This window comes from Cryptomeria japonica, chromosome 9 (assembly GCF_030272615.1).
Source record: "Cryptomeria japonica chromosome 9, Sugi_1.0, whole genome shotgun sequence".
Classification (NCBI taxonomy): domain Eukaryota; kingdom Viridiplantae; phylum Streptophyta; class Pinopsida; order Cupressales; family Cupressaceae; genus Cryptomeria; species Cryptomeria japonica.
Window position 1 is genome coordinate 446,852,841 of NC_081413.1, and position 72,089 is coordinate 446,924,929.

Sequence of the window (72,089 nt, forward strand, 5' to 3'; positions counted from 1 at the left end):
GCACAAGAGACTTGGCCACATTGGAGAAAAGGGTCTAAGGACCTTGAAAAATAAAAATCTTGTTGAAGGTTTGAATGATTGTAATCTTGACTTTGATTTCTGTGAGCATTGCATTTATGGAAAACAAAACCGCGTTCAGTTTTACTCGAGTTCTCATAAAACTTGTGGTGTTTTGGATCTTATTCATTCTGATGTGTTTGGTCCAGTAGATGTCTCTTCGATTGGAAAATCCACATATTATGTTTCATTTATTGATGATTTTAGTAGAAGGACATGGGTATATTTTCTAAAGAGTAAATCTGAAGTTTTTAGTCATTTTAAAGAATTTAAAGCAATGGTTGAGTTGCAGACTGGAAAGAAAATAAAATGTTTGAGAACTGATAATGGCGGTGAGTTTTGCTCTAATGATTTTGATAGATTCTGTAAAGACTGTGGAATTAACAGGCAGAAGACAACTCCGTATTCTCCACAGCAGAATGGAGTTGCAGAAAGAATGAACAGGACACTGATGGAGAATGCTAGGAGTATGTTGAGTGGTGCTGGTTTTGAACAAAAATTTTGGGCTGAAGCTGTTGCCACTGCTTGCTACCTGATTAATAGGTCTCCTACATCAGCTCTTGTTGATAAAATGCCTATGGAAGCATGGTTAGGTCACAAGCCTTCATTGAGACATCTTAGAGTTTTTGGTTGCGAGGCATATGCACATGTGCCAAAGGAGAAGCGAACAAAGTTGGAGAACAAGGTTGTGAAATGTATCTTCATCGGATATAGTTATGGTGTGAAAGGATACAAGCTTTGGGACCCTGTTGCACAAAAGGTAATTCATAGTAGAAGTGTTATTTTTAGAGAAATTAAGTCTCCTTCTGTTACATTGCAGCCAGAACAGACTAAAAAGGAAGATGTGATTCAGCTTCCTTCTACACCTGAAAGAGTTGAATCGAGACCCCTAGATAGGCAAGAATTTGAGGAGAGCTTGTCTAGCTCTGAATCTTCAGAAGAGGAGGAAGAACCTCCAACTCAGCTTGTTCGAAGGTCTACAAGACATAGACAACCACCTGAAAGGTATTCACCTAATGATTGGAGATGTAGTTTTGCTCTGAATACTAGTGTGGATGAATTGAAATCTGTAGAAGAGGCATTAGGTATGTATGATGCAGAATCCTAGAAGATTGCTATGGAGGAAGAAATGGCAGCTTTGAAAAAGAATGATACATGGAATCTTGTACCATTGCCTGAAGGACGAAAACCTGTTGGTTGTAAATGGGTGTTCAAGAAAAAGATTAGTTCAGATGGAAGCATTGAGAAGTATAAAGCAAGGTTGGTTGCAAAAGGCTACTCTCAGGTTGAGGATGTTGATTACGGTGAGATATTTTCTCCTGTTGCAAAAATGACGTCCATTAGATTTTTGGTTGCTATTGCTACTACTAATGATTTAGAGGTTGAGCAAATGGATGTGAAAACTGCTTTCCTTCATGGTGATTTGGAGGAAGATATTTATATGACACAGCCGGAGCACTATGTGGTGAAAGGCAAAAGTAATTTGGTCTGTAAATTGAAGAAATCTTTGTATGGCCTCAAACAAAGTCCTAGGATGTGGTACTAGAAATTTGATACATATATGTTGAGTTTGGGATTTGAACGTTCTAAATCAGATCACTATGTTTATTATAAATCTTATGGTAATCATTTCTTATTCATTGCATTGTATGTTGATGATATGTTATTCATTGGTAAAGGGAAAGGTATGATTTCAGAACTGAAGTCTCAGCTCGCTGCTAAATTTGAAATGAAAGATCTTGGTGCAACAAAGCACATTCTTAGGATGGAAATTAGAAGAGATAGGGTGAACAGAAAGCTATGGCTAGGCCAGAGTAAGTATGTGAATTCAGTGTTACAGAGGTTCAACATGCATAATTGTAGACCATTGAGTGTTCCTTTTACAGTTGGAATGAAACTATCTATTTCAGATTGTCCTACATCCCCATTGGAGATGGAAGACATGAGCAGAGTGCCTTACCAGAGTGCAGTTGGAAGCTTGATGTATGCTATGGTCTGTACTAGACCAGACATTGCCCAAGCAGTGGGAGTACTTTCTAGATATATGTCTAATCCTGGTAGAGTTCATTGGGATGCAGTCAAAAGAGTCTTCAGATATTTGAAGGGTACTTCAGAGTATTCTTTGTGTTATCATGGTAATTCAGTTGGAGACATGACTTCCCTTGATATCCATGGTTATGTGGATTCAGATTGGGCAGGTGATATTGATAGCAGAAGATCCACCAGTGCTTATGTGTTTACTTTGTTTGGTGGTGCAATTAGTTGGATGAGTAAGCGACAGGCTGTGGTTGCTCTATCCACTACTAAAGCAGAGTATATGGTAGCTACTCATGCTTGTAAAGAGGCCATTTGGCTTAAGAGACTATGTTCGGATATTGGAATAAAACAAGGTACAGTGACAGTTTACTGTGACAGTCAGAGTGCAATTAGCCTAGCTAAGAACCCGACATTTCATGCCCGGACCAAACATATTGATGTTCAGTATCATTTTGTTAGAGATATGGTCGAAGATGGTAGGGTGAAGCTGGTTAAGGTGGAAACTTTGATGAATGTTGTAGATGCTTTAACTAAGGCTGTGAGCACAGAGAAGTTCAGATGGTGTTCAGCGTCTATGGGCCTTATGGCCCCTAGCAATTGATTCATTGTGTTGACATTCCCTTCCGCTCTTGCAAGGTGTTCGACAAGTGGGAGATTTGTTGGGAAACACGGTGTCTCAACCTTGCATTTATGTGAGGTTACTATTTATAGTAAGTTTTAATTTGAGCACGAAATGGTGTGAAACTCTCCCTAAAGCTTTTGGTTGGTTAGATAAGCATTCCGGTAAAGTTGCGTCGCAAGGTCACAACTAGTTTTGAAGATATTAATGTTTTCGTCTTGGAGGGGTGCAATAAAATGTTTAAACTTAATTTTGGGGACTTTAGAGGCTTTGAAACACCTGAAAAGTGGCCGTAACCGGTGAAGCGGGTTACGAGGTGATAGAGCACTTCGCGATCTTTCTGACGCTTCAAACGGTTCGTCAATCGGACACCCGGTTCTCAAGTTATGGCCTCCGGAAGTTTGTACTCCTGAAATAGGAAAAATAATTTGTATCGGATACATAAATGAGCTGTAAAAAGGAGCGACACGTGTTGATGTGTGCTTTAACATGTCATAGAAGGGAGATAAGGTCGGCTACACCTTATTGGGTGGTTTTAGCCCATGGTTTTGTAATACCGTTTGACGGTTTCTTGTATTGTATCTCCTATTTATGAGGTGTGAGAGATAGAGGTTGTGTGTAAGAGTCTTATGGATTTTTAGTTGCCTCTGAATCTCTGATTAATGGTACTCCTACGAAGAGCTTGCTCTGCAAGTATGTTGTAATCTGTTTTTTATTGCTGAATAAAATATTGAGCTGCTTTTGGAGTGTGGGGTTTTTCTCCCGAAAGGGTTTTCCCCACGTAAATCACTGTGTTGTGGTATGAATGCTATTATATCTATCTCTATTTTTCTTTAACTATTGTAATGATCTGAAAAAGTTTTGCATTACCCTCCTCTCAAGGTTAGTGTAGGAAGTTGTTTCCGCTACTTAACTTCCTTACATTATTAAGGGAAAAGGTTCAGAAAAAAAAGGTTGTATTGAAACATGTTTCGAGTAAGGAGCAGTTAGCAGACATATTCACCAAGCTTGTACCAAAGGCTACCTTTACCTATTTAAGAGGTGAATTAGGTGTGCTGCCCCTTCAAGAGGTGAACTAAAGGTGTGTGCTCCATATCAGTCAAGACCTACATTGATATATCTTTTTTCAGGATTGGTGTGTTGAAGGATGCTACTCCTTAGGGGGAGCAACATAGTGGAACATAGATGTGTATGCCTCCACTTTGGCATTGTTGTCAAAGGGGGAGAAGATGTGAAGTAGAGAAGATATTTGCAGTATTGGGGAGAAGATGTGAAGCAGACGGAGAAAGATATCTTTGTATATTGCCATCAATGCCAAATGGGGAGATTGTTGGCATATGTGCAGAGCATGATGACATGATGATATTGTATGTTGTCATTGATGTCAATATGCTGAAGTATGAACTAGTATGGTGTAGTAAGAAAACTGGCAAGAGAATCGGTATGATGATGTAAACAGGTATTTGTAAAAAAGAGAAGCGATATGTTTGTTCAAGGTGAACCGGTATGTTGGAATGAGAACTAGTAAATGAAAGTTTTGTAGTGGGGTTTCATTTTGGCATGACAACCGGTTGGTAGTCTTAGCTTCAACATTTATGGTTGATGCATTCCAAGCTTGTGTGATTCAACTGATGACATCTTGTGATGAGTTAGCATTGTATGAAGACTAGATAGTGTTGCCACGTCAGTCTTGTGCGCATAAAGAATTTCCTTGAGGATCTTTCATGGAGAGTGATTCTATCTACCTTGGGAATGTATGAAGTCTCTGTAAACGGTGGAGAGCACGTGACGAGTTATCAGCTTCTTGGAGTGGTAGAGAATGAACATTAGAGAATGCCTTGAGATCTGTTCAAGACTATTGTATTCGATGGAGTATGATTAACGGTCAGGATTGTCAAACCTAAATGTTTAGGGTTTAAGGTTTATGCTACCAACCAATCTGTTTTCTATAAGGTCGATGATGTTTTTCATTTTGAAGTTGTTGGAAAATGGTATGTGTGTATCCCAGTGAGCGATATTTGATTCTTGCCAGACCGGAGAAGTGTGTTGATACCCGTAGAGTGTGATTGCAGAAGAAAAGGAGCTTAAGTGGATCTGCCTTGGCATTGAGTGATGTTATCAGATCAGTGTATTACCTGTTGACTTCTAACCATTTCAATAGATGGAAAATCCCTTAACTGGGTAGCTTTAATAGGCTTTTGTCTAAATCCTTTAACAGGGTGACTCAATTCAATGAGTTCTTCAAATCCTCTTACAAGGTAACCTTTAATAGGGTTCTAAACTTTAACCAAATATTTAGCCATCCCTTAATCAGGTGATCCCTAGCAGGATCGGTTCCTAGCAGAACCTGTTGTAAAAGTCTCTAACCAAACTAGGCTCCTAACAGAGCGGACTTCAAAAGAGTTCAAGAATAGCTTGTGGGTATTCATCCCCCCATGGTTTTTCCCAGTTAGGTTTCCACATGAAAAATCCGTGTGTCATGTGTGATGCCTTTCATGTGACGGTTTAGTGTTTTATGTCAAACTGGTAAAATATGTTGAACTAAGCAGTCATTATGTTTTTGATGATAGATTACTTGTTTTTGCATAAGGGTGAAGTGGAAATGAGTTATTATATTGTATGGAAAGCTAAGGGTTACTGGTTTAAACCTTTGACATTCTCACTATGTTTTACTGGTAGAAATTTGGTTTAGACTGATGTTAGTGCTTACCAGTCAAAGTGCACTCCTTGCAGTCAAACCAGTTTGGGAAAGGTGTTTTTGCCTGTACTGATTCACCCCCCCTCTCAGTACCGGTTTGGTACTATCTGTTCATCATTTATTTATCAACTTCCTATCGTAGATGCATTAGACTGGGTGGCAAATACAGTATTTCCTGTCGTAAATGCATCGGAAGATATATGCACCTTCATTATGCAAATGTTTCAAGAGATGTTGTTAAAGCACTACTTCCTTTTGGAAAGGCACCAAGTTACATTATGTATGTGCTACTTCTTGTCGCAGATCTCTTATATGAGCTAATCTATCTATTTTATATTCTTTGAGTTTTCTTAGTTTTTTATCTTCGGTTTTTGTTTGACAGAGGTTGTTCCTTGGTCCCTAAGTTGTCCTAGGACTGTTTACTGATTAGAATTGTGTTTTTGGAAAGAAGTGATACCTTGTTGTGATGTTGGGATCTATGATTTCATTTGGTACTGGCTAGTTATGGTTGTGATGTTGACTTTTGTGCATTGTGATATTCTATGCTATGGAGATGTTAGTTACCGGTTCATGTTTTGTGAGACCTTTTATTTGATTGCTTGGGTTGTTGAGGCATAGGGGAATGATTGGGGAGAGTGGGGTTCCATGAGTCTGTTGAGGTCATGAGGAATGGGCTGATAGGATTCTTGACTAAAAGAGCCAGGGTCTAGACTGTCTGGATAGCTCATTGGAAGTTTTCCATTGTAATTGAGAAGTGATAACATAATAATTAATATTAGGTGGGTTTGGTAGAGTAACTCATCTAAGCAAGGTAATAAATGTTTTTTGTAATACCCATCTCTTGGATTGGAGACCAAAGTGAGGTGATAGATTTGGTAACAGGGTAAACCAAACTCCCTTGAATTCCTCAAAGTTTGAGATAGTTCTACATGTGTACCCTATGTGGTAGCATGTGATGACACTCTTTCCCTACATGTTGGTACTAGTTCCTTATGTCTTGTTGTTGAGTTGCCTCTGGGGGTTTCTTGGTTGTGGGATCTTTTGGTGTGTGGGATCTTTTGTCATCTCCTAGCATGGGGGGTGGTTCCTTTCTTCATTGGGATGCTTTTCTTGGATGCCTTGTGTGGATGTGGATCTCTTATTTTTTTATCTCATGGATGGATATTCATAGCATATTATTGTATATGATTCATTTGGCATGTATATGTAATCGCATTTAAGAACTATGGTCAATATTGTAAGACATTGTATTCATGTATCTAGTATATGATATTAGGAGAAATAATTATGTATCATGTGTATCTTGAGAATGATTAATAATGAGAATAATGGATATTGAATCTATGGATGTGTACTAAGTGCTATGAATTTGATGATGTAATTAGTTCATATTGATATGGTTTAATAATGTGGTAATTGGTATTAAAATGGTTGGGTTTAGGAAAATTTGGTATTGTTTCTTTAAAATGAACCTCATGTGGTGGTTTGAGTATCCATAGATGGATGTAATCATACTAGGTTAAAGTAATAAGCCATATGTGATTGTGTGAAAGGAATTAATAATAGTAAGTTAGACTGCATTTGGATTATGAAAGTAAATATGTTATCATGTCCAGGAACTGTTAAGTGTTTAGTTTAAGTAGTGGCATTGAGATACCCTAGGGAGGATAGATATTATTGATGTAACTATGTTTATGTCTGCTTGTGTATAATGTTGGTGATCATGTTTGTGTTGCATTAGTTTAAGTGATGTTTAAACAAAAATTATTATCTCTATTTTGCATGGTCATTAGTGTATTTCTCTAGAGGGTATTTTGGTGGGCATTACATCTGGTAAGAGATCTAGTGTTGCAAATACTGGGATCACTTGTTAAGATTGTTGTTCTTGTATTGTATGGTGTGCTATGATGTTTGTTGTGCTTGGATTTGTTCTTGAATTTCATGTTTGGAAGTGATCACTAAAAAACTTGGATTTTAGAAATCTATGCTCTCTCTCTCTCTCTCTCTCTCTCTCTCTCTCTCTCTCTCTCTCTCTCTCTCTCTCCTTTCCTAGAAAGCATAATTGTTTGCAACATATGTATTTTTTCTTACTCTTGACTTGTATGAGACATTTTATCTCTTTCTAGTATATGATCTCTTTCATTTTCTTAAGCTTTTATAAGAGATTGCATTCAATTAAAGGTAATAAGTAATATGGATCTATAACAAATTTATGGTCTTAAATACCTGATGTGCACTGTCTAACATATCCAAGGCATTGTACCCTTGGAGACTATGTAGCGGTTATTCCCTTTGGTGTGACTGAAAATGGTCACCTCGTGATGTAGACTTGGATGAGTTGGCTATGTTGCCTTTATTTATTGGGTGATTGAAAGAAGTATCATTGGAGTTAATTCAATTTTTGGATTTTTGTAATTCTTCTTTCATTGTTTATGTTCTATTTGGTGGCACTTGTCACACTTTATTTCTTGTTGATTATGCCAGCAATTTTTCATGATTTAATGTTGGATTTGAGAATCTTTTCTTTTTGGACTTCCTCTTTTGTTGTTGTTGTCTCTTCTGGTCACTCTGAATGTTGAATACTGTGGGCCCTCGTTTTGTGCTATGAGAGTAGTCTCTATCATGTTCACTTTGAACCTCTGATACTGTGTGTGAGGGAGGACACCATGTAGAAGTGCACTAGACTTAGTGAACAATTAGATAATGATGATAGTAAATGAGTATATAAGTATGTTATTAGAATAAAGTGTAATGGCAACTTTTTAGATTCTATGAAATATTGGATAGAAGTGCATTTGGACTTGAAAAAATTGTAATAGTTAAACGTAAATGAACTACAAATTTCCTATCCTTAATAAGTGTCGAGTAATCTATTGAGTTTCCCTTTGTTATCTTGCGTGGTGTATTGTGTTTACTGTTTGATTTATTTATTATTAATTAATTAATTGAGTTATATAGTTAAATAATAAATTAAAATAAATAGACTTATATAGTTCATAATAAAATAAAAATATGAAGTTGGTAATAATAAGATAAATAAATAATTGAGAAAGAGTCATATTGGATAAATTATTTTATATCATATTATTTAATTATTGATTTGGAATTAATATTATCATTTAGTAAGAAAAGGCCTTATTATTAACTAGAATATTTAATTATATAAACAACCTTTGATTTATTATTGTGGCATTAATTTATTATAGCCTTGGTCTATTTATTTATTTATTTATGGGTCTTTGTACAAAATTTTGCCCATGAGTGTTATTTGATTATTTATATTTCTTGGGTTAATTGATTTAATATTTATTCTACATACTCTATTATACTATTGGTTGTGCATTTGGATAAGTTAATTAAATAATATTATATTATTCTTACCTTGGTTTTTGGAAAGGGTCGATAAGAAATATATTTTTATTGTTTATTTTCTTTGGCCGACATTTTTGTATAGTTTTTCTTTGATTTTCTATTTACTCGGCTGCTTGTGCATTTTGTCGGGTTACCTTTTGGAATTTATTCTGCAAATTTTTCATTTTGGCTAAGGATGTGGATTTTGGAGATTTCTTGGCTTGCTTGGATTTTGTGGATTGAGCTTCATCGAATTCTTGCCATTACTTCTATTGTCTAGGTTGGAGGAAATCTCTTCCCTGTGAATTTTATTTTTTGAAAAAAATTGTTTGTGCAGTGTTTTCCAAAAAGACTATCTTTGAGAGATTTGTGAAGTATTTATTTGCATAAGTTATATAGTTTGATTTACAAATGTATTATATGGTTAGACTATAGTATTGGGGGAATTTATATTTCCTGTGATTTTATTGTCATGAATGCTCGGCTGTGCATTTGGTAGAATTCTGATTACTTCTTGAGGTTGTTCCTTGGTCCCTAAGTTGTTCCAGGACTGTTTATTGATTAGAATTTTGTTTTTGGCAAGAAGTGATACCTTGTTGTGATGTTGGGCTCTATGATTTCATTTGGTACTAGCTGGTTATGGCTGTGATGTTGGCATTTGTGCATTGTTATATTCTATGCTATGGAGATCTTGGTTATCAGATCATGTTTTGTGAGCCCTTTTATTTGATTTCTTGTGTTGTTGAGGCCTAGGGGAATGATTGATTAGAGTGGGGTTCCATGAGTCTATCGAGGTCATGAGGAATGGGCTGATAGGATTCTTGATTAAAAGAGCCAAGGTCTAGGCTGTCTGGATAGCTCATTGGAATTTTTCCATTTTAATTGAGAAATGATAATATAATAATTAATACTAGTTGGGCTGGGTAGAGTAACTCATCTAAAAAAGATAATAAATGTGTTTTGTTAAACCCATCTCATGGATCAGAGACCAGAGTGAGGTGATCGATCTAGTAACTGGGTAAACCAAACTCCCGTAATTTCCTCAAAGGTTGAGACTGTTCCGCATGTGTACCCTATGTGGTAGCATGTGATGACACTCTTTCCCTACATGTTGGTCCTATTTCCTTATGTCTTGTTGTTGAGTTGCTTCTGGGAGTTTCTTGGTTGTTTGATATGTTTACCTTGGGTTGTGTTAGAATTGTTTCCTCTTTGGTCTTTAGGTATCAGCTAAGATCTAGAGTGTGTGTGGGATCTTGTGTCATCTCCTAGCATAGGGGGTGGTTTATTTGGTTCCACATGGTCGGGTGGTTGGTTCCTTTCTTCCATTGAGATTATTTTATTGGATGTCTTGCATGGATGTGGATCTCTTATTTCTTGAGCTTATGGATGGATATTCATAGCAAATTATTGTATATGATTCATTTGGCATGTATATGTAAATTTATTTGAGAACTATGCTCATTGTTGTAAAAGACATTGTATTCATGTATTGAGTAGATGTTATTAGGGGAAATAATGACGTATCATGTGTATCTTGTGTATCTTGAGAATGATAAATAATGAGAATAACGGATATTGAATATATGGATGTGTACTTAGTGCTATTCTTGTGATGATGTAATTAGTTCATATTGCTATGGTTTAATAATGTGGTAATTGGTATTGAAATGGTTATTTGAGGTTAAAAGAAATGAATGGTTGGGTTTATAAAAATTTGGTATTGGTGCTTTAAAATGAATCATATGTGGTAGTTTGAGTATTCATAGATGGATGTAATCATACTAGGTTAAAGTAACAAACCAAATGTAATTTCGTGAAAGAAATTAATAATAATAAGTTAGATTGCGTTTGAATTTTGGAAGTAAATATATTATTGGTACAAGTGAATTTATCATTTCACCAAAAGATCGACCTGTTAATGCCTGATACAACCACTAGACTTATAGAATCCACAGGAAGCGGTTAAGCCATGTCACAAACTTGAGTGCTACCCTGCACAACACAAGCAGACAAAGGGCACACACCTTGCAACAATCCTCCCCCAGTCAAAGCGAGGGGTTTGAACCTGTGACCAAGCTTTGATACCACTTCTTACAATTATGGTTGCCATTGCACCAAAAGATCAACATGTTGATGCCTAATACAACCACTAGACTTATAGAATCCACAAGAGGTGGTTAAGCCATGTCACAAACCCAAGTGTTGTGCTGCACAACACAAGGAGACTAACAATGCACACCTTGCAACAATTATCATGTCGAAGAATTTTTAAGTGTTTATTTTAAGTAATGGCATTGCGATACCCTAGGGTGGATATATATTATTGATGTAACTATGTTTATGTCCACTTGCATATAATGTTGATGATCATGTTTATGTTGCATTAGTTTAAGTGATGTTTTAAAAAGAAAAATTGTTATCTATATTTTGCATATTAGTTAGTGTATTTCTCTATAGTAGTTTTGGTGGGAATTATATCTGGTATGAAAGCTAGTGTTGCAACCATTGGGATCTCTGGTTAAGGTTGCTTTTATTGTCCTGTATGGTGTGCTATGATGTTCGTTGTACTTTAAGTTGTTCTGGAGTTTCATGTTTGGAAATGATCACTAAAATACTTAGATTTTAGAAATCTATGCTTCTCTCTCTCTCTCTCTCTCTCTCTCTCTCTCTCTCATCTTTCATAAAAATCATAATTATGTGCAACATATGTATTATTTCTTACTCTTGACTTGTATAAGGCACTATCTCTTCCTAGTATATGATCTCTTTCATTTGCCTAAGCTTTTATAAGAGATTGTATTGTATTAAAGATAATAAGTAATATGGATATATGACAAATTGATTGTCTTAAATTTCTAGTGTGCACTCTCTAACACATCCAAAGCATTATACCCTTGGAGGTTGTCTAGCAGTTATTCCCTTTGGTGTGACTGAAAATGGTCACCTCGTGATGTACACTTGGATGAGTTGGTTATGTTGCTTTTATTTATTGGGTGATTGAAAGAAGTATCATTGGAGTTAATTAAATTTTTGGATTTCTATAATTCCTTTCCTGTATTTTTGTTCTATTTGGTGGAACTTGTCACACCTTATTTCTTGTTAATAACACCAACAATTTTTCGTGATTTAATGTTGGATTTGAGAATCTTTCCTTTTTGGACTTCCTCTTTTGTTGCTATTATCTCTTGTGGTCACTCTTAATGTTGAGTATTGTGGGCCCTTTTTTGTGTTATGAGTAGTCTCTATCATGTTAACTTTAAACATCTAATAGTGTGTGCAATGGAGGACACTGTGAATAAGTGCACTAGAATTAGTGAACAATTAGATAATGATAATAGTAATTGAGTAGATAAAGATGTTATTAGGATGAAGTGTAATGGTAGCTTTCTAGATTCTATGAAATATTGGATAGAAGTGCATTTGGACTTGAGAAATTTGTAATAGGTAAACGTAAATGAACTGTAAATTTCCTATCCTTAATAAGTGCTTATGTGTAAAATGTTGTGTAAAATGTATATTGAACTACTTGATTGTGTGTAACTAGCTACTAAAAGAGTGATTGTCATGCTTTAATGGAGTGATTTATTGTTATTTTCACATATAGATGCTAATTTTATGACATAAATTATAGATTTGTCTTACAAAATAAGGTTAAATAAAGTACTCTAGAAGGTATTCTAATGATTAAGTATTCTTTTTGTAACTAGTAAGAATTTTATGACTTGTTTTATCTCTCAAGTAATGCTTTTACCTTTAATAATTAAAGCATTATAAGAAAAAATTGTTATCATTACCCTATTTTGAACTAGAAAATGCTTGAACTAAGATGTTTTAATGATTGATGAATCCTTAAATGAGAAAGAATATGTATATTATTTGTAATTATCCTAAAGGAAGAATTTTAATTTGTCTATGTTGAAGGAATTTTTGGTAAGGTGTGCATGTTTTTTAACTTAACCTTTGCGACTTCCAGGAGTAAGTCAAGCCCAAGGGGGGTAGGATGTAGTGCCCCTCCCTAATTCATCTTGCTTTAAGTTCATCCATAGACCATATTGATATATCTTAGTCTACTTTATGATAATTTGATGGTACCTAACCATATATTAATGCTATTTTGTGATACGATGATGATATGTTAGCACTTGTTTGATTGTGAGTGTCTTCTATTGTATTCATGATAGAGACGATGTCACATCACTCATTATGAGCATGATATGATGTTGTGATTCTCTTCACTTGTCTGCCTATTTTATTATATATTATGGTATATGTTGTTGCACTTGTTTTGGTGATGACAGGCTTGCAGGTACAAGACATCGACTCCATGTGGCTTCACAGGTCTGAGTGTGTCTTATCCCAATGACAAGTTGACAGAAGATGACATGAAAATAAATTTTGCACTCTAGGTTTAAGATTCATTACCCTTGTTAGTCTTTGTGTGTAGTTGTTGTTTAGTGTCGAGTGATCTCTTGAGTTGCCCTTTCTTACCTTGCATGGTGTATTGTGTTTATTGTTTAATTTAATTATTATTATTATAAATTAATTAATTCAGTTATATAGTTAAATAATAAATTAAAATAATAGACTTATATAATTTATAATAAAATAAATATATATAGTTGGTAATAATAAGATAACTAAATAATTGAGAAAGACTAATATTGGATAAATTATTTTATATCATATTATTTAATTATTGATTTGGAATTAATATTAGCATTTAGTAAGCAAAGACTTTATTATTAATTAGAATATTTAATTATATAAATAGCCTTTGATTTATTATTGTGGCTTTAATTTAATATAGCCCGGGTCTATTTATTTATTTATAAGGCTTTGTATAAATTGTGCCCATGAGTATTATTTGATAATTTTTATTCTGGGTTAATTGATTTAATATTTATTCTACATTACTCTATTATACTATTGGTTGTGAGTTTGGGTAAGTTAATTAAATAATAATTTATTATTCTTACCTTCATTTTTGGAAAGGGTTGGTAAGAAATATATTATAATTTTTATTTTCATTAGCCAAAATTTTTGTATAGTTTAGCTTTGATTTTCTATTTAATCAGTCGCTAGTGCATTTTGTCGGGTTAGCTTCTGGAATTTCTTCTACAAGTTTTGGTTTTGGCTAAGCATTTGGATTTTGGAGATTGCTTGTCTTGGTTGGATTTTGTGGATTGTGCTTCATTGAATTGTTTCCATTACTTCTATTGTCCAGGTTGGAGGATGTTGGTATTTTGGTATGGTTTTGTCATTGATGTCAACACCTACTAACACTTATCAACTCTGGCACTTTGGAGAATCAGCAACATTCATCGGCAAGCAAGTGACTTATGCACAATCACTAGTATCTGGTACACCGACAGGATATAATATTCACCAGCACTTGGAATGGCATGGAAAACACTTGGTTATGTCAAAAACATGATTTGGACACTTAGTCTTGGAGATTTGTTCATTGGAAAATTCGTATTTGCATATTTGTTGTTACCAGTAAATAGGTCCAAGTTATACACCGGCAGGTTTATCTTTTCCAGATGAGCATGACATGCTATGGAGACATCTTATTATTGTTGTAAATGCATCAAGCCGACATGTTGAATTGGTTATTACATCGGACATTGTTTTATTTGTAAATTGATTCTATTGTAATATCTTTTAGAGCCGACCTACTAAATTTGGTCTTAGGTTATGATATAAATGTAAGATCTTATTTGTAAGATCAATGAGGAATGTGAAAAAGAATTATGTAAAGGTATATGCATGAATAAGCATAGTTATACACACAGACATCATTTCAAGGTTGAAGAAGGGTTTTTGTGAAGAAAATCAGAACTACACCGGTACTAAATCTAGCATAGTAAGATGTTATTTTGAGCAATACATCCTTATTGAATTTAACCATCCAATCATAGTCAATGTGACTCATATTGTGTTTGAGCAGTGAGCTCTAGGCGCTTGGCCTTTCTGCATGTGCAGACCCCATTTGTATAAACATACTATATGCACTAGTATCATCTGATTGTGGGAAAGGTTTCCCATTGTGGTTTTTCCCCTTACAGGGTTTCCATGTACAAATGTTGGTGTTATGTGTTGTGAATGTTATTGTCTTTCTGTTTCATGCATTAACCTTTACCACTACTATAATTAACTGATAAAACTGTCTACCGACATACAAGTTTGGTTCATCGGTATCAAGCATTAAAGTTGGTTAAGTTGTTTTGGTTTGAATTTATTTGATAACTGATTCACCCCCCCTCTCAGTTGTCCCCGAGACTTAACAATTGGTATCAAAGCCTAGTCCTCTTGTTGTAGAAGTTTAACAACTTGAGGAGATCCAATGTCTACTAACTATTTCAGAAAGGACAATCCTAAACTTGATGGAACCAACTATGACATATGGAAGATCAGAATGGAGATTCATATGAATTGCATTGGAAAGGACATTTGGGATGTTACAAAGAATGGATATACAACTCCTACAACTAGTCAGCCTAATCCACCAAACTTGGCTAAAGATGAAGAAAATGATTGCAAATCAAGAGAAGCACTTTTGAGCACATTAACAGATTAGCAAATCATGGGATTATCAGGTAGAGCAACTGCTAAAGCTATTTGGGATCATATAGAAACATTGAATGAAGGAGATTCCATAGTCAAAATTACAAAACTTAAAAGCTTCCAGGTCAGGTATGAAAATCTAAAAATGGAAGAAGATGAAAGGATTTATGCTTTTATGGAAAGAGTTAATGAAATTGTTTTGGGTATTAAATGTTGTGGAGGAACCTTAAGTGAAGATGAAATTGTTTCAAAATTTGTAAGAGGATTTCCATTGGCATATAAAATGAAGGTTACTGCTATAAATGAGTTAAGAACAATGCCTAATACATCGGTAACTAGGGATACATTGATTGGAAAACTTTCAGCTTTTGAAATTGAGGAATTTGGTCCTATTGCTACTATAAAGATAGATTTAGCTTTTAAGGCATCAACATCATTTGCACGATCATTTGAAAAATCTGATTGGAAAGCCTTTTATGCAAGAGAACTTGAGGAAAGCAGGAGAGAAAGTAAAGAACTTGAAGAACTTGAAGCACTATTTGCAAGGAAAATGCCTAAAGGTCCAGTTGGAAGTAAGTATGAAGGTAAAGCACCCTTTAAATGTTTTAACTATAATAATATTGGTCATATGGCTTCTAGATACCCTGATAGACATGCTAGACTAAGAGAAGCAGCTAGGAGAACATACAAGCCTAACCATGAATATCAGAGATACAAATTTAAGAAGAATAAAGATAAATCTTGTTATCTTACTGATGAAGGAGTGACTGATGATTTTGATGAAGATTCGACAAACAATGGATGGTTTTTTGTTGCTATAATAGAATATCAACCAGCACCTACTATTCAACCGGTAGAACAGGCCTTGGCAGCTAAAATTGAAGTTAAGGATGAATGGATCATTGATTCAGGATGCTCGCATCATATGACTGGTGATAAAAGCAAGTTCTTGAACTTTTAGGAATATAATGGAGGCTTAGTAAGATTTGGAGATGATAAAGCTTGTTTGATCAAAGGTAAAGGTATAATATCTCTTGATGGTAAGCATAATACTGACAATGTTTACTATGTGGAAGGTTTAAAGCATAATTTTTTAGTGTTGGTCAATTAGTTGAGAAATGATTTCAGTTACAATTCAAAAATGGAAAATGCAAAATCATGAATAGAATTGGTTTGGAAATTACAACCGGTAATCAAACTAGAGGTAACATCTTTCATTTGAATAACAGTGAAAAGACATGCTTGATTGCACATATTGATGAAAGTTGGCTATGGCATAAGAGACTTTGTCATGTAAATTTTGATTTCATGGTAAAAATTAGTACTACTAAGGAAGTTAGAGATTTACCTAAAATTGTCAAACCTCACAATCCGGTATGTAAGGAATGTCAATTTGGAAAATAGGTTAGAACATCTTTTAAAAGTATTCCAGAAAAATCCAATAATGCTCTTGACCTAATTCATACTAATTTATGTGGTCCAACTAGAACTACAAGATTACAAGGTGATAGAGAATGAAACCGGTAAGAAAATCAAATGTTTGAGATCAGATAAAGGAGGAGAATTTACATCTAAGGAATTTAATACATTCTATGAAGTGAATGGAATTAGAAGATACCTATTAGCACCCCAGACACCATAGCAGAATGGAGTCGTTGAAAGGAAAAACAAAACTATCTTGGATGCAGATAGAAGTATGTTATCTGAAGCAAATCTACCACATGTATATTGGAGAGAGGCAGTAAGCACAATGGTCTACACATTCAACAAAGTTCTTATCAAAGGAGAAACTGGTAAGACCCCTCATGAACTATGGTTTGGTATTACTCCTACTCTTAAATATTTCAGAATATTTGGAAGCAAATGCTATATTAGAAGAGATGAGTATATTGGCAAATTTGATCCTAGAAGTGATGAAGGAATATTTCTTGGTTATTCATCTAAGAGAAAGGCATATAGATGTTTTAACAAGAGATTGCAGAAAATTGTTGAGAGTACAAATGTGAAGATTGATAAACAATTTAGAGGAACTTCAAGGTATATAGAATCTGAACTCGCAACAAAGATTCTAACAAATGAACCTACATTGAACCCACCAGTACAAAATGAAGATCAAGTTACACCGGTATCATCTAAAAATTCCATAGTAACTGAGGAACAACAGTGGACGAAGACACCCCGGTATGTAAGACTGAATCACTCTAAAGATCAGATAATTGGGAACAAGTATAAAGGAGTTATGACAAGAGGAAGACTAGAAAGTGAAGAGGTATGTCTTATTTCTCAAATCAAACCATGATCAATTAATGAGGCACGTGAAGATAAACACTGGATTAAAGCTATGGAAGAGGAACTAGAACAAATTGAGAAAAATAACACATGGACATTAGTTTCGCGGCCTAAAGACAAAAATGTGAATGGAACAAAGTGGGTATTCAGAAACAAACTTAATGAAGATGGTAAGGTAATCAGGAATAAAGCAAGACTAGTGTGTAAGGGATAATCTCATAAATAAGGAATTGATTATAATGAAACCTTTGCACCGGTAGCTAGAATTGAGGTAGTCATATTATTTTTGGCTTTTGCAACACACAAGAACTACAAAGTATATCAAATGGATTTTAAATGTGCATTTCTGAATGGAGATCTTGGAGAAGAAGTTTACATTGAACAACCTGATGGATTTTCTTTGATAGATAACAAAGATATGGTTTGCAGGTTAAGGAAAGCTTTGTATGGGTTGAAACAAGCTCCAAGAGCTTGCTATGCAAGATTGGATAAGTATCTTTTGAAGATTGGTTTTTCTAAAGGTAATGCTGACATCAACTTGTATTACAAATTGACTAATGATGACATCTTGGTTATAGAAATTTTTGTTGGTGATATAATCTTTCGAGGAGAAGATGGATTATGTAAAGAGTTTTCTATTGGAATGGAACAAGAATTTGAAATGTCTATGATTGGAGAAATAAAATTCTTTTTAGGATTACAGATTTCACAGACTGATAAAGGTATATTCTTGAGTCAATCCAAGTACTTGAAGGAGTTATTAAAGAAATCTGGGATGGAGAACTCTAAACTAGTAAGCACAACTATGACTACAAATGACAAATTATCACTAAGGGATGAATCTACACCTGTTAATCCAACTAGGTACAAATCTATGATAGGAGGTTTACTGTATTTGACACAAACAAGACCTGATATCATGAATGTAGTATGTATTATTTCAAGATTTCAGAGTAATCCTAGAGAAAATCATGAATCAACAGTAAAAAGGATTTTCTGGTACTTACAAGGCACTACAAATCTTGGATTATGGTATCCTAGAGATGAAAACTTTGAATTATGTGCATACATAGATGCAAATTGGGTAGGAGATGTGGATGATAGAAAAAGAACCACCGACGGAGCATTTTTTCTTGGAAATAGATTAATTTCTTGGTTGAGTAAGAAACAAAGTTGTACATCTTTATAAATAGCTAAATCTGAATATGTTGCAGCAGCAACTAACTATACACAGGTACTCTAGCTTAAGCAAATGTTGAAAGATATAAAGGTAAAATGTAAGGAACCTATTACTGTCTATTGTGATAACACTGCAATAATTAATATATCTAAGAATCTGGTATTACATTCTAAAACCAAACATGTTTCTATCAAACTAAATTTTCTAAGGGAAAATGTTGAAGAAAAAGAAATTAAACTGGTTTATGTGAATACTAAAGAACAGATTGCAGATATTTTCACTAAACCTCTGCCTAAGGAGACTTTTGAATATCTTAGAGAACAACTTGGGGTCATACCCCCACCGGTATAGACTTAGAAAGTTGATGATAGTCATCAATCGATAGAATTAACAGAGAAATCTTTTACTCGGGCTTTGATGAGAAAGCTACTTCTCAGGGGGGTAGTTGGTATATTGAATTGATTGGTATTTTGTAAAAATGGTCTTTATATTTCTTTGGCATTTGATGTCAAAGGGGGAGAGATTGGTATGGGAAAACGCAAGAAAAACACATGGCACTCCCATGGGGAGAGATTGTTACTTTGGGGAGATTGTTGGTTTTTGGTATTTGGCATTTATGTTTTGGCACTTTGATGGTTTTCCATCTTGTGTTGCCATCAATGCCAAAGAGGGAGATTGTTGGTATTTTGGTATGGTTTTGTCATTGATGTCAACACCTACTAATACTTATCAACTCTGGTACTTTGGAGAATCAACAACATTCACCGACAAGCAAGTGACTTATGCATAGACACCAGTATCTAGTACACCAACGGGATATAATGTTCACGGGCACTTGGAATGGCATGGAAAACACTTGGTTATGTCAAAAACATCATTTGGACACTTTGTCTTGGAGATTTATTCATTGGCATATTCATATTTGCATATTTGCTATTATCGGCAAATAGGTCTAGATTATACACCGACAGGTTTATCTTTTCCAAATGAGCACGACACACCATGGAGATGTCTTATTATTGTTGTAAATGCATCAAGCCAACATGTTGAATTGGTTATTACATCGGACATTGTTTTATTTGTAAATTTATTCTATTGTAATATCTTTTAGAGTCGACCTACTAAAATTGGTCTTAGGTTATGATATAAATGTAATATCTTATTTGTAAGATTAGTGAGGAATGTGAAAAAGAATTGTGAGAAGGTATATGCGAGAATAAGAAAAGTTATACATGCAGACATCATTTGAAGGTTGAAGAAGGGTTTTTGTGAAGACAATCAGAGCTACACTAGTACTGAATCCAACATAGTAAGATGCTATTTTGAGCAGTACATCCTTATTGGATCTAACCATCCAATCATAGTCAAGGTGACTCATATTGTGTTTGAGCAGTGAGCTCTAGGGTTGGCCTTTCTGCATGTGTAGACCCCATTTGTATACGCATACTATCTGCAGTAGTATCATCTGATTGTGGGTAAGGTTTCCCATCATGGTTTTTCCCCTTACAAGGTTTCCACGTACAATTATTGGTGTTATGTGTTGTGAATGTTATTGTCTTTCTATTTCATGCATTAATCTTTACCGGTACTATAATTAACTGATAAAATTGTCTACCGACATACAAGTCTGGTTCACCGGTATCAAGCATTAAAGTTAGTTAAGTTGTTTTGGTTTGAATTTATTTGATAAATGATTCACCCCCCTCTCAGTTGTCCCTAGGACCTAACAGAGAAAATATCTTCCCTGTGAATTTTATTTTTTGAAAAGATTGTTTGCACAGTATTTATTTGCATAAGTTATTTAGTTTGATTTACAACTATATTATATGGTTAAAATATAGTATTGGGGGAATGTATATTTCATGTGATTTTATTTTCATGAATGTTCGACTGTGCATTTGGTAGAATTCTGATTACTTTTTTATTTTGTTGGAAATTTGTTGTTTGTTTGTTCCTTTCGATTCCTCTCTTCTGGGCATCATTTTTTAGTGTGATTTTGGGATCTTATATGTTTCATGTGATTTTATTTTTGCAAGTAAATCTATGTTTCCATTGTTTGAGTTTTTTGTGCCTTGTGTTATATGCACCATATCTTGTTGTAAATGCACAAGGAAATGTTTTACATGCATCGCTTCTTCTCACAGATGCGTTACACTAGGTGGCAAATGCGCTTGGATATATATGCACCTTCCTATAGCAAATGTGCGAGGAGATGTTGTAAAAGCGCTACATCATATCACAAATGCGTCAGGAGATGTTGTGTGTGTGCTACTTCTTGTCGTAAATGCATCAAGAGATGTCTTATATGCGCTAATTTGTTCTATTTTATATTCTTTGAGTTTTTTGTCTTTGGTTTTTGGTATCTAGAGGTTGTTCCTTGGTCCTTGAGTTATCCCAGGAGTTTTTATTGATTAGAATTGTGTTTTTGGAAAGAACTGTTACCTTGTTGTAATGTTGGGCCCTTTGATTTCATTTGCTACCAAGTTGGTTATGGTTGTGGTGTTGGATTTTGTACATTGTGACATTCTATGCTATGAAGATCTTGGTTATCAAATCATATTTTGTGAGCCCTTTTATTTGATTGCTTGTGTTTTTGAGGCATAGATGCATGATTGGGGAGATTGGGCTTCCATGAGTCTATCGTGGTCATGAGGAATGGACTGCTAGGATTCTTGAGTAAAAGAGCCTGGGTCTAGACTATCTAGATAGCTCATTGGAAGTTTTCCATTGTAACTGATAATTGATAACATAGTAATTAATACTAGGTGGGTTGGGTAGAGAAACTCATCTAAGCAAGATAATAAATGTGTTATCTAATACCCATCTCATGGATCAAAGATCTGAGTAAGGTGGTAGATCTGGTAACTGGATAAACTGAACTCTCTTGATTTCCTCAAAGATTGACATAGTTCCACATGTATACCCTATGTGGTAGTATGTCATGATACTCTTTCCCTATATGTTGGTCCTAGTTCCTTATGTCTTTTTGTTGAGTTTCCTTTGGGGGTTTCTTAGTTGTTTGATATGTTTACCTTGGGTTGTGTTAAAATTATTTCCTCTTTGGTCTTTAGGTGTCAGCTTAGATCTAGAGTGTGTGTGGGATCCCGTGTCATCTCCTATCATGAGGGGTTGTTCCTTTCATTCTACATGATTATGTGGTTGATGCCTTTCTTCCATTGGGATTGTTTTCTTGGATACCTTGCGTAGATGTGGATCTCTTATTTCTTCATCTCGTGGATGGATATGTTGGTTCCTAAAAATAGACGGGTTTACACTGCCACAAAGTAGAGACCAAGCTGATTCCCCCAAATGTCTATGGAGATCCACTTCCAACTATCAATATCTGTCAGGCTTGAACCAACTTTAACAAGGACACAAGATCCTTCTACACTTCGGGCTCTGCAAGACCTGGGAGGGTCATCCCTTTAGTGAATCTCATGCTCTTTGCAACCATACTAAAAATTTTACTGAAAACAAAGAAAATTATCTCATAAAAGGACTCAACAGAGAGGGACAATTCTCAAGGATTGAAATTCCTTTAGTGATCCTCAACCTTAAGCTAGAGTATGAGAAGGGTGCGACAACTTTTTAGAAGAAACATAAAACTTAACAAATGATATTCTGATATTTAAGATATTTGTAGAGATTCATCAGTTAAAAGAAAAACAAGGCTAATAAACAAAACCAGTTACAACCATTGATTAGTGCCTTACTCCATTGGGCACCTGAAAGATATAAAACATAAACTTGAAAATATGGTAGAATTTGATCTAATAACATAAACTCTGAGATGATGCTACCTTATAATATACCCCATTTGTAACCCTAACCCGAAACTACTTATCTTAAAGCCTTGCACAAGCCCTATTATTCTGCAACTCCATTTAAGCGATTTAATTTACCCCTTGGGCCAAAGCATAAACATAAAGCTAGATACATCGTAACAATGCACTAAATGAAATAAAACCTTGATTCATTTCATTTAAAAAAGATAGAATCATGCAATGGGGAGAAAAGAGTCAGAATTTTGTTTTTCTTTAAACAAAATGTTATCTCTGTCAAAAGATAAAATTTACATATGACTCCTTCAAGAACTGGTACAAAATTTGACACTTAAATATTTCTTCATTCACTCTATAAAAGACTTTATAGCATGTTTTCTTTACTTAGACTCGCTATGGGAAACAAACTAGGAAAAAACCCAAGGAACAATAAAACTGAACCAACAAGACATTCCCAAAAAATCTGAACCATTCTTCTGACCATGATTTCCCTTTTTATAGAATAAAGGGAGAAACAAGCTTCCAACCAGAAGACACATGTCAACAATAGATTCATTCTTAATAATTATCCCTAAAAGGCCATATGCAATTCTGTTACAAAAATGTTTACATATCTATGTGCTGGCACCTATGAATCATCGTTCTTGACTGAAAATTTGTAGGGGCAAAACTGTTTGAGCCATGTTGTTATCACCCTGACACCTTCGGATGGAGTGCAAGATGTTGCACTTTTTTTCTATTGAGAATTTCCCTTCTAGGAAAGGAAACAAGGTCCTGATAAGAAGAAAGGTCACCTCTAAACTAGAGGAGGACCTTCAACCTTCATGCCTAGGATCAGAGGCAGTGAGAGGGGGAGTTAGGCTGGAAACATAATATGTTGGGAATGGGTGGAAGCTTCCATGAAACTACATGGATGTATTGTTGCCACTGCCTACCTAGACATGTTCCTTTTTCATTCCTCTGCGGGCTCTCTCTTAGAACCCCCTGCCATCTAGTGACAAAGTAGACAAAGAGGCTCTGCCATGCGTGGCCTTTCTTCATAATAAAAAGGCTTTCATTCCCCCTCTAGCAGTCCTCCCCACTTTCACATCCCCTCTGGAAATTGACAAACTCACACATGAGAGAAAAAATCCATCCAATATCATAGAGTATACTACAACTCCTTTTAAAAGCTTGCTCAAACATCATTCCCCTTGCAGAAGGAAAAATTGCATTCAGAAAGTCAAAAGGCTTCATACTCTCCTACCAATTTATTCACCACCTTGTTGTATTTATAGTTAAACAATACTTCATCAAGTAGTGCCTATTCATTAAATATTATCATTCTAGTGCTCTTAATTCAATCTGCCAGCTATGGACACTAGAATTCATGCATATCACATCCACTGTATTCTTTTGTCAAGGTTCATCTGATGTGAGTGACTTTATCCTAATTTTATTCTTCCAAGGGTGTACATTCTTCTAATTTAGGATTTATTTCAATAAGCAAATCCATGAATTGATTAGAGAACTCATGATCCATCACACTTGAATCAGAAGCTTATCCTAATCCTTTCACATCTCAAAGATATTGTCCTTGCCTTATCGAATCAGTCATTTGCTTAATAGAAAATTTGAAAATAATCCTCCTACATTGGGTCGGCATCAAAATCTCCCAACTTGTCATTAATCATCCTAAGTTGACAAGTCTATATCTTGTTCATCCCATCTCTCTTGCACAGGCTATGACCAATGCCTTCAAATATCCCTCTTGATTTCATATTTGAAACTCATCCACAGATCTTACCTAGCTTGGAAAATATAATGATCATTATTTGTCGATGGGACATTTGACCCTCCATCTATATCTGTGGACCCATCCAGTCACAACTAATCAATGCCATAACATCTTTCGGCTTGACTCTGTCAGCGGCTTCACTGTAGGTCTTCTTGGTCAACCCAAGACACATGGCATCATCTCATGATGTCACGGTTCATAACTTCCTTGCAACTTCCATCGTGGGGATATGGGGGTTGCCAGATCTGTTAAAACTTTACTGCTTTGCATAATGCCCTTTAAATCCTCCAAAATTAAAGATCGAGCAACTTTTACCTCAAGACAAAACATCTTCGTTCATTTTGAACATGTGCCAATTGATAAGACTATTAGTAAATCGACTTTTACCACCTGAGAACTGGTAACACAACGCTTTGACCAATTATACTACCAACCTTGTTGGTTTCTATTGAAAACACGTGGGACAATCTTGTGATGCCATGGTATTTATCATCCTTGCACTTTTGATTACAGGGAAGCGCGAACAGTTGGATCCATTCTATCTTTAACAACCCACCGAAATACTTAGGAATTTAGGACACAGGAAAATTATGGGCGTAGGCACAAATATTTAATAGGAGACCAACTATAGGAATATTTTACGCAATTTTTAGGAAAATCATTTCATAGACCAGTCTAGCACGACTCAATGCTTAGGGAACAAAATAGACCCACCAACAGAAAGGAACCCTTGTCCATAAGTGGGAAAAGGTGATCACACGATATATCATTGCTAGGGCTTTCTTTAAAAACATAAGAAATTTTGATAAACCCTATACCTTGGACCATTGACAGAGGATGCAACAAAACTACAAAATTAAAATTTGAGGCTTGAGCTCAAAAATTGAAATTTTCATGCAATCAATTTTTAGAGCTATCAGTGGCTCTAGTTGTGGATGCTCATTTCATAGGAATGAGGTGAGAGACCAAAATTTTTGGGTGAAGCAGGCCAACTACAGGGTAGACCCAAAAGAAATTACCTAGACAGGGTAACTTCAAGAGAAAAGGAAACTACACTAATATATACAAAACCTAACTAATGTTCATGGAAAATAGCTACTTTAAGAAAAGTAGAACCTCAAAAATTATCCATGAATAGGCAATTCAAAAGGGATCTATTAATAACTCGATCGAGAATAGAGTCAAAAAATATACTCTACCCCAAATTGTTTATGGCCTGCAGGGGCAAACCACATATAATGGCCCAATGCCATCTGTCAATGTCAACCAGTGCTTTCCTCTGTTATAAACATGATTTTCTTCTGAAAGCATCAAATGCAATTTAATAACATAAGTAGAAAACCATTTTTCAAACCTGTTGTCTACTTTCATCCACCACTATGTTTAAACTTATCACTGCAATTAGTGCTGAAAATCTGAAACTTATGCAATGATATAGAATATTTGTTATTATGTGACACATATGCACTCTATTAAACATAGCACACATCCTGACTACAACCAATATACCATTCTGTAAAAACATCATCCAGTTGAAAAAGGAAAAGCTCATATTTTTGAACATAACTGAGAAAGCATGCCTCACTTTCAATATCAGGCCTATTGAAATAGGGACTCTCTAAAAAATCCACCTTCTTAGTGATCATAACAAGCAAACTGTTATCAAGAGGATGAAAAGGATTAGAGATGACCCCTTAATGTAATTTCAAATCATCAGACCAGACAAATATTTCACCCTCCTGCTATATATCCAATTTAGTGTTGAGAATATCAGTAACAGGAGAAATCTGATCATTGTTACTTATCATTAATTCAGGTATTGCACCTTTATCTTTATAATATTCCATTTTAGAAGTTGATACAATAATATCCAGATTCTCAATTGTTTTTGCATATAAAGGGTAAGAAAAATATGAAAACCCTTCTCAAAAACATTACAACAAAGGACCAACTGATCTTCATCTGCATCTTCATCAAATATTGTATTGATATTTTCACTAAAATAACTGCTTATCTTATCTTCAGGTTCATCAGGAATCAAAATTTGAACTGGAGCAACACCCAACAATATAATCCTCATAGTATGAATGTTCCATGTTAGGACGTTCATAAGCCCCAACAAAGCTGCCATGACCATTTTTATTCTGTTGAACTAGATTCCTTCCAATCATACAGGTCAACTCTAGGACATTTTGGAAATTAGAACAATTTAGAATAGTCTGGCTCTCAATGTTAGAAATAGCTCATGCTAAGACAATTTCCTCATTTGTACACATCATGTAGCTTTCTATCCCAATAATATCATTAACTAAAATTAAATGGGATCTTATCATCTAAATTTTCATCATCATATATAACTATTTTTTGAGAGATTGAATTCATATCATCAAAATATTGCATACTTGCATCAATATTAGACAGAACACTTTCCAATTCTTTATAGTCACTATTGGATTTATCTTAAACACAAGACTGTAGACCAATCTCCCATGAGACGTTCTTCCTAGAGCAATTACTATTGCTATCATTTAGTAAAGTAATTGACATCATATCCATCTCTATATCTAATATGTCAAATAATTTCTCATTAACCTCTTCTTCATCAAATATGAGGAATAACCACTGTCAAGGACAAGTTCTCTTCACTCGTATTTTTATTCAAACCATAATCAATAATAGTGCTAATGTGATGAACAAGGATGTAAAGGCCTTGATGTAGATTTTTAATCTTCTGATTCATGCCTTTCTTTAACCTCTAATATCTTAGGATAACATACCCTTGTAGATAGATAATCCTTAGGGATTCCACATCTCAAGTTGTTCTCAATATCCATTGCTATCTTATAAGCTTGATGCAAGGTTTTAGGATCCTTATCTCATAGTAAATAACTCTCTTCCTCATCAAATGCAGCCAAATAAACAACTAAGAACATTGCATCATTTGGTCTATAGTTGTTAGGAATGTCATCCAATGCCCTAGCAAAACTAAGATTAAAAGCAGGTACTAACTCATCTTCTTCCTTCTAGATACCCATCAATGTTTTCATAACTGATCTTGGATTAATTCTTTCACCAAACAATTCCATGAATGCTACCTTTAGCTCATTCCAAGATGAGATAGAATATACTGACAAGTAAGAAAACCAGTCTCTAGCATTTTCCTTCAAAGACTGAACAAACAACTTCATGAAAACATCTTCCTGATTTATCTCAAAATCCTCCATTAATTTAGAAAATTCCTGCAAATGCTGATGTGCTGATTCTGACTTTTTCCCACTAAATTTTGGCAATTGTTCCCTAGCCTTTACAGGAACAGGATTTGGGAAACCCTAGATACCATTAAAATTCAATGGATTATACCTTTCCATAAGAAAACTCTATGGTGATTTGGAAGAGGTTGCACATTTATATTTGGCATTTCATAGGGAAGCACAGACACATTATACCTATTTTCATTCATTTCCCTATTTATTTTCCTTTGTCATAAATCTTAAACTATTACATTGCATATCTCAAAACATACTCCATCTAATCTCTTACGAAAAATGGAAACTGAATCACAAGATTATGTAAAATAATCACTACCATTCCCTTCCTTAGTGCTTCTTTCACTCTTTAGGGAACATTCACACACAATTTTCATGAAAATACACTTTACTCATGAAAATTAAAATACTTGAGAATGCTGAAGCTATTGCTACTTTCTTTAACCCAGGACTTGCAAAATCACCTTCAATCCTTCAAATCTTTAACACTGATCTTTTGACAGAGTCGCCACCTCCTTGGAGAGGACAAATACTCAAAAAAATTGGAATTCCTTCATAGGTCAGATTTGTTTCAACACAACGCTGCAACATTCCCTCATCATCAAATGACATTATATAGATTCCATCCTCAACTTATCAGGGTACTTCATCATAACAACTTGAATATGCTTCATCTCTTCTGCAAATTGTTTGGTTCTTCTTCAAGCAAATGAACACTAGTTCATAGATCTTAGAGTCTTAGAGTCGCCACTCACAACTTGTGAGGTATTACAAATAATCTTAAAAAACAGACAGATCTGGACCAAACTCTTTCTAAAAGATAAACTACAACAGATTTTTCAGCAACATTTATGAGAATTTACTCAAATCGACAAGGGATAGGTTAAGAAGCCTTTTCACTCTTTTTGGGCAAATAATTGAGTTCTTTGATGCGGGAGCAATGCTCAACCATCAAATCACAAAAGACTCATACAACTTTATGCAATAGTCCCCAGCAGAGTCACCATTTTTGTTGGTGACTCAGATGGGATAATATCGACTATATATTTAGCAAATCTTTTCATACCAAAGATTCTTTACAATTCATATTCTCCCAAGCAGAGTCGCCAATTTTGTTGGTTCCCAAAAATGGAGGGGTTTACACTACCACAAAGTAGAGACCAAGATGATTCCTACAAATATCTATGGAGAGATACCTCCAACTATCAATATCTGTCAAGCTTGGACCAACTTTAGTAAGGACACAAGATCCTTCTACACTTCGGGCTCTACAGGACCAGGGAGGGCAATCCATTCAGTGAATCTCCTACTCTCTAAAATGATACTCAAGAATTTACTAAAAACAAAGCAAATTATCTCATAAAAGGACTCAACAGAAAGGGACAATACTCAAGGATGACAAGTCCTTCAGTGATCCTCAACCTTAAGATGAAGTATGAGAAGGGTTGGACAACGTTTTAGAATAAATATAAAACTCAACAAATGATATTATGATATTTAAGAGATTTGTAGAGATTCATCAGTTAAAAGCAAAAGAACACTAATTAAGAAAACCAGTTACAAGCATTGATTAGTGCCTTACTCCATTGGGCACCTCAAAGATATAAAACATAAAGCTGAAAATGTGACATGATTTGATATAGTAACATAAAATCTGGGATGATACTACCTTACAATATACCCCATTTGTAACCCTAACTTGGAACTACTTATCTAAAATCCTTGCACAAGCCCTATCATTTTGCATCTCCATTTAAGCAATTTAATTGACCCCTTGGACCGAAGCATAAATAGAAAGATACATACATCATAACAATGCACTAAATGAAATAAACCCTTGATTCATTTCTTTTAAAAAATGATAGAATCATGCAATGGAGAGAAAAGAGTCAGAATTTTGTTTTTCTTTAAACAAAATGTTATCTTTGTCACAAGAAAAAATTTACATATAACTCCTTCAAGAACCTGTACAAAATTTGACACTAAAACATTTATTTATTCACTCTGTAAAAGACATTACAACGTGTTTGCTTCACTTAAACTCGCTACTGGAAACAGACTAGGAAAAAACCCAAGGAACAAAAAAATTGAACCTACAAGACATTCCCAAAAAATCTGAACCATTCTTCAAGCCATGATTTCCCTATTTATAGAATAAAGGGAGCAACAAGCTTCTGACCAGAAGACACATGTCAACAATAGATTCATTCTTAATAATTAGCCCTAAAAGGCCATATGCAATTCTGTTACAAAAATGTTTACATATCCATGTCCTGTTACCTGTGAATCATCACTCTTAACAGAAAATTGGTAAGGGAAAAACCATTTAAGCCATGTCGTTATTGCCCTGACACCTTCAGATGGAGTGCAAGATGTTGCACTTTTTTCCTATTGAGCATTTCCCTTCTAGGAAAGGAAACGGGGTCCCGACAAGAAGAAAAGTCACCTCTAAACTAGAGGAGGAGATTCAACCTTCATGCCCAGGATCAGAGGCAGTGGGAGGGGGAGTTAAGGGGGAAAAATAATATGCTGGGGAGAGGTCACAACTTCCATGCAACTACATGGATATATTTTTGCCACTCCCTACCCATACATGTTCCTTTTTCATTCCTCTATGAGCTCTCTCTCAGAACCCCCTGCCATCTAGTGACAAAGTAGACACAGAGGTTGCACCATGCATGACCTTTCTTCATAATAAAAGGCTTTCATGCCCCCTCTGGAAATCCTCCCCACTTTCACATCCCCTCTAGCAATCGTCATACTCACACATGAGAGAAAAAATCCATCTAGTATCATAGAGTATATTGCAACTCAATTTACAAGCTTGCTCAAACATCATTCCCCTTGCAGAAGGAAAAACTGCATTCAAAAAATGAAAAGGGTTCATACTCTCCTACCAATTTAATCATCACCTTTCTATATTTATAGTTGAACAATAATTCATCAAGCAGTGCCTATTCGTGAAACATTATCATTCTGGTGCTCTTAATTCAATCTGCTAGCTATGGACACTAGATTTCATGCATATCACATCCACTGTATTCTTTTGTCAAGGTTCATCTAATGTGAGTGATTTTACCCTGATTTTATTCTTCCATGGGTGTACATTCTTCTACTTTAGGATCTTTGTCAACAAGCAAATCTTTGAATTGATCAAAGAACTCATGATCCATCACACTTGAATCAGAAGCTTATCCTAATCCTTTCACATCTCTGAGATATTGTCCTTGCCTTGTTGAATAGGTCCTTTTCTCAATAGAAAATTTGAAAATAATCCTCCTAGATTGGGTCGACATCAAAATATCCCAACTTGTCATTAATCATCCTAAGTCAAAAATCCTGTATCTTGTTCATCCCATCTCTCTCGGACAGGCTACGACCAATGCCTTCAAATATCCCTCCTGATTTCATATTTCAAACTTGGCCACAAATCTTACCCAACCTAGTAAATCTAATAATCATTTTTTGTCGATGCGACATTTGACCCTCCACCTGTATCTGCCGAACCACCAAGTCATGACTAATTAGTGCCATGTCATCTTTCGGGCAGACTCTGTCAATGGTTTCACCATAGGTCTTCTTGGTCAGCCCGGGACACGTGGCATCATCTTGCAATGGCGTAGTCCGTAACTTCCTTGCAACTTCTATCGTGGAGATATGGGGGTTGTTCAATTTTTTCAAACTTTACTACTTTGCACAATACCCTTTAACTCTTCTAGAGTTAAAGATCAAGCACCTTTTACCTCAGAACAAGACATCTCTATTCATTTTGAACTTTTGCCAATTGATACGACTGCTATTAAACTGACTTTTATCACCTGAGAACTGGTAACACAATGCTTTGATCGGTTATACTACCAACCTTGTTGGTTTTTATTGAAAACACATGGCACAATCTCATGATGTTAGAGTATTTATCATCGTTGTACTTTTGATTATAGGGAAGCATGAATCATTCGATCCATTCTACGTTTAACAACTAATTGAATTACTTAGGAATTTTGGACTTTAGAAAATTATGAGCGTGGGCACAAATATTTAATAGGAGACTGACTATAGGAAGATTTTATGCGATTTTTAGAAAAATCATTTTGTAGACCAGTCTAGCATGACTTAATTCTTAGGCAACAAAATGGCCCCACCAATGAAAAGGAACCCTTGGTCATAAGTGGGAAAAGGCAATCACACGATATATCATTGCTAGGGTTTTCTTTATAAAACATAATTTTTTTGATAAACCCTATACCTTGGACCATTGACAGAGGATGCAAGAAAACCACAAAATCAAAATAATGAGCTCAAAAATTGAAAATTTCATGCAATCAATTTTTCGAAGCTATTAGGATATCCATGATAGATTATTGTATATTATTCATTTGGCATGTATATGTAATTGTATTCGAGAACTATGCGCATTGTTTTAAAAGACATTGTATTCATGTATCTAGTAAATATTATTAGGGGAAATAATGATCTATCATGTGTATCTTGAGAATGATTTGTTGGCATTATGTTGTCATTGATGTCAATCTGTATAGCATAAATCAGGACAAGTGGTATGGGAGAATAGTTGATATGTAGTTAGTGCTATAAACCGGTAGTGTGTACAGTAAAGCCACTAGGTAAGCATGATGGAGTAACCAGTTTACATATCAGTATTGGGAAGAAGGAACCAGTTTGTGAGTATGCATGGTGATGTTGAACAAGCATGATAGAGAAGTGACCAGTGAGTGATGAGAACCAAAAAGAGTGTGACCAGTAGAGATCGTTGTAGTATGATCTAATGAAGGGTTCACAGTGCAACCGGTATGCTAGTATGAGGTCAACTAGTAGGACTCCCACCGAGAAAGAGAAAGTGTTGACAGAGTGTGTGTTGCTTCAGTGAGCAAAGATGACATATGGAAAAGGTACTAGGACATATGTCAAGTTGGAGATGTATCCTCTCTTCAGTGAAGTCACATCATTACTAGAAGGTGACATATATCTTCCTCCACCAGTGTTTAGCAGTTGAAGTGTTTTTGTTTATTCCTCCCCTCTGGTAAATGGTAATACCTTTTTTATCCCATACCATACATGATATACATCATGTCTCTCCGGGATAAGTTAGTCAGAATAAGAAAAGTTGGGTTATTGGATGCATAGAACGGATGACTAAAGTAAAAGATGAGGATGCCTCCTAAGGTTGAGATTAGAGATGTGAACTGGATCAACATGTGAAGACATGATATGCTACCTGGGAAAAGAAGGAAGAGTTAAGATGGTGAGTTTGCCTTCTTGGCAAACCGGTTCAGAAGAGAACCAGTCAAATGAAGATACAACTCTATAGTTGCACACATGGAGTTATCAGTATGCAGATGGAAACTGGTGTGGCCACAGATGCATAATAGTTGGAGATGGATGGCATGAATATATCATGCACATTACCAGTATGAAGCTAGAAACTTGTAAATTGGTAAACAAGATGGATACCGACATACAACCAAGTGAACAGAGAGACAAAAGTGAAGTGCTCTCAATCTACTGAAGATGCACATGGTGAGTCATCCAGGATAAATGCTAAGGACTCGTATGAGTGATGACCGAGCTGACAAGATCCATCAACACAAGGAAGGAGAAGGTAAGAAGGTTAACCAGTAGGCAAAGAGGGACTGGTGGTATGATGCACACACCGGTTGGGTGTAATTTATCAGTGACCAAGTCAAACCGAATTGGAGAGCTAAGTTGGATGCCGACAAAAGGTGCCACATGAAGTCAAGGTGGTGGACATGCATGCAATGGTAGATGGAGTGTGCACTGATGAGGTTGTTATAGATTTGGTCTATATTAATTGTAGACCCCTTAAATCTATTGATATTTACTAAGTTGTCATTAGTTTTATGCCCAAAGTCATTCTATATACTCTAGTTGGTTAATACTACTAAAAAGTCCAGTCGGTAAACACCAAGGTCACCGGTGTCGGTTATAGAAGAAAGACAAGTCACCGAGATGATACACACCAAGCTGTGAACTAAGACATATGCAGAATGTCTACCGAGTAAGGTTTATATGTTTACCAAGTAGCAAAGAAGGAATATCGAGTTAATCTAAACCGAGTGAAAACATGTTACCAGATTCAATGAACCTGGACACACATGTGAAACGTGTTACATAAATCAAGAAGATGAAACCATTACTACATAGGAAATTGCATTAAATTATTTTGTATGATTTTGAGGAAGAATATCCAATGAAAGAATTTCTACGTTTATTCATTCAATAAAACATGTTTGTATGATCGAAGAAAAAATAGATCATCATCTCAAAGATCTATATAAATAGAATGATTTGAGTATATGATATGATATGATATGTAAAGTCAATCAAGAAAAGAGACAAAAAGGAATGACATAGTTTAGTATGAAGAAAGAAGATTGACAGAGATAATCATAGGTTATCAAGAAGGTTTCAGAGAACAGTTTAAGAGGACAGAGTATACATAAGTGGTTACCGAGTTGATTTATCAATTACCAAGGAATGCTATGAGCAAGGTAATTTTATACTAAGCACATAGAGTCTACTATAACATTTCAGATGTGAAGTTACTGATATTTTGTAAACATTTTTGACTGAAATTTTAAGTTGTAATAGAAACCTTTAATAGGGTAAAAGACTAATAAAGTCTATAAATTGTAAAGCCTTTAACCAAGTACGACATTTTGTAGAAGTATTTGTAAAATCCTTTAGCAAGGTAGATCTAAATATCTTTATACTCCTAACATGGTAAGCTATTAGAAATGGCTAAACATGTAGCTCTAACTAAGCAATCTTGATTACTGCAGTAGTGAAGTTGGGGGTGCCATCCCCATAACAGTTTTTCTCTCTAACCAAGAGTTTTTGTGTGACCAAAAATATTTGTGTTATGGAGTGATATTTTGATGTATGTTATTTCTATGATTATTTTCAGTATTACATATCTTTGAGATTAGCAATACATAGTTTGTGTTTATCAGTAAAATTGTTTTTCAAGAAAAGTTTTGAAGTACTTATTCACCCCTCCCCTCTCAGTATATTAGCCTTCCAGGTAAGACCTAACAATTGGTATTAGATCCACATTCTTGGTAAAGGGTCTAATAGCCTAAAGAGAAAGATCCTATCAATGGAAGGCTATAAACAATCTCGCAGGATTGTGAATCTTCAAGAAGAATTGGATCATGCTAATCAAATGATTGTAGATATGTAGAGGCAAATGGAAAGATCACCAAAAGTCAAAAGAAGGTTGTCTAATGATTTATAGGACTCACAAGAGTTGGTGGAACAAATTGAGACATCATTTGAGAACAGCATATCAGAAGAATCTAAAGAAATGATTGCAGAACTGAAAGAAAAGAACAAAGCACTTAATGAATAGCTAAAAGAAATGAGAAGGGAACATGAGTATTTTAGCACACAGATGACTGAAAATCTTGATGCATTGAGAACAGATGAAGATAATAAGAGAATTATAGAAGGAGAAAAACAATAGCTAGAAGCAATGGTGTCTGCAAAGAATGAGGAAATATCAAGTATGACTGTATTTTAACATAATCTGTCTGATCAATTGGACCATGCACATCATGAAGCTACACTAAAAGAAAATGAGAACCAAGCATTGAAACTTGAAATATCAAGATTGAACGATGAACTAGAAGTAGAAAAGAAGTCAAAAGAAACATTGAAGAAAAGCCATGAAGCATCAAGAATGTTGCATGGGCAATTGAATATGAGAAAACCCAACAAAAATGCAGGACTTGGCTACAAAGGAAACAACTCTACCGAGAAAGGGATCAACACTACCAAGAAAGGAGAATCATCAAAGCAAGCTGGAAACAAAGAGAACATCAAGGACAAGAAGCCTATTTGCAAAAACTGTGGAAAATAAGGACATATTGCCAATGTTTGTCGGATCAGAAAAGGTAAGCAACCAGATGTTACTAGGTTTTATGGTTATTGTTACAATTTCAATAAGTATGGTCACACATATAAGAAATGTAGAACAAAGTCTGTCAACAATTATCAAAAGGCAAAATACAAAGGGTTTTGCAAAAATTGGAATAGATATGGACACAATACCAAGAAATGTTGTTTTAAGAAGAAAAACTATATGTGGAATCCACACCGAGCAAACACTAGAAGCTACTGAACTCACACAAATCTCAATCAATAATATACTTCAGTAGCATGGGATTACAATACAAGAATTTGGTGTGAATGCTATGGAAGATATGGACATATAAGTACAAACTGTATGATAAGGTTTCGAATGAACAACCAGAGATCATGGAGAAATCCAGGAATGGTATGTTTTCATTGTCACAAAGTTGGATAGATAGCTAAAGACTGGAAAGACCAACCGATAGGAGATACTGAGGAGATAACAAGCAAATTGCAGAAATTTTGGAAAAAGAAAGAAAATGTGTCAACTAATGAAGGAAGCACCTTACCTACCGAGTTAGGTGGATCTACTTTGAATTAGTCAATAAAGATATGGAGGAAATGCATTCTCAAAGGTTAGAGCTTAATAGTTCCTATATATTTATGCACTTAATTCCAAAATCTACATAGCTAAGATGCAATAGAAAGTTAAAAAAATTATCTAGTCTTTTGATTTACCAGAGAAGTCCATAAAAGTATTAAACTTGTCTAGTCGGTAAAAGATTATAAGAGAGTTAGTCGGTAAAGTAAAACCAAGTGCATTTAATGCCTATTTAACCTAACCACACAAATCCCGATAAGGTCAAAAGGAGATATTTAAAGTATTGAGCGTGGTCATTTTTTACTTACCAGTTTTCAAAGTGCAGAGCAGAGCGAATCAAAAGGTGATCAAACATTTCCAAGAGCGAATTCAAGGTATTTAGCAAATCTAAAGTCTCATTTTTAGCAGTTAACCGATCAAGTCAAGTTGTGAATATTTGTGAAGTATTTAGTTGGAAGCATTCTCTGGTTATTTGAAACCCTAAGCTACTTCGTAAGTAGAATTTCAGTTTGAAATGGCCCCCAAAGGTCAGCAACCCGTTGTAGTAGAAACCATTGAGAAGACTACACTAAAATACACCTTACCTCCCAAAGTGGCTTTCGAGCCCGATGAGAAAACTATATTTTCTCTTATTCTGGATAGGGTTCTATTGATCGAAGATATTAGATTTTACACCAAGTGCAGAGTTGATGAGCTAGGTCATAATGAGATTAAGGATATGTATGATAAATTGTGCACCAGTGGAAATCTGGATAGCAAGTTTGAGCATATCAAAGTCAAGGGATTAACCGAAGCCCTAACCTATCCTCGAGTCTTCAAACCCCAATGGGTAAAATTTGTCTTGAGCTGAGTACATGATGAATTTATGTGGCTAGAGGATCAACCTTTCAAGATCACCAAGGAGATTATTCACATGATAACTGGATACCCTATATTTGACCATGCCCAAGCACAGAAGATGATTTCATAGAAGGAATTGATAACATTAATAGGTGTTGAGTCTGATAGCAAAGGTCTTAAGTTGAACAATGTGATAGATGCAAAACTTAATTTTGCTATTAGAGTTATTGGTTATTGTTTCTTCCAATCAGCAAGAGAAAACAATGTACAATGTGTAGCTATAGATTTGGCCTATAAAATTGTTAAAAAGGGTATGAAAATTGATTTATGTGAAGTGTTGTTGAAGAATCTTTTTGAAAATCTAAATACAATAAGGAAACTGAAGAAGAAGAATACTGCTAACACACTAAAGTTTGGGTCACTCTTAGTGTGTATGTTCTTCTATTTTCATAAATTATTTCCATCAGCCAGTAACGTTGTTTGGGAATTACACTGACCTATCACCCATTAAATAAATGATTTCATCAATCAACTAGGTGATAATTCCAATATGATAATGGATGACTACTTCAACAAATTCCAAGAAAAGATGCATAGCAAGTACAGGATTCCACCTCTGCTAGTGGAAAAATATAAGGATACTATATGTTTTGAATTGGATACAGACTACTGTTATGTCAATGTAGTAGAACCCATGACTCAATAATTACCGCCTATGGGTTATGAGATAGATTTCGATATTGCTCAATAGCAGATAGATGCCTTTTTAGCACTTCCAAGGCATGCTACCAAAAAAAGATATGGCACCTATGAAGAGGTGAAATAGAAAGTAAAAATGAGCATTGTTGTTCTAAAGGCTACCAAAAAATCCACCAGAATGATCAATAGAGGCTACAAGAACTGACCAAAGTGTTGCCTCTACCGAGAAACATACTGAGGAAGGACAAGTCTCCAAAGACATTGTACCCATTCAATCAGAAAAGGCATCATAATCAAAGGAGAAGAAAGCAAAATGACACAGTTTTAAGGTAGATCTATTAAAGCTTATTGTGCTACCGAATGTTGACCTAACAAAATTGAAGGGGCAAGCATTGATAGAATTTGATGAGCTTTGTAAAGACAAAGTAGAGCAGGAAAGATAAATAGCTATTCAATAGAAGAACCGAGTACTTCAAAAGGTCAAAACATTATTGACAGAAATGTTACCTAAAGCTAGCATCAATAAAGATGTTGTCATCCATATGCAACTAGATGAACTACTCACTCAATTGGAGGAATTTGGAGTAGAAGCATCAGAATACCTTAGCAAATTGAAGGAAAAAGAGCTAATTGCCAAGATGATTGAAGAAGTGTAGAAAGCAATTGCTATAGGTAAAATAAAGCTTATTGAATTCATTGCTGAGTTGTCCCCTCAACTCAAGACTATTATTTATTTATTCCAGAAGTTATGTACATTTTCATTCTTCATCAAAGATATCAAGAATAAGACTAAAGTCATTGAAAAGGAGATCACTGATCTCTCAAATAAATTGACTACCAAGCCAAATTCTCTTTAGAATTTTTATTCAAGGCTACAAACACTAATGGCTCAACAGTTACAACTTTAAAATGAAGAGCATAAAATAAGGATGGATATCATGACTCTTCAAACATTATTTATTCCCCATTTGTCATCGGTTCAAGAGTAGATTAACCAAGCTACCCAATTGTCAACTCAAGTCGAGGGAAGCACTTTAGATGGTTTGATCACACTGTTAGCTGATATTATAGCTTAGATTACAATACTGGAAAGTGTCAAGGATGCACTTAAGAACACTCTTACAGAAGCTCATACAAAGTATAAATCTATTTTTGATCAGTTTTCCCCCACCAAATGGTAACTAGTTTTGATGTTTGTCAAAAAGGGGGAGTGTACCAAACACATGACCGAGCATGAATATCTGAGTATACAAAGTATCTGAGTGTATAGTTGAAATTGTCAGGGGGAGCATGGAACATCAGGAGTATGTAACATCAAGAGAATAGAAATACAGAGCATGGAACATCAAGTTATGTATAGAATATAGATATGGGGAGTATGTATTTGAGTATGTATTTGAACATTGTATATATTGACATTTCAGTTTATTTTGCAAGTATATAGATTTTGTATTATGACTTCAAAAGGAGTTTTGTCAAACATACCAAACTAATGTCAAAAGGGGAGATTGTTGCTATTTACTAAATTGTCATTAGTTTTATGCCCAAAGTCATTCTATATACTCTAGTCCGTTAATACTATTGAAAAAGTCCAGTCAGTAAACACCAAGGTCACCGGTGTCAGTTATAGAAGAAAGACAAGTCACCAAGATGATACACACCAAACCATGAACTGAGACATATGCAGAATGTCTACCGAGTAAGGTTTATATGTTTATCGAGTAGCAAAGAAGGAATACCCAGTTAATCTAAACCGAGTGAAAATGTGTTACTAGATTCAATAGACCTGGACACACATGTGAAATGTGTTACATAATTCAAGAAGATGAAACCGTTACTACATAGGAAATTGCATTTAAAGATTTTGTATGATTTTGAGGAAGAATATCCAATGAAATAATTTCTACGTTTATTCATTCAATAAAACATGTTATTATGATAAAAGCATGAATAGATCATCATCTCAGAGATCTATATAAACATAATGATTTGATTATATGATATGATATGATATGTAAATTCAATCAAGAAAAGAGATAAAAAGGAATGACATAGTTCAGTATGAAGAACGAAGATTGATAGAGATAATCACAGGTTACTGAGAAGGTTTTAGAGAATAGTTTAAGAGAACATAGTATACAGAAGTGGTTACTGAGTTGATTTATCAATTACCGAGGAATGCTATGAGCAAGGTAATTTTATATTGAGCACATAGAGTCTACTATAACATTTCATATGTGAAGTTGTAGATACTTTGTAAAGATTTTTTACTGCAATTTTTAGTTGTAATAGAAACCTTTAATAGGGTAAAAGACTCTAATAAAGTCTATAAATTGTAAAGCCTTTAACCAAGTACAACATTTTGTAGAAGTGTTTGTAAAATCCTTTAGCAAGGTAGATCTAAAGATCTTTATACTCCTAATAGGGTAAGCTATCAGAAATGGCTAAACATGTAGCTCTAACTAAGCAATCTTGATCACTACAGTAGTGAAGTTGTGGGTGTCATCCCCACCATAGTTTTTCTCTCTAACCAAGAGTTTCTCCGTGACCAAAAATCTTTGTGTTATGGAGTGATATTTTGATGTATGTTATTTCTATGATTATGTTTCAGTATTACATATCTTTGAGATCAACAATACATAGTTTGTGTTTATCAGTAAAATTGTTTTTCAAGAAAAGTTTTGAAGTATTGATTCACCCCTCCCCTCTCAATACAGTAGCCTTCCAAGTAAGACCTAAAAAAATCATGGAAGGTATTGCAGAGGTTTGCGGCTTGAGGAAGGTCGAACAGAGGTGATCAATGGGATGCATCAATCGATGCAGAGTGACTAGGTGCAAAATAAGGTTGGTGATGCAATCTGTAGAACCATTTATGGTGATTGATCTTGAGCCTTGCTAATAGACTATCCATGTTTTCTATGTTTAGAAAAATTTCCTTGGAAGGAAGAAGATATGGTAGGTGATACTTGATTGCTTGCAGGTTGTTAATCCTTGTATGGAATGAGATCTGATTGAATCTGATTGACCTTGTGTTCAGTGGAAGAAACCTGGTGTAGGGGCACCTCATCTACACTCAAATCATGACCCTAAGGATGAATAATAGGTTCATTAAAGTTTCTTAGTGTGTCTTGTATTTCATGTATGCCATAAACCCCACCATGTAAGCACATGCCACCAATTAGGCAATTTGATAAGTGGATTGGGAAAATATGGTCAATAGGGGTAGTAGATGGTTTATTTTTAAGTTTGATAGGTTTTTAGACATGTTTTAGGAGTGTTTGTTTGATCCATATGTGTGGATTCCAACCTTAGCAAGTATGACAACATTTTGTGCAAAATTGCAAAATTGCAACTTTTGTAAAATGCAACTTTTGAGTGCAAAAGTGCAACTTTTTGAAATACGGTTGGGGGAATCCTTTCAATAGCTCTAACCTACACAAAATTCAGTGGGAAACCATTGGAGAGTTGCATAATCCTTGTGGACACAATTCCCAAGGTGGCTACTATTGTGATTGGAGTTTGTGAAGCAATAAAACACTAAATACTGCAATTTTCACAAAAATTTTGAGTTTGCGGGAGTTGCACGTGCCTGTACGGATTTATTTGAATCACACCATCCATGGAGTAGATAGAGGGATTAAATATATCATTTTTGGTGGTGGTCTGAGGTCCTAGCTATACCAGAGTAGAGAGAACCCTCCATTCTTCTGATTGCAACCCAAAATTTGAGGGTTTGGAGAGGGTTTTGGATGAAAATGGCCTTATCTTGCATTCTAGTCCATTAGAAGACTCTCCCTTTGGAGGGATGTGAGATAAGCCTCTATAATTTCTATTTTTCATGGTTTGTTGTAGGGGAAACTTGGTTGTGTGGAGAAAGGATCAAAATTAGGTAGGCATCTCTATGTGACTACCTAGGACAAGATTTAGGACAATCATCATTAAATGTCATAGCGGTGGATTATAGCCATGCAACCCTGGAATTAAAGGTTACTCACCATCCCCCACATGCCCATAGAGTTGGTTTTCTAGTTTGGATTCATTGATTTGTAGTTGCTTTGAAAATAGGCCTAATTGCTCCTATTAGGTCTCTTGGCCTCTAAAGGGATCAGACCTTGTAATTACAAACTTGGTCAAACCATTTTGGGGATTAGTAAAAATTCCAAAAGGGTGTTTGAAATGGTAATTTTTTTGTATGGGTGTGTGAAACATTTTGGAGTTAAGATCCAATTTATCACCAAATAGGGCTACAATCCTAGGAGGTAGGTTTCTAAAGGAGGTATAAGGAATTGGGGTCTAATCCCAAAACCAATGCTTGGAATAGTTTCTAATGGCCATAAATGAACCAAATCCTAAACCCTTTAGGAGCAGGGTGTCATAGGATGGTGTAGGGTATGTATTGAGGCATTTACTCATCTTGAGTAGGCCCAAGCCTAGTGGACTTGTGTGTAGTTTCATTCAAGGTGAGGAGTCCTCCCTTGCAAGACCCTTGTGATCATTTGAGGGGTCAAAAGTCTAACCTTTTTTGGGCTTGTCCTTAGGTGTGTGGGTAGGGCTCTGCATCAGAACCCTTGCACACTAAGAGTTTGAAGCTGTGTTTTGGCAGGAAAGCTAAGTAATAAGAATGAAGGCAGAAGACAGTATTTTGTGATGTTGAGTGGTGAAGTAGAGTGATCCTGAGAAGACAAAAGAGGAGATAATAGTAAGAAGAGTGAAGGATCTCAGTAACTAATAAAAAGAGCTAGCAGGGAAGGATAAACCGGTGAGAGGGTTTAATAGTGGCTTAACCAACAAGATCAAATAAATCAGAAAACTGCAAAGTGAGTTGCAGAGGTAGGAACTGGCAAGGTTCATGCCAACTGGAAGGTAGTGAAGAAAGAAGCAACTACATGTGTATGGAGAGAGGATACTGCAAGTAGTGAGCAGAAAAATGATAAACTGGTGAGCAGAGTAACCAACAACAAGTCTATGTTTTGATTGTTCATCCAATAGGCAAAAGTAGACTACAACAACATTTCTCATTGAGGTTTTTCCCATATTGGGTTTTCCTCGCATATACTGGTGTTTTGTGATGTGTCATTTGTGTGGTTGAATTGTGTTGTCTATTTTTATCTTACCGGTAGGTTTGGTTGGTTCTTAGGTTGGTAACCAATAATCTATCTTGGAGGTAAAAGGATTAAGAATTTAGAGCTAATCTATTTTGTGATGTGTCATTTGTATGGTTGAATTTTGTTTAGTTTTATCTTACCGATAGGTTTTCTTGGTTCTTGTGTTGTTCATTTATGTTGTCTCTATTATTTCTCTTTACTGCACTATTTCTTGTTTACTAGTACATTATTTTGGGTTGCAAAGATATAAATAAGTTTAAAGATTCCACTAACCGGTTAGACATTGATTCACCCCCCTTCTTAGTGTCTTTGTGACTCTCATTGAATCTAATAGAGATAATGGTTTTTGTCTTGGAAATGAGAAATTTCATTGCATGTAATGGAAACCACATGATGAGTTATGGTGTTTGATGAAGCGATGATCAAGAAAAGGTCGAGGTTGTCTTGAATGATGTGCAGTGATTGTTATGTAATCCAATAGTCATACTTGAACCGATTTATTTGTAATCTCTATGAGATGTTTAGGTTTGTAATGTGTTACCGACCTATTGTTTTGTTTATAAGGTCAATGAGTTATTTTGTTGTAGAGTTGGAAATTTGTGGTTGAGAGTAAGAGAGTGATTGGTTGTCGAACCAGATGGTGTATCTATAATATGTGTAAAGAAGATAGGAGCATGAAAAGGATCTAAACAAGCAAGTGTAGTGCTATTTAAATAGATTCACAAACCCCTGTTGTTCTCTAACAATTACAACAGTCAACTCCCTTAACCCAGTAAGCTCTAACAATCTTAGTGTTATCTAAATCTTCTAACCAGGTGGTCCATTGGCTTGGATTTCAAATCCTCTACCGAGGTTACTCCTAATAGGGTATTTCTTCTAATAGGGAATTATAGTCATTCCCTTAACTGGGTGGTCCCTAACAGGATCTGTTCTTAACAACACTTTTTGTAAAGCTTTAACAAGCTAGGCTCCTAACAAGGCAAACTTTAGAAGAGTTCAGAATTCTTGTGGGTATTCATCCCCACCATGGTTTTTCCCATTTGGGTTTCCACATCAAAAATATTGTGTCAAGTGGTGAATGCTTTTGTGGTTATGTTTACTATGGTTAAATTGCTTAACTACTAAAGCCACTTTGATATGTTATGTTAACCTACAACAATCTAAAATATATTTTAACTACTATCAGTAAAGTATTTGAATGATTTAGTCAAAAGGTTTTGAGATTTTCAAAGATGTTTTACTGTTAGTCTGTTACAACAGTCAACTAGTTTACTTGATAGTGATATTGGATATTTTCAGTTCTGAGTTTGACTTGAGAGGTTGATTTTGAGTTTGATTAAAGTCTATATAGTTTTCTATCTACTAATTCACCCTCCCCTCTTAGTAGTTGACCAGATCCTTATTGATTCATCATACCATCAATTGGTATCAGAGCATTTTAGGTCCTCTAAGCTCTAAGCCTAACAACTTGAGGTAAAGGTCTTGAAGAACATGATGAAGAAAGAAGGTCCAAAGTTTAATAGAGAGAAATATAGAATATGGAGTGATAGAATGAAAATCTATATCAAGAGTCCAGGAAGTCAATACTGAGAACATGTGGGTACTCAATATATTGCACCTAGTGGGATTACGACTAATGATCAGAAGAAAGAGCAACAAGAAAATAATCAAGCATTGGAGGCCATTATCAGTTCTTTGTCTGATGCAGAGTATGTATATGTCCATGGTCTAGAGGATGCTTATGAGGTATGGAAGAAACTTGAAGAGATCTATAGCAGTGATGAGCATGTGAAAATTGCCAAAGAAGAGAGACTAAGAGAAAAATTTGATGACATGCAGATGACTGAAGGTGAGAATATACAACAGTGTGGTAAGAGGATCAAAGAGATATTTGGTGAGATCAAGCATGCCGATGGTAAAGTGGAAGATGACATGGTGGTTAGAAAGGTGTTGAGAACCCTTCTACCGGTCTACGGTATCCAAGTTGCAGCCATTCAGGAGCTAAAGTCTATTGATAAAACTAAGGCAACTCTTGATTCCATCATTGGTAAGCATACTGCATTTGAATTAAAAGGTTATGATGGTAGTATTTAGAAACCAAAATCTCCATTTAGAGCTTCAGTTTTTAACCCTCGTAAGTAGAGATGTCAGTCATAGTTATGAATCTAGATCCAGCAAAGAAGTTGATGATGAAGACAGTTTGGTTGAGCTTGAAGCATTGTTGGCCAAGCGGTTTCCTAGAGGTAAATTACCTTTGAAATATTTTGCATGCAACAAGATTGGATACATTGCATCTAACTGTTCTCATGGTGACAATGAGCATAATCATGATAAGTTCAAGAAGTACAAGGGAAAAGGAAAAAGAGATTGTCTTATTGTAGTTGATGGTGGTATCACTAATTAGAAGCCATTAAAGAGGAGACATCTGATTAGAAGGCATTAGTTTGTCGTATGGATAATTTTGATGATTGGATCATTGATAGTGGTTGTTCACACAACATGACTAGTGACTAAAGTAAATTTATTACTTTGAAGCAATTTGATGGAGGAGTTGTAAGATTTGGAAATGACTCACCCTGCATGGTAAAAGGAAAGGGAACTCTTTCTCTTAATGTAAAGAGAAGTGCAGATGATGTCTACTGGGTTGAAGGATTAAAGCACAATAGTTTGAGTGTGGCTCAACTCAATGACATAGGTTATCCATTGGATTTTAAGGATGGAATGTGAAAAATCAATGGGAGCAAAGGTGAACTGATTGCAACTGACAAGCAGACAAAAGGTAACCTGTTTCACCTGAATCCTAAAGTCAACAATTGTTTAATTGCTAAACTAGATGATAGTTGGCTTTGGAATAGGAGATAATGTCATATAAATTTTGACATTGTCAAAGTGAGTAAGTCCAAGTCGATAAGAGGTTTACCTCAGTTGGACAAACCAGTTAATGGTCTATGTAAGTAATGTCAGTTGTGAAAGATGACATCCTCAACTTTAAAGAGCAAATCTTTTTCAGCAAAAGATCTATTAGATTTGCTTCATACAAATCTCTGTTGACCAATAAGGACTAAATGTATTCAAGGTGATAGAGATTTTATGATATTCACTGATGATTGCTCAAGAATGATGTGGGTCACATTGTTGAAGGATAAAACAGAAGCATTTAGTAAGTTCAAAGCATTAAGGGCCTTAGCTGAAACAAAAAGTGGCAAGAAGATATAGTTGTAATACCCTAAAATTGGTCACCTAAACCATGGGCCCCTAATCTCGACAACATCACCAAGGTCTTAACCAAAGGCAATTAAATCAACTTTGAGCACACAATTAATTAATTCTTAAATCATTAAATGTCACATGGCAAGTGAATTATTCTATATTAATTAAATATTTTTTTAATTAATTAAATAATTCCAAGTAAATCATTTTGATCAATTATCCTATTTAATTTATTAAATATCCTACCATATTTAATTAATTAATAAATTTGTCATTTAATCATAAAAATGAAATAATTTATTAAAAAAGAGGAATCAATATGCAAAGCAAGAGTTAAATTGAAAATAAAATAAAAGAATTTAATTGAGAGAGAAATCAAACTCGACATATTATTTCTTCTTCTAAATTGAGATAACTAGAAATCAGAAAAGTAATTAATTGAATTATTAATGATTCTCTAAAATTGGAACTCAAAGCTTTTGAGAAAAGAAGTTTAGTTGCATTTAAAAGACTTTTTTCTTGAATAAATCAAAGAAATCACATGGAATCACCTATTTTCATCACAAGTGCATGGAATTAATTGAATTTTATCTCCAATGCAAACTCAAACTTATAATCTAAATGCTTTTTCAATCAAACTATAATTGGAATCTATCTCAAGGTTAACTGAATCTGATCTCTCAATTATTTCAATTATCCTAAATTGTGTTTTTTCTTGAATAATCTCAACTGCTCGTTGCTAATCGATCTTGACCATTGGTCTCTCTTTTGATTTTTTATAAATTCAACCTTCATCTCTCATTCAAAACACCCTGGAGATTTATTGTTATTATATAGTTTTTGCTCTGGAGTCATTGAAGATATTGTGCTTGCTTTTTTGAGATTATTGCATCTTAGTTTAGCTTTTTGCATATTTAGTTCAATTATGATTGCTTGAATTCATATAGCTTACTATTCATCCATCTAGCATAATCTTACATCCATTTAGCTTAATACCATACTCATATAGATAAAATCTTTTTTCTTGGTGTAGTCTAGTTACTGGTATTGCTTATACAAATCTGAGAACAAGTCTATACTCGCATCTTTTAGAAGGCAATTGGTCGATTTGTGATGGTTTTATTATTCATTCTTATATCTATCTAACCATACATGTAATGACTTAATTGAAGTGTTGTGTCTTACAACTTGTAGATACTTATTCCAATTTTCACACACACACACACATTTCTGGTGCCCACCATGGGGTAGAAGACTACATCTTTTGGCCTCGAAGACTAACTTTTAAAAAAAAAATCAAATTTAATTTTTTTGGATTTTTGTCCATATAGTTACTACGAAATATCGTATGAGTTTTCCCACAGTCCCGAAGGACAAACTACAAGTATCATATGGTCTCGTACGAATTCTCGTACGACTCAGTGAGAATTGTTGTATGATATTCTATATTTTTGTTTAAAAGAAGACTATATTCTTCAGGTTATTTATTGGATTTTGATCATACTAACACTAACCCTGGCTTGTTGTCTATTTGTCTCAGGAATTTACACAACCTAATCAGTTTTTGCAGGATGCTTGTCGAAGAATATGCTTATCAAACAAAGACAATATGACTACTAATTTTTTTTGTCTTTGTAGGTTGCCTAAGGAGATTCAAGTAAACATCATGTATTCTTTTAATTCATTTTTAGGCACCTAAATTGCTATCTGGTTAATGAACAAATATGTCTTTTGTGTTTTAAGAAAATTCTGAGAGGTAGAAGAGTATGCTCTTGCCTGCACAGACAATCAAAAATTCAAACCCTTGAGGCTTTTTCTAAGTTTGAGATTTGTGTACCTTTAGCAAGCCTATCATAGTGGGAAAACGTAATCACCCTGTGAGAACAACCCAAGTGAGTATAGCCAAACCTGGGCATTCTAACTCGCTATAATAAATAGGCCTCTAGTTGATTAAAGTTTCAGAGGATGAGATTATTTGAGTTTTCTCTTTGAGATATCTCATATCGAGCATTTTGTAGGGCCTCACAGTCTCAATCACGTTTACATGACTACAACTCGTTTCAGTACCTTGTTGGGCTATAGGCCTCAATCATGCTTGCATGACTTCAAGGGGTAATTTCCAACATAATTCTTAACTAAGAACTATAAGATAGAGGCTACCCAATTAGCCTTCAAAAGCAAGGATAATCTTTGTGCAAGAGAGATAGTAACTCTCCCAAGATACTTGCCATTTCGTGCCCTCATTAGCATTTGGAGTCGAACAATATGGCATTGAGAATCCATTGCATGAGACTTAGCGGCCATATTCTAATTAGCTATTGGGTGTGTACCTGAGTCTGCAAGAAAAGTTTTTCTTCTCTCACCAATTTCCATAGGGTTAGCATGCTATGATTGAAGTCATTATACATATTGCGTGTTTACTATGTTTTCATCCCTGAAACTGAAATTGGAATACCAAAACTGGAGAAAATAATAAACAACTCAGTGGTCAAAACTTTGTTCGTATAAAAAACTAGTCTACCTTAGTCATCAAAACTATGTCCGTATCAAAAAATAGTCTACCTTAGTCATCAAAACTCTATCCATATCAAAAATTAGTCTACCTTAGTCATCAAAACTCTGTCTGTGTCACAACTAGTCTACAGAAGCTATCAAAAACTCAGTCCATCTCAAAACTGGTCATCGTCGATCATTGAAAACTCTGTCTATTAGAATCTCATCTCTGTCTAGTAAATTATCGTATGAGTCTTCTAAGATATCATCTTACTGCCTATAGTTTTCATACGAGGTTTGTAGATAACGTCTTACATAGGATAGACCATTCTTGAAACCAGACTGAGCCTTAGTCACTTCTCTCAAATCAAACTAGGTAACTTAGATCACATCTTCCATAGGATAGATCTTTCCTGAAACCAGACTAAATCTTAATTTCTTCTCTCAATCAATACGTTAAATGAACAACTAGCTCCAAATTTGATCTTGACTTCTGCATCACAAACAACTCTAGGTTAGATTAGTCAATAAAAATGCCTACTCAAACCATAAGTTCTCATAAGAAAGACAACAGAGTCAAAGGACCATCCTTTTCATATTAGGATAATCCATTATACGTAGAGGACCTTGTCACTAATAAACCTTCATCATCAAATATACTAGTTTTTTATCAACCCTTGTCTCCCACCATATCTGGAACAAAGAAAGAAAGACGAGCTGCTAAACATGATGCTTATGAAGATCTCAGTATCCATGCTACTAATAGTGATTCCTCATCAGGTGAATCTGAAGCCTCTGAACCTGCCCAAACTGATATTCATAAATGTAAAAAAGATAAAGATTTCCAAAAAATGATGAAGGTTATTATGGCTAGAGAAAAAAAAGACTATTTTCTAGAGCTAGCAAAGAAAGACACTAAACTTCCTATTGGTTATAACATTGAGGCCCTCATCACTAAAGAGGAAGAGACACCCTTAGCAATGGTAAACAAACAATTACAAGCATTACGGACTAAGATCACAAAACTGAAAAGCAAGGATAAATCATCAAAACAATATTCTCTAGACACGGGCCCATTTCCATTTGATAAAATCCTTTACATGCCTCCATTTCCTTCATGAGTGGAGATTCCAAAATTTGACAAATATGATGGCAACTCAGATCCTCAAGACCATGTTAGAGAATTTTGTGCTTTATGTATGGAGTTTGTGCATGAACAAACATATCTCATGCACCTTTTTCCAAGAAGTTTAGTAGGTAAAGCTATGGAATGGTTCTCAAGCCTACCTATGGGGATCAAAGAACCTCTAAAGGTTTGGTACTATTACCAATGAGGGTAGGACCTATAGAAAGATATGTTATTTTTTAGGTGCTTGATCTCCCTCATTCATACAACATCTTAGTGGGCAGGCCATGGATTCATGAAATGAAGGCAGTTCCATCTACAAATTATTAGTGCTTGAAATTTCCTTATAACGGAGTTGAAGTCAATATTATTGTTGATACAAACTCCCCCTATAATGCATTAACAAAGAGTGTTGATACCTTTGTGCCTCATAATAGAGAAGCCTTTATAGCTCAAAGTTCAGAAACCTTGATGAAGGACTTAGAAAAGAAATAAAAAATTACAAACACTGGCATGGATGGATATAAGATAGAACCAGTACTTTCACTAATCTCTCTCCCTCCATCACCAATATAGCTAGGAAAACCATCAAAGGTTATGAAGCCATAGACTTCAACTCCAAATGTCATCTATGATGGTCTCTTTGTACAATCCTTTACTTCCCTTGCAGATGAAATTGAAGAGGACGTTGTTCTCAAATGGTTGTTCAAAGAAGATAGTGAAAACAAAGAAGTACGACATTGTGAGATTTCCTTGACACAATATGGTTCAGGATATAAAATGATTTATGCATGGGATATTTAGGTACTGGTCCTTTGGGCAAACATCAAGAAGGTATTGTTGAACCTATTCAACTACAAACTATCTACAAATGATAAAGCTGGAATGGGATACAATCCAAGAAAGTCATTAGACCAGAAACATACTTCCCATCATTAGTCTAAGTGGAGGAAAAAGATACTTCCTTCAACATCACAGGAAGTAAACACTCAACAAACTCAAGAAGAGTATGAAAAAGAACAAGAAGAACTAGCAATCAAGAGAGAGGAAATAATTGGTACTCAAGTTTCGATGGTATTAGTTACAACACTACAAGGAGTAGAAGTCCCTAAGGATATGAGAGAAGAGGTAGAAAGAATTAGAGAATTGTTTGCACCACTAAAAAATTCCAGTCACATACACTGGTAGACAACAAGTAGATGATTCAAAAACTAACTCGAACGACTATGAATGGGGTCCAGATCATCTCTCAGATACATCTATTACAGAAACTGCAGAAGAGTCCAGTGATATCACATATGACACACAAGAGATGCTATACTTAAAGCTACAAAAGGAGATAGAAGAAATCAGACTACAAAGACAAGAAGACTAAGCACAAAAGTTGAAAGAAGGAAGAACACAAGAAAATTCTTCACCTACTATATCTCCCTCTAATAGGACAAAACAAATTAGGTATGGAACTACACAAGAAGAATTGGAAGCTATAGAAGAAGAACCAATCATTAGTCTAGAGGAAGCTAAATGGAGTAAACAACAAAGATTCATATAGCCATCAAGGTTATGTCAATAGGTAAGTTAGATACAAGTGATAAATGAACTAAATCATGCAAGAACTTGCAGCATCAAAGATGTAGGTATTAACACTATACATACTTTTACTCAATCGCATGAAGAAGAGTCACAAACTTCATCCTATGACTCTGATGACTCTGACAACAACTCTATTTATGACAATACCTATTCAACATCAAACTCTAACTCCTCCATCATGAATCGCGGGAATCTATCTACTGATCCTATTGTTATCGAACCATGATATGTAGTCTAGTTTGTGGTAGAAAATGGTGCTACGAGTAGGTCTATTGAATTTGGTCAACTAAATATTAACATGCACTTCAATGATCATGTTGTAAATCTTCTTGGTCTTGAGACATTTACTCAAGGTAGTCTTCTAGAACTCGACTTGTTGGTCCCAAGTTATGATGATAATACTATGAACTCCCTCGAACCTATTCAAACTTTATCCTTGGTACATCTTGAACTAATTGACTGTAGTCTCCCAAATCAACCTATGAATGTACCTATCTTTGTCAATGACTACACGTTAGCCTACTACCTTAATGTAGTTGAACTAATGGACTCTTCCTCTAGTGAACAAAGTGATAACATGACTGAAATAGATATCAAGTATCTTAGTCACAAAAATAAAAAGAAAAAGAAAAATAAAAGATTTGATGGCGAAAACCACATTGTGGTAGTGTCAAAATAAAAAATAGAGAAAATAAAGGACGTACCTAATGGTGAAAACCTCTCCGAGGAACCTGAAGGTGAGATACTTGATATACTTCCAAGTCACTTCTAGGAAAGGTCTTTTATATTGATTGAAGAAACTCAGCTAGTAAAAATTAGGAGTCAAGAGACACCACGTATCATCCACTTAGCTCAATCATTATCAGCAGAAGAGTTAAAATATTTCAGCAATCTCTTTTTAGAAAAGAAGATCAACTTTGCATGGACATACTCTGATATGCTAGGCCTAGATCCTGATCTTATCATGCACCATCTTTCTATTACATGAGGAGTTAAACCAGTCAAGCAAAAACTCCATAAGATGCACCCTCATGTGGCACTGCTAGTCAAGGATGAGCTAAAAAAATAATAAAAGATGGATTTATCAAAGCTATAGACTATGGAAAATGGATTTCAAACATAGTACGTGTATCAAAGGCAGACAAATCTATTAGAGCTTGCACAGACTTCAAAGATCTCAACAAAGCTTATCTGAAGGATGATTTTCCATTGCCTAACATTGATATGATAGTGGATATGACTACTGGGTATGAGATGTACTTTTTAATGGATGGATTCTTCAGTTATAATCATATCAAAATAGCTAATGGGGATCAAGAAAAGACAACTTTCATGTGTGCATGGGGAACCTTTTGCTAGAATGTCATGCCATTTGGGCTAAAGAATGTAGGAGCAACTTACCAAAGAGCAGTAACAACTATCTTTCATGATATGATACATAAAAACATGGAAGATTATGTTGATGAAACCATAGTAAAGACCATGAAGAGATCCACACATATTCAAGAGCTATGCCTCATACTAGATAGAATGGAAAAATTCAAGCTCTGGCTAAATCCTAAAAAGTGTGCATTCAGAGTGACATTAGGGAAATTACTTGGATACATTATTTCAAAGAAAGGAATTGAGGTTGATCCTGAGAAGGTCTAAGCTATAATGTAAATACCACCTCCAAACAATATTAGTCAAATGAGAAGTTTACAAGGACATCTCTAGTCAATAAGACACTTTATTTCTCAGCTAGCAGATAAAGCTCAACCCTTCACAAAAGTATTAAGGAAAGGAGTAACATACAAATGTGATCAAGAATGTGAATAACACCTTCAACAAATCAAAGAATACCTATCTAATCCACCAATATTGAGGCTACCGATTCAAGGTAAACCATTACTTCTATACATATCAGCTACTGATTCATCACTGGGGGAACTTCTAGCACAACAGGATGAAAATAAAAAGGAAAGAGATATATATTATATAAGTAGAACTTTGGTGTCCTGTGAAATGAACTAAACTATAATAGAAAAATCATGTTTGGGATTTGTCTTTGCATCACAAAAATTGAGACACTACATGTTAGCACATTCAATCAAGCTGGTGGCTAAGATTGATCCGCTTAAATATCTTCTTAGCAAGGCAACCCTTATAGGAATATTGGCTAAATGGGTCATGGTTCTTACATAATTTGATATTGAATATGTAGAACACAAAGCCATCAAAGGACATTTCATTGTAGATCAACTTGCTAATGCTCCACTTTAAGATAATCAACCTTTACATATAGAATTTCTGGATGAATCCATCATGCACCTTATTCAACAGTCATGGAAGATGTTCTTTGATGGGTCTTTCACTTAACATGGTTCCAATTCTAGAATACTTTTTATTACTCAAAAATATTCAATCCCGAAGGCTTACAAGATTCTCTTCCCTTGCACAAACAACATTGCAGAGTATGAAGCTTTGGTAAATGGGATCAAGTTGGCTATTGAATGGAAGGTTCTAGAATTACACATCTATGGAGATTTTTAGCTAATCATCAATCAAATCAATGATACATATCTGACTCAAGATGAGAAACTGATGCTTTATAAGAAAATTATTGATGATCTCAAGAAATATTTTACTTTTGTATCATTCCAGCAGATTCTCAGATTAGCAAAAAGAGTAGCAGATTCTATGACCACCTTGGCATCTATACCAGAGTTACAAGAATCTAATTTTTTCTTTGAATTCCTGGTGGAAGAGTTATATTACCCTTCCTATGATTCTTCTAAGTCCCAGATGGTCTATTTTATTATTGGAGATGACTCATCTCACTACAACCATATTTACTCTTACCTGCGTGACCAAATTATCCCTGCTAATCTTACCCATAATGAGAAAAGGAACCTAATCCAAAATGCTTCATGGTATGTCATCATCGCTAATGATCTATTTAGGCGAGGTTTGGATAGTACTTTTCTTAGGTGTCTAGAAACTAAAGAGTCCCAATGCGCATTATCTGAAGTCCATGAAGGTATTTGTGGATCTAATTTAAATGGTCTAACTTTAGCTTGGAAACTACTAAGGGTTGGCTACTACTGGCTAGATATGGAGAAAGATGCTATAAAGTTTGCTAAAACTTGTGAGAATCGTCAACTACATGGGAATCTCATACATGCTCCAACAAGGGATCTCATACCATTCATTAGACATTAGCCTTTTCAACAATGGGCATTTGATCTCATTGGCTAAATATATCCTACATCATCTAACTGAAACAAGTTTATTATAACTATCATTGAGTACTTCACTAAGTCGGTAGAAGTAGTTCCGCTCATCAAAGCAACTGGTAAACAAGTAGCTATGTTCATCCTTAACTATATCATCTACAGGTATGGGATACCTTCTTTAATTGTGACTAACAATGGAGGACAAATCAAGAATAAAGATCTAGATGAGCTCTGTGAAAAATTAAAAATCAAACAACACTGGTCATCCATATATTACCCTCAAGGTAACGGACAAGATAAAGCATCTAAACAAAATTTGTGGACTATCTTACATAGAATAGTAAATAAATCTGGAAGGGATTGGCATCTACAACTCAATCCTGCATTATGGGCTTATAGAACAAGTAGCGAAACACCCATTGGGGCTACACCTTTTTCTTTGGTGTATGGATCCGAAGAATTGTTACCTATTGAGGTGGAAATACCATCTGTAAGAGTTTCTTTGCAAGGTCTTGTTACTAATGAAGACTACATAATATCTAGATTGCAAGAACTCAAGTTGTTGGATGAACTTTAGTAGGTGGCATTTGATCATCTAAGAGTGTATCAAAAGAGAATGTCTAAAGGATATATCAAGAAGGTTCGACAACAAGAATTTTAGGTTGGTGATCTTGTTCTAAGCGAAAATCCTAAAAATCAACAGTTTGGAGACAACAAATAGAATTTTGAACCCAATTGGCTGGGTCCCTACATCATTACTATAGTCTTTGGCTCTAGTGCCTACCAACTCTCAACACTAGAAGGAGAACAGCTCCATGAACTGATCAACACCATCCACTTGAAACAATTCTTTACTTAGTATTCTCTGCTCCAGCAACCTATACAGCTAAAAAAGTCCTGGAAAAAAAACATAAAATACCCTAAAAAAAAAATTAAAAAAAATAGAAAAAGAATCTTTGCCAAGCAAGGGAAAACTTGAAAAATAAGTGCCTCTTGTACTCAAGAACTCCATCTATCAATGAAATGTTGGCATTTCCTGCTTTCTTGCATGTTTGGTTTTTCTTGTACATATCTTTTAGTCGCTTTTTGTGACATCTTGGTTCTTTTAGAACCCTCATGGTTTGAAACTGATCAATGTCCTAGTCTTAGGGTAATCGATTGAGCATTTTAGGTGTCCTAAGAAGTTTCAACCAATTCATCTTTCTATCAATGATATCTAGTAATCCAATCTAAGTCAGTCACCTGTCTCCTAACTACTGAAGAGTTTTATCACTGAATAAACAAGCAAAACAACATTACTACAAACAATCACTAAATAGTTTGAGATATGCATGAAATTTTCTTTGTGTGCTATCTTTTATATTGGTTTTCGATTATTATTCCCTCTGAGTAACTCGAGGAAGTCTATCTTGACTAAGAGGAACAAGGATTGGGGGCATAATATTTTTTTGTTTTCTACTTGTAGGAATGATTTGGATGATCTGGAAACATCTAATCAAATGGGTGTCTGTGATAAGTGCCTTCCCATTAAGGTGAAATCATCACACATACCTTGACTCCACTTATTTGTATGGTACAAGGAGGTTGGCATCATTTCTTTTTCTATTTTGAGGGAATTTCTTTAAATGTGCAATCCGGATGCATGCATACTCTGTCCAAGGATATGAACAAAAAAGGGTCATTGTGGACAAGATAATTAATATTGCACATGAAAAGAAAGGAACTCTATTCTGCCTGCTATGTTTGTAAAAGCTCAGTGATGGAAATTAAGCATTCAAAATATAGTGATTAGGTTTTAGGTTGCATTCATTCTACATTTTATGCAATTCGAGTGATTTCGGTATGATAACAATGATCTCTTTATCTTCCGAATGAGAGTTTGGAGTATCATCATTTCTCAACTAAGTGGTCTCTTTTTAATCATTTCTCCAATCGAGTGCTTGTGTATTGAGATGTTAGCTACATAAATAAGAACCTTATATAGATCCATACATTTCATTGTACACATTCATTTGCATTCATATTATCGCATAGAAAAATTAAATTTTGCATTACTAGTTACTCTTTTTCATCATTTATTTGCATATGAAAAGAAACAAAAAAAAAAACATCCATATGCATTTGCATTACATGCATCTATACTGAACAAATATGCATACATATAGAATAAAGCATATAGAAAAACATCTCATAACCAATCAACACAAGTACGATAAAATTAAATCAAGATGTCGTATATATCACAAATATCTCAGAGTACAAATGATATCAACTGTCATATACAATCTCTAATTGGAACAAGAATCGTATAGGCTACAAAAAATGGAGTATATAACAAAATCTAGGAGCTATAAAAAAATATAGCTCTCTTCCTCTCCCTCATCGCAAGGTGGTGGAGGAGGTGGAGCCTATTGACTAGCATCCTACTTAGGTGCCCAAGCTCCCTCAGATCGAGCCATATACTGAGAATATGGGACAACCTACTGCGCTACAGGAACTGCTTACACTATAAGCTACAACATAATATGTTGCCAGACTTGTCTAGTGTAGAATCTCTTACTAGAGAGTATCTCGCTCTGCCCTGACCTCCACCAGCTATCGGTCTTGCTCCATAAGCAGTATCTGAGCCACTATCAACTGTGGCTGCAAACCTGCTAATCTGGCTCTCATCAACCATAGTGGGTCCGCTGCCCCCTACTCTCTCATAGTCTATCCACCTCCATCTCTACCCTGCTCATCCCTCTATTGTTTCACCTATCTAGGAGTTACTCACTCCTCCTCTCCTCCACCCTCCACAGCCTTGGCACCACTAGCCCCCACACCAATAGCTCCAAGGGATCCACCCTCCCCTCTTTGCTATTGTCTCCCCTAGCTGGTACTCTACTACTACTAGCACCATGATCACCACCTGCCCACCTAGGACCCACCACACTCCATCCTTGTGCTCGTCCCTATACCTATGCCTATGCAGAGGCCTCATCCTCAACCTCCTCTATGAGAGGCACATGCTCTGCTGAATCTGTAAATCCATGGAAGGGATGTCTCTCAAACCAATCCCTGTATTGGGGAAATACCCATGCATCTACAATATCCTCTAGATATTCCCATCATTGTCACTGCAATCTGACTAGCTCCTGCATGCTTAATGTGTAGGACAACATAGGGGCACATCCTCATCTCTTTTCGTCAACATATCAGGCGTAGGTAATGAACTCCTGTGATATCCCCTAAGGCCTGCCATACTGCCTCATAACTCTCGAAACCACGAATTTCTCAATGATGGACACTGATCTCCCAATAATAGGATGAGTCATGAATATATCTCTCTACTGAGCTCTCTAGTCATCCCACATCTCTAGACCCCTATACATTCTCCATACTACAACAATTAGATCATTAAGCCATTATCTCTAATACTCTATCTTTTCCAAATGGGGATGAGTAACATATCCAGAATATCTATAAACAATCGGCTGGTGTGGATCTTTGGCATCATCCATAATTGGTCTACAAACTGGGATATGCTCCCAAGCCCATATCTAAAGAACCAACACTCCTTCTCCCATGCTCTTCTCATCCTTGTATGCAATCTCATGCATCTCATGATACATGTGGGCTAATAGGAAAGATCCCCACCCTAATCTCTCAGGCTCAATGTGAGGCCCTACCCCAACTCAGCTTGACATTTTCAGTTATTTGCATATTGAGACTATTATGGATGCTTTATTTTATGCTTTATGGATTTAGAACCTATATGACTCCATGATTTGGATCACATTGACGTATATTGATGCTTCATTTTATGCATTTTGATTATGAAACTTTATATGTTGCTAGAATAGAATTACTTTGAAATGGTGAATGTCATTATTGGAATTGCAGGACTTCATTTTGATGATAGAAAAATGATGCTTATTTTATGAATGGTTCAATTTTGAGAATTATGATAATTGCTTATGTGGAATCGAATTTGAATGAATGAGATATTGAATTATTATTGTCAAATGTATGAGTGCTTGATGTGCAATGAAATCTATGTATTTAATTATGTATAATTGTGATTATTTGGAATTACTAATGTGTCAATTGAGATGCGCAAGACAATTATCCATGTGACCATGGAATAAATATGGAGAGCCAAACCTAGACCAATGTACGTTTGATAAGCCAGGGGTTGTCTATTTGGAGAGACAACACCCCATTTGTAATGTATTTTATTTGTGAAAGTAAATTATGCATGTGTGTTGATTTGATTTTTATTTAATTGTGTAAACCTACAAGAGACAAATTCCATGTGTGATTTTTATATTGTATTTTATTGTGTCACTTGACACATGTGCTGATTAGTGTCATTGATTTTGACTTGTCTCTTGGAGGGAGTTTTGTTTCTACCAAAGCCATTCAAACAAAAGAGTGTGGTCCCAAATTTGCCTTGGGTAGGGAGTCTTGGGAGTGGTCAACTCAAGTTTGACCCGTAGGTTAACTTCAGTTGGGTTTCTAAGGGGTCAAATGGACTCCTAGGGTCAGTTTTAGGGCTTTTCCAAAGGTCCAAAGGGTATACCTATAGCTTAGGGGTATTTTGAAACATGTGACTACTCCCATGTGACTGTTTAGTCACCTCAAAAAGTGGTTTTTCCAAGGTGAGCGAAAATTCAACTTAGAAGGTTCCTCCTAGGATAGACAACCTTCCCTTTTGATGTCAAACTCTCTTCCCCATCCTCTCTCACCTTTTCCCTTTCCAGTTTTAGTAATGTGTAAGAGGTTGGGAAGAGAAACCAGTGGGAACTCTCACCTCACCCAAGGGGTTGGGAAGTGTGTGAGAGGCCTTCTTAGGCAAGGATTAGGGACTTAGTGAGTAATCACCCACTCTCCATGGTTGGAGATTATGCAATTTTTTGAAATTTAGTTGTAGAATAGAATTTTGGTGAAGGTGTTGGTGGAAAGTTTGTGTGGATTTGGGAAGCTCATCCCCAACTAAGTCTAACATACCTATTGGCAGATTAAGTTTGGTTTTACTTCCTTATGTTTATGTGGTTTATGTTGTTTTTTTTTTGAAAGAAAGAAAGGCTTGTATCAAAAGATGTGTATATGTAATTTGTTGTAGGAGAAAAATGTAAGTTGTCATTTCCATGTTCTTGTTTATGTGTTCTTGTTTTGGGAGTGTCCAAGACCTCCTGCTCTTGGGAGAGTAGGATGGTCTTGGGGTGGAAGAAGCATGACAGCCTTGGGTGAGAGGCTCTCCTTATGGAGAGTGATTCTCAAGGGTGTCCTTTGTGACCCTTGCTGCATAGCCTTGTGTATGCATTTGGGGGTTATAAGGGGAGAAAATATGGCTTTTATGCCTTTGGGGGGCATAAGGTGTGGAGATGAATTTTTGATGTTTATTGTATTGCCATCAGGTGGCTTGAGTTGTATTATGCTTGCAATCTCCCCAATGGTACTTGGTCCACTTCCACCCGTGGAAAGATCATCACAAGTTGTGGTGAGAGTGTAGCTTGGGATGGGAATATGCATGTTGAGTGTTTTCTTTTGTTGTTGTGTTGTTTGTTTGTTTGTGACCCGTGGCTTCTAGTAAGCCTAGGTTGGGAGGTGAGCTCTCCATGGTCAAGTTGTATTTTTACTGCAGGTTGCTTGGGATGGAAAAAGGAATGATAAAGGGATTAGTTGTTGTTCTAAGTTGCAGAAATAGTTCAAAAAAAAAATGTATTTTTTTATAGCAAGATAAAGGAAAAAGAAAGAGAGCTGTATTTATTTTCAAAAAAAAAATGTATTTATGTCATTCTTATTCCTATGGAAAGGCAATATTTGTTGGGTTTCAAACCTATTTGTATTCTTATTTACTTTGTATTTGAATTTGCTAAAGAAATATATTTTTCCTACTTTGATTAGTTTTGCAAAAAAAAAAAAAGATGGAATATATGAACTTGTATTTAAATCTTCATTTAAAAAAAAAAAGAGAAATGATGTTGTTGCATTTATGTTTATTCTGCAAATAAATTAATTTGGCTTCTATATGTTCATTTATGTATATTAATGCTGCTGCAAATAAAAGAAATCTATCATTTATTTTTCCATTTAATGCAGAAATTAAATCTTATTGTAGTAGTTTATTTTATAAAAAAAAATAGCATTTAGTTTTAGTTTTAATTTGTTTACCAGAAAGATTATGTTTTAAGATTGTTGTTTAGAATGAATTATTAGTACAGAATGCTTTAAGCAAATAAACAAAATTAGTTCTCTTCTTTCCTCTAAACTAGGTCTAATATGCTAAAGAAATAATTAGTTTGAGTTTTGTATATAAGAGAGATAAGGGCAAATTTAAAGCCTAATTATTAAAAAAATCTAGAAAATGTATATTACATCTATTTTAGACTGCGAACTACTTATTAGTTTTCTGCATGTTATATATATATTTACACATTAAAAAAAAAGAATAATAATTTGGAAACTTAAATATCTCCTAAGCAAAATGATATAAATATATATCTACATATATTTATATAAACATATATATTTATATATATATATATACATATATAAATATATATATATATATTTATATATATATATACGTATATAAATATATATATATATATATATTAAAAAAATGATAAACATATTTTAAAAGAAAAAAAAACATCTTGCAAAAAAATTGGGGTGGAAAGAGCCGAACCACTGTGTAAAAACACAATGGTCGATGCGGCTCGGGCCGCCACTGTGCTTTCCCACAGTGGATGACATGGGAACCGTCACTATGGGCAACCACAGTGGTGGCGCAGGAGGTGCCCGACCACCACTATGTTTACCCATAGTGAGCGGCGCTCAGCCGTCACTATGGGGAAACACAGTGGTGCCTGGGGATACCTCCGCTCGGTGCCCTATGCTCAACGCTTCCTCCACCCGCCAAACTCCACACTTGCCGCTCGCCGCTCGCCGCTCGTTTTTCCTTGCCACTTCCCTCTTCGGCTCCGCAAAAAAAAAAAAAGAAGAATCAAGTTCGGGCCACCGCACCCACACTTGCACACACAAAAAATAATAGAAAACATCACACACACACATAGCCCACAAAAAAAAACATATGTATGTTAAAACACACATGCCCTAACCCTAATTTCGGGTTAGGGCAAATACACATGGGCATATTTTAAAACAAAATATGTGTGGGTTGGGTGTTTGAAAAGTTAGGGTTAGTTGTTAACTTTTAAAATTTCTTTAAAAAGCATAATTATATAATAAAGAAAAGAAACCCCCCCCCCCTTCTTGGGAATATATTTATAAGTATATATATACATATATACTTATGTATAAGTATATATATATATATAAATATATGAAATTAAATTCTATATCTATATGGAATCCAATAGTTATTTGTAAATTAAGTAAGGCTCTTTTAATTATTAAATGGATTAAAAAGCATTTTAATAAGAAGATTTTGAACTCTTGGGAGGATAAATCTTAGAATTAAAAATGGATATAAAAGCAGTTTAATAAGAAGATTTTAAACTCCTGGGAGGATAAATCTTAGGGGATTAAAATGACCCATGTATGTCAAGTTGGCCCCTTTATTCTGAAATTTATTAGACACCTTTTAATTAATGAGAATTTTATTTAATAGATTTATTAATCAAAGAGTTAGGGTAAATTAATTTTAGACCCTCAGTATTTAAAGAACTATAAGAGACTATTGATCAATTAATTTAAAGGTCATATATTAAGTTTGAGATTAATTGCTAAGAGAGTTTAATTATTTATTAATGGAAGATTAGTGATAACTCTTTTGGAGAAATATTAGCTCGCTTATAACTTAGATTATTTATCGCTTTATTAATTTAGTTGCTTGATTTATTTAAAACATAGTTAAGACCAAACTAGGTTGCATTATTTTAATTAAGTTAGTCGTACTAGGTTAAGTATTTAAAAAAAATAAAAAATAATTCCGTTTGTGGCCAAAAGTCTGGGCATGACATTTTGGTATCTTAGCAAGGTTGCCAACACTAGGAACCTTACTCCATTACGTTTCGCTATAATTATTTAATTAATTCAATTATATTTATTTTTATTATGTTTATTTTTAAATTAGCTAAAATATTTCTCCTAAAATATTTATTTATTTCATTTTATTTTATTTTCTTAAAAAGGATGCCTCCAACTACGCGACAAACTTGCAAACGTGGTAGAGGCCCTAGGCGTGAATACATGGCACGCGAAGAGGTCATTAGGGAGGAATCAGTTTCAGAAGTGAACCTAGAAGCCCCTCCCGAACGATCAGCTGACCTGAAACGAGACATCTTAGTAGCTCTATAGAAACTGATTGGCATAGTTCAGGATAGGCTTCCGGTAGTAGATCATAATGTTGAGAACCTGAACTCAGGAAGTCGTAGAATAGTAGAATGGGAACGGAGTAGGAGTCCACCTCCTAATCCCATAGAGAGTCAGGCTAGGCATGAGCCCAAGTCCGTTCACCTACCAGCACCACCTCTAGTCGTAGCACTAGTGTATTATGAGAGGGCACGTCGGGATCCAGGGGATCTAATCAGAGAGGTTATGCATCTTCAGCCACCATCTTTTGGGGGATCTACCGATGGGGTAGAAGTAGAGGCATGGCTTTTAAGCCTAGATAGGTGCTTTGCATTGCGCTCTTATGAGAGCAATCTAAAAGCATGTGTAGCAGTTCACCTATTGTGAGGAACAGCCTCCACATGGTGGAGATAGGAAGAATATAGGTGTGGCTTAGAGATAGAAACCCTCACTTGGGAGATTTTCATAGAGAGATTCAGGGAGAGGTACTTATCAGAGGATTTTAGACAGCGTAGGGTGGATGAGTTTCATGACATCCAGCAGAAGGGTCTTTCAGTGACCCAGTACGAGAACAAGTTCTTTGAACTCTTACCGTACGTAGACTAACTGAAAGACGAGAAGCTTCTCATCAACCGATTTATCAGAGGGTTGAATTTCGACATAGTAGGACTAGTGAGGATGGCTGCTCCAGGGAGCCTTTGGGTTGCCGTGGAGAAGGCTTTGATAGCAGAGGAGATTCAGGTCAGACCCCAGGACTCGAGGGAACGATTCCAGAACCGTAACCCTACACCAAAGACTTACGGGTTTCAGAAACCCCATTGGAAAGGTAACAATAGACACACATCGGGGTTCTCCAAAACCCCTCCTCTGCAGTAATCATAGCAAAACTAGAGGAAAAGGCCTCCGCAAAGTCAGCAGGGCATGAAGCCCAAGCAGTGGCAGTCACAAGGTCAGAGGCCAAATCAGAGACCTCAGGCTCCTTACACACCTCCGGCGAGGACTCAGCAGTCCTCTAGAGGTGGGTATAGTGGTTCTAGTAGGACAGGGGGACAGTCTTTCTCCAGACCACAGGGAGTACAGTTTCAGGCACGTGGCGCTTGCTTCACATGTGGAGCCATGGGACACATGGCGAGAGAGTGTCCTCAGGGTCAGATGGTAGGCAATCAGAGGATGGTAGCATCAGAGCTGATAGTTGGGGATATGGGCAAGTCCCATAGGGTCTTCGTAGCAGTTGACAACCGCTAGGCAGAGCATCAGGCCACGGTTATTGAGGTAGCAGGTATGATCAGAGGTAGCAGTGTATCTATATTATTTGACTCAGGAGCTACTGACTCTTTTATATCTCCATTGGTTGTGGAGCGTTGCGAGCTAGTGGCAATTAGACAAGAGGTCAGTTGGGAAGTGGAATTAGCTTCAGGGGCTAGAGTGTCAGTGGAATCAGAGGTTAGGGGTTGTCAGCTTCAGATTGGTAATACCACCACCTTAGTAGACCTTAGAGTTACACCACTCGGATCATACAACATCATACTTGTCATGGATTGGCTTTATGCCCACAGAGCCAAGATGGATTGTAGCCTGAAAAGGATCGAGTGTGAGGATGATCATGGTTCTCCCATAGTGATCACTAGAATTCAGAGACCCGTGTCTCTTCGTATGATCTCCGCCATGCAGCTTAAGCAGAGCATGCAAAAGGGATGTCAGTTATTTGCCATCACCATTGGTGATAGAGAAGAAGAAGAGGAAAAGGAACCATCTATTGATGACCTTCCTATCCTTAAGGGATTTTCAGACATATTTCCTTTAGAGTTACCTGGTATGCCACCCCGTAGAGAGATTGATTTTCATATAGACCTTGTTCTAGGAGCCGAACCAGTGTCCAAAGCACCATATAGGATGACCACAAATGAGCTTAATGAGCTCAAGATGCAGCTTGAGGAACTCCTAGAGAAGGGCCACATTCACCCTAGTGTGTCACCTTGGGGTGCACCAGTCATCTTCGTGAAGAAGAAGGATGGATCTCTCCGATTGTGCATGGATTACCATAAGTTGAACAAAGTAACCATCAAGAATCGATATCCATTTCCCAGGATCGACGATTTATTTGACCAACTTCAGGCTGCCAAAGTATTTTCCAAGATTGATCTAAAGTCAGGGTACCATCAGTTGAGGATAGTGGATAGCGATATCCACAAGACCACATTTTGCACTAGATAAGGCCACTATGAGTTCACCGTGGTCCCATTCGGTCTTACGAATGCCCCAGCAGTTTTCATGAGTCTCATGAATGGAGTATTCTGCACATTCCTCGATCATTTTGTGATTGTGTTTCTCGATGACATATTGATATATTCACGGAATGAGGAGGAACATGAGGAGCACCTGAGACAGGTTTTGCAGTGTTTGAGGGATAATCAGTTGTATGGCAGTTTGTCGAAGTGTGCTTTCTTTAGAACAGAGGTCAAGTACCTTGGTCATGTTATATCCGGTGATAGGATCTCAGTAGACCCATCAAAGATCAAAGCCATTATGGATTGGCCAGCACCAACCAGTGTGACAGAGGTCAGGAGCTTCATGGGCTTAGCAGGTTATTATCGATGTTTTGTTGAGGGATTCTCTAGAGTTGCTCATCCTATTACTTCTCTTTAGCGCAAAGGGAAGAAATTTGAGTGGACAGAGAAGTGCGAGAAGGCCTTTCAGGAACTTAAAAAGGCACTTACTACCACACCTATCCTTGTAGTACTAGATCCTTCAGCTGATTTCATGGTTTGCCCAGATGATTCCTAGAGGGTTTAGGAGTAGTCCTTATGCAGGGTGGCAGAGCTATAGCTTTTGAGTCTAGGAAACTCAAGACTCACGAGCTTAATTACCCTACTCATGACCTTGAGCTTGCAGCAGTAGTGCATGCACTTGTGAGGTGGAGACATTTCCTTTTGGGTCATCATTTTGAGTTGCACTTAGACCATCAGAGCCTTTAGTACATATTCACTCAGCCAAACCTTAATGCACGTCAAAGGAGATGGATGGAATTCTTGTGCGAGTATGATTTTGATGTTCACTACATCAAAGGGAAAGAAAATGTAGTTGCAGATGCTTTGAGTAGGAGATGTCATGAGGTATACACCATATCTATGAGCACAGATTTGAGAGATCGGATCATGCAGTAGTTGCCAGAGGACGGATGGTATTTAGAGGTTTGCCAGGCTATATGATCTCAGGAAACTTTAGAAGGGAAATATGTGGATTATTCCTTAGAGTCCGATGGTTTATTACGCCATAGAGGGTGCATCTATGTACCTTCTTCCGAGGGATTACAGGAGTTCATTATCACAGAGGCTCATAGAGCTCCTTATGTAGCACATCCTAAGGTCAAGAAGATGCATGCAGACTTGAGGGAATTATACCATTGGCTAGGAATGTGACAGCTTATTGTGGAGTTGGTAGCCCGATGCCTTGAGTGTCAGAGAGTCAAGGTGGAGCACCACCATCCAGGTGGGTTGCTCCAATCTCATGCTATACCAGAGTGGAAGTGGGATACTATATCCATGGATTTCATCATTGGTCTCCCCATGTCACCTCGTCACCATGATGCCATCTTGGTGATGGTTGACAAGTTGACCAAAGTGGCCCACTTTTCACCTGTTCATACCACCTTCACAGCACCAGCAGTAGCACAGGTGTTTCTGCGAGACATTGTCAAACTTCATGGCATTCCATGTAAGATCATTTCCGATAGGGATTTCCTCTTCACTTCTTCCTTTTGGAAGACATTACAGGAAGCTATGGGTACCAAGCTCAATTTCAGTACAGCCTATCATCTAGAAACGGATGGCTAGACAGAGAGGGTTAATCAGGTGTTAGAGGATATGCTTCACATGTACGTCATGTATCACCAGACTAGATGGGAAGAGTACCTTCCCTTAGTGGAGTTTGCCTATAACAATGGGCATCACACATCCTTGGGGATGCCACCGTATCAGGCATTATATGGCAGACCTTGTAGGACACTATTGAGTTGGGACTGCATAGAGGACAGAGTTGCTATTGGTCCTGAGATAGTTCGGGATATGGAGCAGCAGGTGGATTTGATTAGGCAGTGTCTTAGAGAGGCACAGGATAGACAGAAGAAATATGCAGATGCGAAGAGGATAGATCATAGCTACTTGGTTGGAGATAGAGTCTTCTTGAGAGTGCGACTGCATAAGAATCCAATCTGATATGGAAAGGGTTCTAAGCTCGCACCTCAATTTGTAGGACCATTTGAGATCCTTGAGAGGATAGGACCAGTTGCCTACTGTTTAGCATTGCCACCTAGCCTATCGCGCATCCACGATGTGTTTCATGTTTCAGTTTTGAGGAAGTATATCTATGATGAGTCTCATATTCTAGATTGGGATGCCTTGTAGGTGGATTCGGACGGGTAGCTAGCTTTGGAGCCCATTTGCATTTTGGCATGCCGGACGCTGGGCCTTGGAGGTCGAGAGCTGGACCAGGTTAGGGTCCAGTGGGATTACTATGATGAGGTCACATCCTCATGGGAGGATGCAGCACGTATGAGATCACAATACCCCCACCTTTTTGATGAACTCTAGGAGGAAGTTCATGCCTAGAGGGGGAGGGTGTGAGGCCCTACCCCAACTCAGCTTGACATTTTCAGTTATTTGCATATTGAGACTATTATGGATGCTTTATTTTATGCTTTATGGATTTAGAACCTATATGACTCCATGATTTGAAACACATTGACGTATATTGATGCTTCATTTTATGCATTTTGATTATGAAACTTTATATGTTGCTAGAATAGAATTACTTTGAAATGGTGAATGTCATTATTGGAATTGTAGGACTTCATTTTGATGATAGAAAAATGATGCTTATTTTATGAATGGTTCAATTTTGAGAATTATGATAATTGCTTATGTGGAATCGAATTTGAATGAATGAGATATTGAATTATTATTGTCAAATGTATGAGTGCTTGATGTGCAATGAAATATATGTATTTAATTATGTATAATTGTGATTATTTGGAATTACTAATGTGTCAATTGAGATGCGCAAGACAATTATCCATGTGACCATGGAATAAATATGGAGAACCAAACCTAGACCAATGTACGTTTGTTAAGCCAGGGGTTGTCTATTTGGAGAGACAACACCCCGTTTGTAATGTATTTTATTTGTGAAAGTAAATTATGCATGTGTGTTAATTTGATTTTTATTTAATTGTGTAAACCTACAAGAGACAAATTCCATGTGTGATTTTTATATTGTATTTTATTGTGTCACTTGACACATGTGCTGATTAGTGTCATTGATTTCGACTTGTCTCTTGGAGGGAGTTTTGTTTCTACCAAAGCCATTCAAACAAAAGAGTGTGGACCCAAATTTGCCTTGGGTAGGGAGTCTTGGGAGTGGTCAACTCAGGTTTGACCCGTAGGTTAACTTCAGTTGGGTTTCTAAGGGGCCAAATGGACTCCTAGGGTCAGTTTTAGGGCTTTTCCAAAGGTCCAAAGGGTATACCTATAGCTTAGGGGTATTTTGAAACATGTGACTACTCCCATGTGACTGTTTAGTCACCTCAAAAAGTGGTTTTTCCAAGGTGAGCGAAAATTCAACTTAGAAGGTTCCTCCTAGGATAGACAACCTTCCCTTTTGATGTCAAACTCTCTTCCCCATCCTCTCTCACCTTTTCCCTTTCCAGTTTTAGTAATGTGTAAGAGGTTGGGAAGAGCAACCAATGGGAAATCTCACCTCACCCAAGGGGTTGGGAAGTGTGTGAGAGGCCTGCTTAGGCAAGGATTAGGGACTTAGTGAGTAATAACCCACTCTCCATGGTTGGAGATTATGCAATTTTTTGAAATTTAGTTGTAGAATAGAATTTTGGTGAAGGTGTTGGTGGAAAGTTTGTGTGGATTTGGGTAGCTCATCCCCAACTAAGTGTTACATACCTATTGGTAGATTAAGGTTGGTTTTACTTCCTTATGTTTATGTGGTTTATTTTGTTTGTTTTTTGAAAGAAAGAAAGGCTTGTATGAAAAGATGTGTATATGTAATTTGTTGTAGGATAAAAATGTAAGTTGTCATTTCCATGTTCTTGTTTATGTGTTCTTGTTTTGGGAGTGTCCAAGACCTCCTACTCTTGGGAGAGTAGGATGGTCTTGGGGTGGAAGAAGCATGACAGCCTTGGGTGAGAGGCTCTCCTAATGGAGAGTGATTCCCAAGGGTGTCCTTTGTGACCCTTGCTGCATAGCCTTGTGTATGCATTTAGGGGTCATAAGGGGAGAAAATATGGCTTTTATGCCTTTGGGGGGAATAAGGTGTGGAGATGAATTTTTGTTGTATATTGTATTGCCATGAGGTGGCTTGAGTTGTATTATGCTTGCAATCTCCCCAATGGTACTTGGTCCACTTCCACCCATAGAAAGATCATCACAAGTTGTGGTGAGAGTGTAGCTTGGGATGGGAATATGCATGTTGAGTGTTTTCTTTTGTTGTTGTGTTGTTTGTTTGTTTGTGACCCATCTAGTACTTGGTTCTCCAAGCTCGGGGGTGGCTTCTAGTAAGCCTAGGCTGGGAGGTGAGCTCTCCATGGTCAAGTTGTATTTTTATTGCAGGTTGCTTGGGATGGAAAAATGAATGATAAAGGGATTAGTTGCCATTCTAAGTTGTAGAAATAGTTCAAAAAAAAAACGTATTTATTTATAGCAAAGATAAAGGAAAACGAAAGAGAGCTATGTTGTATTTATTTTTTTTAAAAAATGTATTTATGTCATTCTTATTCCTATGGAAAGGAAATATTAGTTGGGTTTCAAACCCATTTGTATTCTTATTTACTTTGTATTTGAATTTGCTAAAGAAATATATTTTTCCTACTTTCAAAAAAAAAAAAAGATGGAATATATGAACTTGTATTTAAATCTTCATTTAAAAAAAAAAAGAGAAATGATGTTGTTGCATTTATGTTTATTCTGCAAATAAATTAATTTGGCTTCTATATGTTCATTTATGTATATTAATGCTGCTGCAAATAAAAGAAATCTGTCATTTATTTTTCCATTTAATGCAGAAAGTAAATCTTATTGTAGTAGCTTATTTTATCAAAAAAAATAGAATTTAGTTTTAGTTTTAATTTGTTTACCAAAAAGATTATGTTTTAATATTGTTGTTTAGAATGCATTATTAGTACAGAATGCTTTAAGCAAATAAACAAAATTAGTTCTCTTCTTTCCTCTAAACTAGGTCTAATATGCTAAAGAAATAATTAGTTTGAGTTTTGTATATAAGAGAGATAAGGGCAAATTTAAAGCCTAATTATTAAAAAAATCTAGAAAATGTATATTACATCTGTTTTAGACTACGAACTACTTATTAGTTTTTTGCATGTTATATATATATTTACACATTAAAAAAAAAGAATATTAATTTGGAAACTTAAATATCTCCTAAGCAAAATGATATAAATATATATCTACATATATATTTATATAAACATATATATATATATACATATATAAATATATATATATATATATTAAAAAAATGATAAACATATTTTAAAAGAAAAAAAAAGAAAACTTAAAAAAAAAACATCTTGCAAAAAAATCGGGTTGGGAAGAGCCGAACCACTATGTAAAAACATAGTGGCCAACGCGGTTCGGGCCGCCGCTGTGCTTTCCCACAGTGGATGGCACGGGAACTGTCACTGTGGGCAACCACAGTGGTGGCGCGGGAGGCACCCAACCGCCACTGTGTTTACCCACAGTGAGCGGCGCTCAGCAGTCACGGTGGGGAAACACAGTGGCGTCCGAGGATACCTCCGCCCGGCGCCCTATGCTCAATGCTTCGTCCACCTGCCAAACTCCACACTCGCCGCTCGCCACTCGGTTTTCCCCACCACTTCCCTCTTTGGCTCTGCAAAAAAAATAAAAGAAGAATGAAGTTCGAGCCGCCGCACCCACACCTACACACACACACAAAATAATAGAAAACATCACACACACACACAGCCCAAAAAAAAAAATATATGTATGTTAAAACACACATGCCCTAACCCTAATTTTGGGTTAGGGCAAATACACATGGGTATATTTTAAAAAAAAAAATGTTTGGGTTGGGTGTTTGAAAAGTTAGGGTTAGTTGTGAACTTTTAGAATTTCTTTAAAAAGCATAATTATATAATAAAGAAAAGAAACCCCCCCCCTCCTTCTTGGGAATATATTTATAAGTATATATATACATATATACTTATGTATAAGTATATATATATATATAAATATATGAAATTAAATTCTATATCTATATGGAATCCAATAGTTATTTGTAAATTAAGTAAGGCTCTTTTAATTATTAAATGGATTAAAAAGCATTTTAATAAGAAGATTTTGAACTCTTGGGAGGATAAATCTTAGAATTAAAAATGGATATAAAAGTAGTTTAATAAGAAGATTTTAAACTCTTGGGAGGATAAATCTTAGGGGATTAAAATGACCCATGTATGTCAAGTTGGCCCCTTTATTCTGAAATTTATTAGACACCTTTTAATTAATGAGAATTTTATTTAATAGATTTATTAATCAAAGAGTTAGGGTAAATTAATTTTAGACCCTCAGTATTTAAAGAACTATAAGAGACTATTGATCAATTAATTTAAAGGTCATATATTAAGTTTGAGATTAATTGCTAAGAGAGTTTAATTATTTATTAATGGAAGATTAGTGATAACTCTTTTGGAGAAATATTAGCTCGCTTATAACTTAGATTATTTATCGCTTTATTAATTTAGTTGCTTGATTTATTTAAAACATAGTTAAGACCAAACTAGGTTGCATTATTTTTATTAAGTTAGTCGTACTAGGTTAAGTATTTAAAAAAAATAAAAAATTATTCCGTTTGTGCCCAAAAGTCTGGGCATGACACTCAATCAGTAGTCTCTCCAACATCCTGGCCCACCCACATAGAAACCCCTTTTATCCCCTCTCTATCATAATGAAACAACCAATGAAACCTACTAATACACATCCCAAGGGAAACTGCTCATTATACCTAGCCATCATATCATCCCAGGTGATAGCCCGCTCAAGAATATCCTCATCATGGAATATGCATCTCAATGCTAAGATATCAGGATGCTGAGCAGAATCATAGTCAACCTTATCCCTATCAAATACAATCCTCAAATTCTTGTAAACATCCTCTGGCATAATAGTCATCTTTCCAACATGGATATATGCTCTATTTACATGGATGTGTGCCATCTCTCCAACATGGATATTAGGCATATCTAAAAGGTGAGTAAAGCTACACAAATCAATATGTCCTCTATCTACATCTAACAACTTGTGGACTAGCCTCATTGTAGGAAGATAGACACACTGAAATAGGATATGTGGC